We start from the raw sequence: 72,089 nt of genomic DNA, 5'->3' as shown, positions 1-72,089 counted from the left end.
TACTCTCCCCTCCCCAAGTTTAAAGGCAGAACAAAAAGGAAATAGTGGTTTGTATGTCCTAAAAGACAAGAAGCATGACCAGGACTATAGGATAAAGGCAAGAGGAGGCAGTCTTCATTTGCTGTGATGGAGGATGGGAGAGGAATGAACCATGAGCTAATTGGCTTCAGAATGTTCACACCAGCTGTTGGAGCCCTTTTCTTGATCATTGCTGCAGGGTCGCTGACTATCTGGGACTCTGCTATAGAAACTAACATTCAAGTAAGAAAAGACCTGAAAAGAGAGGAATAGCTGTTAATTAGACAGTACTGAACAAGCTGAGCAGTGAAAATGTGGGACTGCCATACCTTGAGGAGAAATTTGGCCAATGTGATAACCTACATATTAGTGACAGCAAAGAATGTCTGCAAAGGTTAATTTTCTAAAGGTTGAGACTTTATTCTTGCTTCAAAGTTCCTTACATAGCAAAGGGGTTTATCATTCACCTATCACTGTCACAAAAATAACGAGGGCTTTGAGGCTTTCTCCTGAACTTTACAGATATTTGCAAAGCATTTATGTGGCTCTTAAAGGTAAATGTGTTTCACCAGACTTACATAAACACTATTAGGATGAATATAGCATCTCAGCCATTTTTCTCTTTTTAATGTCTTTGAGTTTACAAATATTACCTCTGGAAAGTAAATGGAACTTCCTTGTTCTCTTACTGTGGTATAGACTCTCAACTCTAATATTGAAACAGAATAAAATTATCTTGCTATGCAGTTGAGATCCTGTATTTGAGATCGTATAATAAAGAATCGTTTGTGTGCTAAAAATTTTGACACAGAAGTCTGAGAGGTATAAGGAACAATGCAAACTCATTTAATGCACTACAATCTCCAGGCACTTTTGGCATTTTTAATAGGATTTTTAGGCATAACATCTTACATAACCACACAGAAACTGTTTCATTTCTAGTCTTTTATCATGAGCAAGAAATTAGAAAATAGTGCTTCCTATGCTAAAGAAAAATTTGCTGGTGATTACACTTTTTATGGTTGAGTTCCTTACAGATGATTTTTCCCACTTGTAAAGAATGTGGTAGTAACCATCTCATATTTTAACAGAAGAAATGAAAGGAAATAGATCTATTTGCATCACATTGCATTGTATTGAGTTTGTAAAGAAGTTCCTCAATCTTCTGAGATTTTGTTTACAAACATAGTTTCTATAGACTTGGCAATAGTTTCAGTGCCTCTGTAGTTTACAAGTCTTAAAATATATGAGATTGATAATGCTCCACATATACAACCATGCAACTGCTCCAGAGGAAATCTTTTCCTTTTTCTTTTCTACTTTAAACGAATGGCCAGTGGATATTTTCAAATGGGTGAAGGTCTAATTATAATATAAATTTTAATGCTAAGAGGAATTAAGATTTTTCTAATAAGGTTTGGACGGCCACAAAGAGCAATGCATTGCTTTCTTGGACATTCAAAGATTTCTAAACATTCTGCAGAAAATACAGACAGAAAATCTACACAATGTATTTTAGTTCTGTGCCTTCCACATATAGAAAAATTATATTTGAAAAGTCAATATTCAACTAGAATGGGAATCTAGCCTATATTTGGGAGTCAACATTAATATTAGAAGAAATATTTAACTTTGATTAATGAATGACAGAACTTGGGAATTTTTAGTAGAAACGTATATGTAAATTATTTTAATTAGGGTGCACTCAAAGTTTTATAATAATGACAATAATAAGACTCAGCGCTATGTAAAGTGTCAAGGGCTAGTTATGCTCCAGATCCTGTGAAGGATACTTTGTGTACATTTCATTTATACCCAAGCCAATTTTATGAAATAGATACTTTTATTCTCAATTTACAGATAATTTAAAGTGACAATTCTAAAGTCATATAGCTGGAAATCGTTAAGCTTAAATCCAAGTACTAGTCCCTTTGATTTCTTAGCTTATGCTCTTGGCAGTTGTTTTGATTGTTAATGCTACACTAAAAATCACCACAGACATAATGGTGTACAACAAAAACAACACTCATTTATTAATATTAGCTTCATGGTTTGAGGGTTGACTGTGCAGAAGTTAGCTGAGTCTCTTATATGACTGCACTCAGTGTCTGAGACTGGAGTTATCAAAAGATTTCTCACTCACAGGCCCGGCTATTGGGCAGAGAACCCTTACACATGGTTTCTACATGTAGCTCAGGCTTCCTCAGAGCAGAACAGCAAGGTTTCAAGGGAGGAGTATCCCGAAAGATAGAGCTCAGAGGAACCCTTATTGTATTTTCTTAACTAGTCTTCAAAAACACAGCAACACTTCTGCAGCATTGTAAATAGTAGAAGTGACTCACTGAGGCCAGCATATTGTCAAATGGAGGGAAAATATGCTCTATCTCTTAATGCAACCAGTGTCAAAGGTTTTGTGAACATTTCTTCTTCTTTTTTATTTTTTTTTTAGTTCAATAGGTTTTTGGGGAATAGGTGATGTTTGGTTACATGAATGACTTCTTTAGTGGTGATTTCTCAGCTTTTGGTACACCCATCACCCAAGCACTGTACACTTTGCCCAATGTGTAGTCTTTTATCCCTCGCCCCCATTCCGCCCTTTCACCCAAGTCCCCAAAGGCCAGTGTATCATTTTTATGCATTTGGGTCCTCACAGCTTAGCTCCCACTTATGCGTGAGAACATATGATGTTTGGTTTTTCCTTCCTGAGTTACTTCGCTTAGAATAATGGTCTCCAGTTCCATCCAGGTTGCTGCAAATGCCATTATTTCATTTATTTTATGGCTGAGTAGTATTCCATAGTATGCATGTGTATGTGTGTGTGTAGGTATGTGTGTGTGTATATATATATACACACACACACATATATATACACACATATATATATACACATATATATACACACACACATATATACACACACACACACACACACATATATATATATATATATGCACATTTTCTTTATCCACTCATTGATTAATGGGCATTTGGGATGGTTCCGTATTTTTGTAATTGCGAATTGTGCTGCTATAAACACTTGCTAGTATCTTTTTTATATTATGACTTCTTTTCCTCTGGGTAGATACACATGAGTGGGATTGCTGGATCAAATAGTAGATTTACTTTTCGTTCTTGAAGGAGTCTCCACACTATTTTCCATATGGGGTACTAGTTTACATTCCCAACAGCAGTGTAAAAGTGTTTCCTTTTCACCACATCCACACCAACATCTTCTTTGATTTTTTAATTATGACCATTCTTTCAGAAATAAGTTGGTATCACATTGTGGTTTTAATTTGCATTTCTCTAATAATTAGTGATGTTGAGCATGTTTTCATATATTTGTTGGCTGTTTGTATATCTTCTTTTAAGAATTGTCTATTTATGTCCTTAGCCCACTCTTTGATGGGATTGTTTGGTTTTTTGTCTTGCTGATTTGTTTGAGTTCCTTGTAGACTCTGGATATTAGTCCTTTGTTCGATGCATAGCTTGCAAAGATTTTCTCCCACTCTCTAGGTTGTCTGTTTACTCTGCTGATTATTTCTTTTGCTGTGCAGAAGCTTTTTAGCTTAATTAAGTCCCATCTATTTATCTTTGTTTATGTCACATTTGCTTTTGGGTTCTTGGTCATCAAGTCTTTGCTTAAGCCAATGTTAGAAAGGTTTTTCCAATGATATCTTCTAGATATTTTTATGGCCTCAGGTCTTAGGTTTAAGTCCTTGATCCATCTTGAGTTGATTTTTTATAAGGTGAGGGAAGAGGTCCCAGTTTTATTCTTCTACATGTTGCTTGCCAATTATCCCAGCATCATTTTGTTGAATAGGGTACTCTTTCCCCACTTTATGTTTTTGTTTGCTTTGTCAAAGATCAGTTGAATGTAAGTATTTAGCTCTATTTCCAGTTCTCTATTTTGTTTCATCAGTCTATATGCCTGTTTTTATACCAGTACATGCTGTCTTGGTGACTACAGCCTTACAGTGTAGTTTGAAATCAGGTAATATAATGCCTCCAGATTTGTTATTTTCCTTAGGCTTGGTTTGGCTATGAGCGCTCTTTTTTAGTTCCATACGAATTTTAGGAATGTCATTTCTAATTCTGTGAAGAATGATGGTGGTATTTTGATGGGAATTGCATTGAATTTGTAGGCTGCTTTTGACAATATGGTCATTTTCACAATAATGATTTTACCCATACATGAGCATGGCGTATTAGTCTGTTTTCACACTGCTGATAAGAACATACTTGAGATTAGGCAATTTACAAAAGAAAGAGGTTGAATTGGACTTACAGTTCCACGTGGCTAGGGAAGCCTCACAATCATGGCAGAAGGCAAGGAATAGCAAGGCACATCTTACATGGATGGCAGCAGGCAAAGAGAGAGAGCTTGTGCAGGGGAACTCCTCTTTTTAAAGCCATCACGTCTTGTGAGACTTATTCACTTCATGAGAACAGCACAGGGAAGACTTGCCGCCATGTTTCAATTACCTCCCACTGGGTCCCTCCCACATCCCACAACATGTGGGAATTCAAGATGAGATTTGGATGGAGAGACAGCAAAACATGTCACATGGGATATGTTTCCATTTGTTTGTGCCATCCATTATTTATTTCAGCAATGATTTGTAGTTTTCCTTGTAGAGGTCTTTCACCTCCTTGGCTAAGTATATTCCTAAGGAATTTATTTTATTTTTGCAGCTATTGTAAAAGGGGTTGACTTTTTAATTTGATTCTCTGCTTGGTTGCTGTTGGTGTATAGCTGGGCTTCTGATTTATGTACATTAATTTTGTATCCCGAAACTTTGCTAAAGTAATTTACCAGTTCTAGGAGCTTTTTGGATGAGTCTTTAGGGTTTTCTAGGTATACAATGATATAATCAGCAAATAGTAGCAGTTTGCTTCCTCTTTACTGTTTTGGATGCCCTTTATTTCTTTCTTTTGTGTGATTGCTCTGGCCATGACTTCCGGTACTATGTTGAATAGAAGTGGTGATAGTGGGCATCTATGTCTTGTTCCAGTTCTCAGGGGGAATGCTTTCAACTTTTCCCCATTCAGTATAAAGTTGGCTGGAAGTTTGTCATCAATGACTTTTTTTACCTTAACGTATGTCCCTTCTATGCCAATTTTGCTGAGGGTTTTAATCGTAAAGAGATGCTGGATTTTGTCAAATGCTTTTTTTGTATCTATTGAAATAATCATGTGATATTTGTTTTCAATTCAATTTATGTAGTATATCACATTCATTGACTTGTGGATGTTAAACCATCCCTGGATCCCTGGTATGAAACCCACTTGATTATGGTGGATTACCTTGTTGATATGCTGTCAGGATCAGTTAGCTAGTATTTTGTTGAGGATTTTGTATCTATGTTCATCACGAATATTGGTCTATAGTTTTCTTTTTTTGTTATGTCCTTTCCTGGTTTTGGTATTAGAGTGAAACTTGATTCATAGAATGATTTAGGGAGGAGTCAGTCTTTCTCTATCCTGTGGAATAGTGTCAATAGGATTGGTGCCAACTCTTCCTTGAATATCTGATAGGAATTCAGCTGTGAATCCATCAGGTACTGGGCACTTTTTGTTGTTGTTGGTAACTTTTTAATTACTATTTCAAACTCACTGCTTGTTTTTTGTCTGTTCAGAGTTTCTATTTCTTCCTGGCTTAATCTAGGAGGGTTGTATATTTCCAGAAATTTATCCATATCCTCTAGGTTTTCTAGTTTAGGTGCATGGAGGTGTTCATACTAGCCTTAAAAGATCTTTTGTATTTCTGTGGTATCAGTTGTAACATCTCCCATTTCATTTCTAATTGAGCTTATTTTGGTCTTCTCTCTTCTTTTCTTGGTTAATCTTGATGATGGTATATCACTTTGATTCATCTTTTCAAAGAACCAGCTTTTTGTTTCATTTATATTTTGCATTGTTTTTTGGTTTCAATGTCATTTAGCTCTGCTCTGATCTTGGTTATATTTTTCTTCTGCCTTGTTTGGGTTTAATTTGTTCTTATTTCTCTAGTTCCTCGAGGTATGTCCTTAGATTGTCTATTTGTGCTCTTTCAGACTTTTTGATGTAGGCACTTAATGCTATGAACTTTCCTCTTAGCACTGCCTTTGCTGTATCCCATATGTTTTGATAGGTTGTGTAACTGCTATTGTTCGAGTCAAATAATTTTTACATTTTCATCTTGATTTCATTGTTGACCCAGTGATCATTCAGGAGAAGTTTATTTAATTTCCATGTAATTTCATGGTTTTGAGGGTTCCTTCTGAGTTGATTTCCAACTTTATTCTGCTGTGGCCTGTGACAGTACTTGCTATAATTTTGAATTTCTTAAATGTGTTGAGTCTTGTTTTGTGGCCTGTCATGTAGTCTATCTTGGAGAATGTTCCATGTGTTCATTAATAGAATGTAATATTCTGCAGTTGTTGGGTAGAATGTTCTGTAAATATCTGCTAAGCGAATTTGTTGTAGAGCATAGGTTAAATCCATTTGTTGACTTTCTGTCTTGATGACCTGCCTAGTGCTGTCAGCGGAGTATTGAAGTCCCCCACTATTATTGTGCTGCGTCTGTTTCATTTCTTCAGCCTAGTAGAACTGTTTTATAAATTTGGGAGCACCAGTGTTAGGTGTGTGTGTATATATATATATATATATATATATATATATAGAGAGAGAGAGAGAGAGAGAGACAGAGAGAGAGAGAGAGAGAGAGAGAGAGAGAGAAAGAGAGAGAGGATTGTGATGTTTTCCTGTCAGACTAGTCCTTTTATCATTATATAATTTCCTTCTTTGTATTTTTTAACTGCTATTGCTTTAAAGTTTATTTTGTCTGATACAACTAACTCCTGCTTGCTGTTGGTGTCCATTTGCATGAAATGTCTTTTTCTATCCCTTTACCTTAAGGTTATGTGAGTTCTTATGTTTCAAGTGAGTCTCTTGAAGACAGCAGATACTTGGTTGGTGAACTCTTATCCATTCTGCTATTCTGTATCTTTTAAGGGGAGCATTTAGGCCATTTGCATTCAATGTTAGTATCGAGATATGAGGTACTATTCTATTTATTGTGCTATTTGTTGCCCAAATACCTTGGTTTTCTTTGATTGTATTGCTGTTACATAGGTCCTGTGAGATTTATGCTTTAAGGAAATTCTATTTTCATGTATTTTGAGGATTTGTTTCAAGATTTAGAGCTCTTTTTAGCAGTTCTTGCAGTGCTGTCTTGGTAGTGGTGAATTCTCTCATAATTTTCTTGTCTGAAAAAAACTATATCTTTCCTTCATTTATGAAGCTTAATTTCACTGGATACAAAATTCTTGGGTTATAATTACTTTGTTTATGGAGGCTAAAGATAGGACCCCAAACTCTTCTAGCTTGTAGGGTTTCTGCTGAGAAATCTGCTGTTAATCTGATAGGTTTTTCTTTATAGGTTACCTGATGCTTTTGTCTCACAGCTCTTCAGATTCTCTCCTTCATCTTGACTTTAGATAACCTGATGATGCTGTGCCTAGGCTATGATATTTTTGTGATGAATTTCTCAAGTGTTCTTTGAGCTTCTTGTATTTGGATGTCTAGGTCCCTAGCAAGGCTGGGGAAATTTTCCTCAATTATTCCCTCAAATATGTTTTAAGTTGTGGCAACACATGTAACATGTAACATAAAGTTGACCATCTTAATCATTTTTAAGAGTACAATTCAGTGGCATTAAGTAAATTGACACCATTATGAAACCATCACCACCAACCATCTTCAGAACATTTTTCATCTTTTAAAACTGAAATGCGGTACCCATTAAACAATAATTCCCCATTACCCCACCCCTGGAACTACCATTATCTTCCTGTTTCTATGAATTTGACTGCTCTATGTATCTCATATAAGTGGAATCATACAATATTTATCCTTTAGTGACTGGCTTATTGCACTTAGTATATCCTCAAGGTTCATACATGCTGTAATATGTGTCAAAGTTTCCTTTCTTTTTAACATTGTGTAATGTGCCATTGTCATTATGTGCCACATTTTGTTTATTCATTCATCTATTGATGGACACTTGAGTTGTTTCCACCTTTTGACTACTGTGAATAATACTTTATGAACATGGGTGTACAAATATTTCTTTAAGGAGTGGAAATGATGAATCATATGGTAATTCTATTTTTGATTTTTTTTCTTTTTGACACGGAGTCTCGCTCTGTTGCCCAGGCTGGACTGCAGTGGTACAATCTCAGCTCACTGCAGCCTCTGCCTCCCAGATTCAAGCAATTCTTCTGTCTCAGCCACCTGAGTAGTTAGGACTATAGGCACTCACTGCCATGTCAGCTAATTTTTGTATTTTTAGTAGAGACGGGGTTTCAGCATGTTAGCAAGGATGGTCTTGATCTCTTGACCTCGTAATCCATCTGTCTTAGCTTCCCAGAGTGCTGGGATTACAGGTGTGAGCCACCGTGCCCAGCCTATTTTTATTTTTATTTTTTAGAAACTATTATACTGCTTTCCATAGTTACTATACTGCTTTACGTTCCCACCAACAGTAGTGAAGAATTCTAATTTGTTCATCTCCTCACCAACACTTATTTCCTGTAGTTTTTTAATAGTAGTCATCCTAATAGATAGGGGGTAGTATCTCATTCGGCTTTAATTTATATTTCCCTAATGATCACTGATGTTGAACATCTTTTTATATGCTTTTGGCTATTTATATATTTTATTTGGAGAAATATCTATTAACTTTTTTGTCCATTTTAAAATTGGTTGTTAGTTTTGTTGTTGTAGGAGTTCTTTATGTATTCTGGATATCAATTCTTTATCAGGTATATTATTTGAAAGTATGTTCTTCCATTCTGTGGATTGCTTTTTCATTCTGTCGATTGTATCCCTCGGTGCACAAAAGTTTTAAATTTTGATGTGATTCTATTTATTTATTTTTTAATTGTTGCCTGTGCTTTTAATGTCATACCCAATAAATCATTGCCAAATCCAATTGCATGAAGGTTTTACCTATGTTTTCTTCTATGAGTTTTGTGGTTTTAGATCTTATGTTTAGGTCTTTGATCCATTTTGAGTTAATTTTTGTATATGATATAAGATAAAGGTCCAACTTCATTCTTTTGCATGGTTATACAGTTTTTCCAGCACCTTTTTTTTTTTTTTAGGAGACTGTCATTTCCCCATTGAGTGGTCTTTGGCACCCTATTGAAAATCATTTTACTATATATGTGAGGATTTATTTCTGGGCTGTCTATTCAGTTCCATTGGTTTATATGTCTGTCTTTATGCCAGTGCTATATGGTTTTGATCAATGTACCTTTGAAATATGTTTTGAAATAAGAAAGTGTGGGGCCTCCAGAGTTGCTCCTTTTTATTATTGTTTAGGCTCTTTGATGTCTCTTGAGATTCCATAGGGATTCAAGAACATTTTTTTGCAGTGTATATGGAATTGTTTTCTTAATTTCCTTTTTGGATTGTTCATTGTTACTGTATAAAAACACAATTTTTGTGTACTTATTTTTCAGCTTACAAATTTATTGAATTCATTTATTAGTTCTGACAGAATTTTTTATTTTGGTTTGGTTTTGTGTGTATGTAGAATCTTTAAGGTCTTCTACATATAGGATCATGCTATCTGTGAATAGAAAAACTTTTGCATCTTCCTTTACAATCTGGATGGCTTTTACTGAACTTTCTTGCCTAATTTTTCTGGCTAGGACTTTAAGTATTATGTTCAATAGAAGTGCCAAAAGTGAGCCTCCCATCTTCTTGATTATAGAGAAAAGCTTTTAGTTTTTTCTCATCGACTACCATGTTAGCTGCTGAGAATATCTTTTAAATCACCACAGGAATTTTGAACGTTTGTTTAACATATATTTTCTAGAACAAAATGGTATTTTACTTATATTTGAGCCACAGGGAATCACTAACATAGCTTTTGGTCAGTTATGCAAAAATTAGAAAGAAGACAGACAAAGCAACCAAAGGCAATGACAAAAACATTAGCCAGTTTATCAGAAATGGTATTGTGAAATCAGGTACCATTGTTATATTCAAGCCATGCTGGCTTATTTGTAATTATTTTTAATCCCCCCAAAGATTAAAGCTACTACCTTCATAAAAATAGGCAATCAAGTTTAAGTTTCAGTTTTGTTTAATTATGTTTAAGATTACTCTTTAAAACACATTTTAAGTATGGCAATGGTAATATTTCATACGTGAGGAAATAATAGATTACTTAATAAGTCATGTTGAGAAAACTTTATGTTGTTAGAAAACAAAAATTAATTTCAATCTTTAACTACCACAGTCCCCAATCTATTTTACAAGAACTAAAAAATTAAACAGGAACAATAAAGCCATCAAAATATAAAAATAATATAAGAAGACAGTTTTTGTAATATTGGGTTACAGGAGACCTTCCAAAGAATGACATAATAACAAAGATTGACACACACGACAAAATAAAATTTAAAACTTCTGAATAGCATATGACACAAAAGCGAAAGGCAAAATGGGGTTCATTGTTACAAATATGAACGAGAGTTATTATCAAAAATGGATAAAGAAGTTCTACTGAAGAAATTTTTTAAAAGATTTACACATAACCCAATATAAAAATTTACTAATTACATAAGCTGGCAATTCAGAAAAAAAAGGACAACAAATGAGCAATGGACATTTAAAATCACTTGACCCAACTACCAATCACAGGAAAACAATGATGTTTATTTCTCTGCTAGAGTGGAAAATATTGACACACTTGGTGATTTCTAGAGTCTGGAGTGTGCTGGTTATTTGCCTATGTACTCTTCACTCCAGTTTTTGCTAATTCTCTTCTGTGTTCTTCATGGTAGGAGGGCTGGCGCTTACAGAGCACATTACCCAGCGGCTAATATCCATTGCCTTCTAGCCGCTTTTGACAAAGTAATGAACTGGTGGAAGACTGCAGGTTGAACCAAAAGAGTAAGTCAGGTTATTTCTTACCTCCCTCTTTGTAGTGTAGTGGCTGTGGCCAGCAACACTGCTTCCTTGGCTTTGTTTCTAGCTGATACATTCAGCTTCCTGGCTCTGGTAAGACCTCATCCTCCCACTGTCCCTCCACCAGTGTCATACCCAATGCAAAACATTGGAGCAGTAGGTGTGGGCTATAAGGGAGTACCTTGTCGGAAGATAATTTAAAATCATATTGAAACTAACAACCAGTCTGTTTTTATTATATCTATGTGCTAGCAATTCTAAATAATGTCAATGACAAAATTCTCCTCTTACCAAGGCTATCACTCCGCATGTACCCACCTTAATCCCCAGCTTGACATACCATAAATTCATACCACATAGGAGTAATAGCAGTAGCCTTCTAACAGTAAGCCTTCTAATTAGTAAATCCCAGAATCACTTGACCACACTTGGTTTGGTTTCTCAACTCTTCAATTATCTGTGTCACAAACTTCCTATTTTAAATGTAGAGGGGCCCAGGCAGGAGGATACCTTGAGCCCAGGAGTTTAAGGCCAGCCTGGGCAACAGAGTGGGACCCCATTTCTACAAAAAATTAAAAAATTTATCCAGGTGTGGTGGTGCAGGCCTGTAGTCCGAGCTACAAGGGAGGCTCAAGTGGGAGGATTGCTGGAGCTCAGAAGTTCCGGGCTGCAGTGAGTGGTGATCATGGCATTGCACAGTAGCCTGGGCAACAGAGTGAGACCCTGTCTCAAATGAACAAATAAATAAATGTAGAGATACCTGTTTTCCTATTTGAACCCCAACTCATACAGTTAGTGTATGTGGAAACTGGCAAGTTCATTTGTTGTAGGTGTTAGTGAAATAGATATAAACTCTTAAGATGGCAATTTGATAATATCCAAATTTCAATGTGCATTTACCTATTATAGAAGTGACAGTGAAAGGTAATAGAGCTTATGTTTTCTAGATTAAATTCTTTTGTATTTGTTACTTGCACTACTTTTTAAGTAAAATTACGTGTTTCTAATTTGAAAAGGAAAAGAAAGTCCTATACTTAAAGCATATGCGGCATACTGTCAAGCTGAGAATGTAAGTGTGCATTTCTGATTGTCAAGTTGTGTTTACATAACAGAAATTTTTTAAAAATAAAAATATTAGTTAAAGACAAATATGACTGGAACAAAAATCCCAAAAAAGTAGAGGGAGAGAAATAATCAATGGTGAAGGATGGACCTGCTGCTAAGATGCAATTAATTTCCAAGCAAAATACATAATGAACTGGGGTGTTACAAGATATGTTATGAAACCTGCTGTGAAGAAACAAAAAGTAAGTAATCATGCCAGCTCAGAAGGATGTATTCTAGTTTTATCAAAAGTTGAAGAGGTAAGCAGGCTTTCAGGGATCACTTTTGCCAAGCTGCAGGAAGTCAATGAAGTGGGAGCCATGTGTGTTATTGTAGAAATGTGATGGGTAATTCATAGCCAGATAAAGCATGCAGTGCTGAGTGGTGTAAAACACCAGTTCTCAGGGTTTGTGACACAGGCACCTGGGGAATTCAGTTATTGTCCAGGTGCTACACAGGCAGCATGTCTTGGCTGTAAACTTACTGAGTAATATGTCTGACACATTACTATGAGAAACAACCTATTAATGTATCTGGAATCAAGCAGACCTGAGTTTGAATTTATAACCTCACTAGCAGTGAGACTCCAGACATGACTCAAGCTCTCTTAGTTTCTTTTTCTCATCTACAAGATCCTGATAAAAATCCTTACATCGTATACTTATTGTATGACATGGGTGAGCACTTACAATAGCCCAGTGCTCTTCCATTATTCAAATACTCATAATTTGATGAATAATTTATCAAAATTCATTTATATTCAAAACTTGTTTGTTGTCATTATGAAATATTCTCAATCAACTACTGTTGAAAGTATGCCGACTATTATATTGAGTTCCACAAAAATGATTTTTTACAACTCAGACAGATTGGAACCAACTAAATGTAAATATTATGAATATATGAAGTGGTGACACTAAAGTTTACTAGGGAGATTCCCATATTACAAAAAATAAAGGTAGTCATTTTAAATGACATCAGTATAAGTGGAGAAAAATCTCAACAAGATAATGTCAGTTAGGAGACAGTAAACATCAACAATCTGACTGACAGATACTCTGTGGGGTTCTTATCCAAGTTCTGTGATATGATAAGCAATTAACAGTTTCATGTGATAGTTATTGTATATTTTATAATAAACAACACACAAAGCACTTACTGTACACCAAGTGCTATTCTAAACATCTCAGGTAAGTTAACTCATCTCATCCTTATAAAAACGTCATGAGATGAATGTTATTATTATTCCCATTGTACAGATGAGGAAAAGTAGCGGGTAGGCATTTGAAGTTAAGGTACTTGAAGTTAAGAATACACAGAGGTAGCATATTTGCTACTTGAATTGTTAGCTCAAGAGTAGACTAACATAATATAGTGCACAAAGTAAAACTCTGAGGTATGGTGATATGGTTTGGCTGTGTTCCTACCTAAATCTCATCTTGAATTATAATCTCCATAATCCCCATGTGTCTAGGGTGAGACCTGGTGGGAGGTGATTAGCTCAGGGGGAGTTTCCCCCATGCTGTTCTCGTGATAGTGAGTGAGTTCTCACAAGATCTGATGGTTTTATAACGGTCTCTCCCCCCTTTGCTGTCATTCTTCTTTCTCCCGCCATCATATGAGAAGGTCCAAGCTTGCTTCCCCTTTGCATTTCACTATGATTGTAAGTTTCCTGAGGTCTCCCCAGCCTTGCAGAACTTTGAGTCAATTAAACCTTTTTCCTTTATAAATTACCCAGTCTCAGGTATTCTTTTATGGCAGTGTGAGAACAAACTAATACGAACTAAATGAACACTTGGAGTCTGTTTCAAGTGTTATATCTCTGTCGTTAGTATTTCAATTCAAAAAGATGTTACTATAGCAACTCTGTGATGGTGTTTCTGTGCCTGTGTAAGTTTTTTGAGGATTTCTTTGATCAGAATGAGGAAGTTACTATTAACTACTACTTTTCTGAGACATAATGAATTTTTAATTGATGCTACTGCTTCTATTAAGTTGATCACAGGGCTTTTCTCCTCTATTCTATTATTATGATAAATTAGATTGGTTTTTAAACTGCTTTAACATTTGCTTCTTGAGATAAATCCCACCTAGTCTATGTACTAGATCTTAGTTTATGTACTATCATTTTTTATAAATATACATTGCTGTATTTGATTTGCTAATTCATTGTCATGAGTGTTTATGCCTATGTTTATAAATGATGCTGGTGATCTGTAGACTTATTTATTTCTAAGGTCTTGTCTAGTTTTGGTAATGTTGTCCTTATAAAATTCCCTAAAAAATATTCCCCTGCCTCTCTATTTTCTGAAAGAGTTTGCTTAGAATTAGTGTTATTTCATCCTTAAATATTTGGTAGAATTTACCAGTAAAATCATCTAAGCCTAGAGTTTTCTTTGTGGGTTAGTGTATTCAATTTCTGTAGTAGATACAGAATTATGTAGGATATGAATTTCTTCTTTACAACTCCATATATCATTTTCTTATAAATTACTAATATGTTGGCAAAATTTTTCATAACATTCTCTTATTATTGTTTTAATCTGTAGGATCTTGTATGGACAACTCCTCTTTAATTCCTATTACTAGTGATTTTTGTCCTCTGTTTTCTGTTGATGGGTTCAGCTTGTTGTTTATGAATTTTGTTGACTATTTTCAAAGAACCAGCTTTTAAAAACGTTGATTTTCTTCATTGTCTTTCTTCTAGTTGTTAGATTCATTTTTATTTTTATGGAGTAGAACCTTGGGTTTTTGACTTTAAACTTTTTTTGTTTAAATAAAACAAAAATTTTACTTCTAAGCATTATTTTATGTGTATCCCCAAAAGTTTTAGATAATATGTCTTTACTATTATTCAGCTTGAAATACTTTCTATTTGCCTTTGTGATGCTTTTCTTTTACCAATAGATTTATTGATTATTTATTATAGATTTATTTTACCAATTATTATTTAATTTTCAAATATTTGGTAGTTTCCTAAACATCTTACTATCATTTATTCCTACTTTAATAACCATTATGATCAGAGGAGATAATTTATGTGACTTTCATCATTATAAATTAATTGAGACTTATTTTATGTTCCAACTTCTTGGTGAACATATCATGTGCACTTGTATAAAATGTGTATTATAAAGATTTTGCATATTATATTTTATAAATATCAATGAGATTAAGCATTTGTGAGTGGTCTTCAGATGCTCTATGTCTTATATACTTTTTGGTAGATTGTTTCATTAATAGTTGAGAGAAAGAGGCATTAAAATACATTCCCGTGGTTTAGAAGTTGTTATTTTTCCCTTTCATTTTGTCAATTTTGCTTCATGTATTTTGAGGCTGTTAGAAATATAAATATTTATTATTGCTATTTCTTCCTGATGAATTGACCTCTTTTTGTGATTCTGAAATGCCCCCTCTTTATCTGGTAATACTCTTTATCTTGCAGCCTATTTTGTCTCATATTAACGTAACCATTCCAATCTTCTTATGCTTACTGTTTGCATAATATATATTTTTTCTATTAATTTGCTTAGAGTTTCTGTATATCTGTGCTTTCTTTATACTTCTTGTAGACAACACACAGGTGAATCTTGTTTTTTATCCATTTGATAATCTTTGACTTTCAAATGGAGTTTTTAGTTTATTAAAATTTATCATAATTAGTGTTGTGTTTAGATTTAACTCAAAAGAAGTACTTGTTTTCTGTTTGATCTCACTGTTTTTTCTTCACTTTGTTCACCTCTCTTGTCTTCTTCTCTTTAATAAATTAGAAATTATTTTATTTTTGACTTTTTTTCTGTTCCTTTTGACATTTTTTACTGGTTGTTATAAGGATTAAGACATACATCCTTAATTTTTTTCACAGCCTACTTAGAATTAATATTTTATCACTCTACATAAATGCAGAAACCTTTCAACCTAGGCCTATTCAACACTCATGTGCCATTCTTCATCTCACTGTTTATATATGCACTATATCTCCATATATTATATACCCTAAAACATAGCATTAACAATTTTATTTTATACAACCATATTAATTTTAAAGAAAGTAGAAACAAATATTTTTTTCATTTAGCAATCTGATTTTATTTACCAACATGATCCACAGGTTAAACTATCATTTCATCGCTTGCATTGTTTCTTCATGCAAACCCAAGAAATATTGTCAATGTTACAGTGTTCTGAGACCATGTTTGAAACTTAGAAAATGGATCTTACTATACGTAATTGCTCTTAAAAAAAAAACACAGAAAATGACCCTAACCATATGTCTATATTATAATACAATTCTGATGCTGCCAAAATAGACATATAAAATCAGCAATTATTTTAAAATCAGAAAATTAATAGTTAAATGATTTGGTTAGTTAATACATGTTTTGAAACTTTTATTCACCCATTACAAAGGAACTTTTCTGCTATCTTGCCATGAATTTATTTTAATCAAATATCAATCTGCTTTTTTGCCATACTTTTATGTTCATATACATTTTTGTTTCCATGCTGAATCAGGGTCATCTTTTTGAAGATATTTTAAGGATCAATAAAGCATAACACATGTAGTGTTAATAATGCACATAACTCAATTGATTTGAAGACCATATGAACAACTATGACTAATTTTAGGCTTTCTGAGGAAATGACACCTGCATCCTGACTGCTGCCTGACCAGTCGTTAATTTTTAAATCCTCTCAAATGCAGAGATCTCAAAATGTGCAAATGCGTTTCTTAGCATACATAAAATACTGCTAAATATTTTACTTTATTTTTTTAATCAAGAAAATAAGCACACCTATTGCTTGAAGAAGGAGCCATTCCTCTAGATAAATATATGAGACATTTTTTGTTTGTTTGATCCTTAATAGAGCATTGTGGTCTATTTGTTTTCATGTGTTAAAATAACACAATTATTGGAAATCATTGCCACAGACTGTATTTTTTGAAAATAAAAAATCCAGAATCAGAAGTTTGGTCAACTTTCCAGACTAAGAATAAATTAACTTGAGCTTTATTTTATATTGTGGTTTGCACCCTCCCTACACTCCTATATATAATATGTTTTAATATAGAGAGAGTTTTTGATGTCTGTTGAAAGAACTGCATAGAAAAAGTCTGAACCTCACCTTCCTCTGTGCCAAGACTTGTTTGTCTCATAAAATGAATAGAAAAATTGGGAGAAAGGTCAACTCATGTTATCCTTTTAAAATAATAGAAACAATGTGGAAATACTGTATTTCCTAATGAGCGCTCTTAGTTCCAAATAAGCAATTCTGATGAGGCACATACAGGGAGCAAATTTTAAAGGAGGATTTTCATTAGATATGTATATTGCAAATTTTGAAATAATTTGTAGGCATTTGATCTGCCCCCAATGACCTCATCCCACCTCCCCTTTAGTTTGAAATCTTTTCCTTCTCCAACTCCTTGCATTTCTGCACCATTATGATCTTTTCACCTGTATGTCTTCTTCATGCGCCACTGTTTCATGGCTTGACTTTCTTTTTCATCTTTGCTTAACTGAACCCTTTTTCATCCTTTAAAACTCACGGCATTGCTTATTCTAGGAAGGTCCCTCTGATTTGAGGATATTTTATTCTAATCCAAATTTTAGTTAAGAGTTTTTGGGTACTTTTTATTTTCCTCAACTTTTTTTTTTTTTTTTTTTTTTTTTACCTTCCTTGGAATATAGAGTTGGAATGTTCTGGTTCTGCGTTAGTCAGCTCGGCCAACAGAACAAATCCCACAATCCCCGCTTCCAGAATTGTGATGTGTAACCCCATCTGTGGCTTCAAAGTTAGAAATTTATTTTCTTAAATTCTAGAAGCTGGGATGTCAATGATCAAGGTGATGGCAGATTCGGTTTCTGCTGGGGGACCTCTTCCTGGCTTCTTGCAGGCAGCTGCCTTCTTGTGCTTTCTCACCTGGCAGAGAGAGAGAGAGAGAGAGAGAGAGAGAGAGAGAGTGCTCTTTGGTGTGTCTTATATAAGGACATTGATCCTATTGGATTGGGGTCACACCTTTATGATTTCATTTATCCTTAAAGTGTCTGTCTCCAGACACAGCTGCCCTAGGTTTTAAGACTTCAACATATGAATTTGGGGAAGACACATCCAGTCTATAACAGATTCTTTGAGTAGTTCCTTTAAAATCTGAGAAACAAAGATGCACAAGAGGACAGCTGCCTGCAAGAAGACAGGAAGGGGTCCCCCAGTAGAAACCAAATCTGCTGTCACCTTGATCTTGGACATACCAGCTTCCAGAATTGTAAGGAAATAAATTTCTAACATTGAAGCCACAGATTTGGTGTGTCTTATATAAGGACATTGATCTTATTGTTTTATGTAAAAACAACTGTTCCGTAGCCTCATGAATCATGACTTCAGGGTCAGGAGCAGTAATATCACCTCACTCTTGAATTAGAAGTGGCATCATTACAAAATGTCATGAATAGTAGACCGGATTGTCACTCAAAATGGAGTTAGGTTCCCATCCTTTTTCATTCTCCCCAGGCCCCACCCACTAATCCTCTGTGATTCCAAGATTCCCTGGGAATTATTGTTTGTTTGTTTGTTTTTCATTTACCCTTGATTTTCTGATGTCCTGGGTATTTTCATTTTCCTTTCAGATCCACTCCTTATTCTAACCCAGTCTTGACACAGCAGATGATTGGATTAATAAGTATAGTTCTTTATTAGCTATATTTTCAGTCCTCTGTTTGTTGTGTGTTATTGTTACAGATTTAGCCCATAATATCCAGAATCATTTTGGAGTCTGTCATTTGGACCATCCCGAATTTTCTTCTGAAATGCAAAACAGGAAGGAATAAGTGTTTCCTTTGTGCAGTAAAAATAAATAGGACAGTAAATCAAAACTCCAATCAGTATGTCCCTTTCTTTTATGGTGGCTATCTAATATAGAGTTTTCTTTTTTTTTTTTTTTTTTTTTTTGACATGGAGTCTCGCTCTGTCGCCCAGGCTGGAGTGCAGTGGCACGATCTCTGCTCACTGCAAGCTGCGCCTCCCGGGTTCATGCCATTCTCCTGCCTCAGCCTCCCAAGTAGATGGGACTACAGGTGCCCACCATCACGCTTGGCTCATTTTTTTGTATTTTTAGTGGAGACGGGATTTCACCGTGTTAGCCAGGATGGTCTCGAGCTCCTGACCTCGTGATCCACCCATCTCAGCCTCCCAAAGTGCTGGGATTACAGGCGTGAGCAACCGCGCCCGGCCCTAATATATGGTTTTCTGAAGAGCATTTTGGATTGAGTAAAATGTTGATAGAGCTTGTTGAAGAGTGAGGAGTGAATTTTATCTTATAGAAATAGAACATTGGATTTGCCATCTTGGTAAGGCACAATAGAGGAAATGAAAGGGATCAACTGAATATTACAGAAAGAAGGAGAGAGGAAAAGCCAAATTACCCGAGCATGAATAGAGAGAGTAATGGTAGGATTAAAATTCTGATATGAGACATATTGTCTCATGGATCTTTTGAATTTGAAAGGTGTGATTTTGTTCATTGTTTCCACTTCTCATTTGCATGTAGGACTGGATTACTGAATTTAGATAATTTGCTCATATAAATTCTCTCACTTGATGACTCTTGTTGAATATGCCTTCTTTCAAAGAGGCACCAAATGGAGAGAAAATATATATAACAATTAGGATGTCTGAAAAAAATTACAGTAGTCCTTTGAAATGAAGACACAGATGGGAAAATATAGTTCTTGATTTTTCTGAAAATACATTCCTTTTCTGAGGAGGGGGAAGCCTGTGATACCTACACATAACTGATTAGATGGATAGTGCTATTAAATTTAACTGTAAGATCCAACTGCAACCTACCTGGAAATGTTCTCTAGAAAATGATGAAGGTGATTGGTATAACAGAGCTTAATTTGAAGGAGGATATATAAATATAAATATAATGCAATATTTAGCATTATAGAAAAATCATTGTGTTTGGTCTGAGGAAGACAAAGAGGATGATAAAATAATACAATGTAGTTTTTACCTCATGCTGGTATAGTGATGATAAGGGTGTGAAGATCATTGGTAGATCAGTGCTTGGGCCCTCAAACTGGAATGCACCACCACCTTGAAAACACAGAGCCTGTGGCACAGAAAGACTTGCTCTCAGTAATGGTTTAGATAATTCCTGACAGAATCTGGAGAATTTTGCATGCAGACTAAATAAAGCTCATCCATAGTTCCAGAGATTTGCTCTCATGGTATATGGAAACTTATGAATGATTAGAAAATAATTTAGAGTTGAACTACCTAGACATTTTTATTTTTCTTTCTCTCTTCCTGCCCCTACTTCACTTGCTTTTTATTGTTGTTTAAGAAATGCTGTAATATTTCATATGGTGCATCAGCCTTCAGGACCTGGAGAACATTTCCTCTAGCTAATTTAACACCTGTATATTCTCCCAGACGTAGCTGGGTCTGGTAGCCTCATGGAACATGCCTGCCTTTCATGAAAGAGGCAGAACTCACAGTTCTTATTGAGGAATCTGTTTATCAAAGTACCTCGCCACAACATTGTAGCTTGTTTCTAAACAGAAAAAATAGTTATCCCAAATATTCAGTATTCCTTTTGTTCTGTATAAAATAAAAGAATTTCTGATTTTAATATTCTTAAAAGCTAAATTAGCAATGTAACAGCTTAGCTGCATAAAGTGTAATATGTAACAAATTGCTGTGTTAAAATAGAGATCTAATGATACCTTCATTAACTTGATCACTGAAATGGCAAACCCTTTTCCAACATAACAGTTTCTATAGATACCACATGCTTATGATCAAAATTGCTTTTCTGAATGTGTTTTTCTCTCCCATTTTGATTGTATTTTATATCTTCTTTCTGGCTGTAAGTTACAATTAAACATAAGGAAAAATAGTGCAAGGCAAAATATACTCTGCATCTGTTTTACTGCTCAAATAAATACACAATCTGCACAAAACAGATTTTCCTAGTGGGCAAATTTCAAATGACTCCCTAGATAGGTTCTAGATTTTTTTTTAATGCCACCAGGGATGCACCAAATGTTGCTGGAGGAAATTTCCATGTATTCTAACTACCTACCAAACAGCTAAATTCTCTGTCAAAAATGTGTAATTTAAGCTCTTATAATAATTGTTACCACAAAAGATGAATCCTGGTTGATAAGTAGATTTTTATCCCCAAGCATAAATATATTTCCCTATTAATTATTATTTTGCAAACATACAAACAATTGTTTTGGGAAAAGAGCCTTTGAAACAAAAGGAAACTTCAAAAAAAAAAATCCATGAAAATGCTTGATTTGTAGAAACTGTCATTTTTTTCTCTGTAACATTCAAAGAGTTTTATTGTTGTTTTGTTGTTGTTTAGTATTTTTTCCTATATATTATAATAATAAAAATAAGTCAGACCACTAATGAGGAACCAAAAAAATATTATTCTATTTGCCATGAGAACAGTTTTATGTTTGAAATTTTATGCAGATAATTTCAAATTAAATTTTGGAGAAAATTATGGCAAGGAACCAGTGGACCAAGGAACCATACTGAAGCCCAAGGCAAAAGGAAAATTCAGTAATGCTGGAATTATCTTTACTACAATTTTTGATATTTTGTCCACCACAGATTTTTTGGATTATTTTTGATTTTTTTAAATGTTGCATTAAAATAAGATTTATCTTCGTTACTGAAGTTTGGCATGCTCTTAAATTTTGCATATAAGATAAATGTCTCACTTATCTCATTACCTTCACTGTCGTGATAGTTTTGCAAAGAGTGATATGTTATAATTATTAAAATTATTGAGCAATAGTCTACATATGTTAAATTCTATTTTAATTATTAAAAACTGAAAAAAGTATTATGAATTTCACAACTGATTCATTTCAGCTTGGGCATCATGATATTATCAGCCATCGTAGCCCCAAAGATCTCCAAATAATTTGGCGTGGACCCTCAGCAGAGGTTGTGTCATGATAGTGATATTTTATTTCATTTAGTGAAGTACTTTATAATTTATGGAATGTAAGACTATCACTTTAGTTAATATACTCAATAGTTCAGATGTTTCCACATTTATGTACTTTTTTGTTTCCACATTGACATATTGTTTTAAATACTCTGACTCAAGCTACATTTATTTATCCCTTATGATGTCTAAAGTTCTTACAAAAACCTTTTCCATGCTCAAATTATATTTAGAAAAGCTGCATAGGGCATCCTCTCTTGAAACTTCACAGTTCACATTAGTATGTTAAGTACTCTAAAATGTTCTGTAATAAATGCAATTGTTTAATTTTGATTAATTCAGTTTTTCCCAAATTATTGACCCTAAAATCTTTTAGTGCATTTTTGGTACATAAAACTTTTTAGCCTTTATAAGTACATAGGTGTATTAGTTCATTCTTGCATGGCTATAAGGAAATACCTGAGACTAGGTAATTTGTAAAGAAAAGAAGTTTAATTGGCTCATGATTCTGCAGGTAGTGTAGGAAGCATAACACAAACATCACTTAGCTTCTGGGGAGGCCTCAGGAAGCTTTTACTCAAGGTGGGAGATGAAGAGGGAAGCAGGCATGTCACATGGTGAAAGCTGAAGCAAGAAAGAAATAGTGGAGAGGAGGTGCCACACAGTTTTAAATGACCAAATATCACAAGAACTCACTATCATAAAGATGGCACCAAGCCATGAGGGATCCACTGCCATGATCCAAACACCTCCCACCAGGGCCCACCTCCAGCACTGGAGATTTCAATTCAACCTGAGATTTGGGTGTGGACAAATACACAAACTATACCAATATAATTTCTCAGAACACAATTTAGGAAATACAATTTTGAAAGAAATTAATAGACATTTGTTATACTGCTATACAATAGCATTTATAGTACTTTTTCAGCCTCAATATTATTAGAATGCAAATAGATATGTGTTTGGCAATATTTCACATGTATATGACCTGATTTTACAGCTTTGGAAACTGAAGAAGATAAGGGAAAGAGGTCAACGATGAAATTACTTTTCTAACCCTAAACCATATATTAATTCAACAGAAAATGATCCTCTGAAAAGCACAAGAACTGTATTCTATTTCAAATATAAGTCCTTGAGATATTTATAATGTCCAATAAACCCATTAGTTCTCCTTTTTATATACTTTCCAACATCTTCAAATATCTAGACTTTCTAATATCTATCCTGTCTTTTGTCAGGTGCTTTGGTAAGTATTCCATGCTTTCCTAACCAGTTTCAAAGTTTTCTTGTCTTAGTACACATGCCTACTCCTCAAAGAAGTGTTTTAGGGATGATCCAAGCTGTTACTTACATATTTCTCATCATAAAATTCCTCTACTATCCTGTGAGGCCTTTGAAGCTAAAAGTAGTGCTCTATTATTTAAATAAATTACAATGGGTGGCATATTGCTAAATAAACATAGGTGTATCATTAAAATTTCTGACTTAATTAAAGTAGTCAAATTATGGGTAATTGTTAAAGTTTTGATAAATATCCTTCATCAGGAAGAAATTTTATATTATTTTCTTTTTAAAAATGCCAATTGAGACATTACCAAGTGGTAGAGGGTAATACTGAATACCATCTGGCATGGTTGAAAGTCTGGACTATGTGGCAGTTATACCAGGGATCAAAGTCCATGTTCTTCTTTTACATGTTGCAGGAAATTAAGATGTCACCTTGAATGTATATTACTATAAAATGGAGATTTTGCCGGACTTCTAAGAGGATTAAATGGCATGATATATTTGAAAGAGCCTAGTAGCTCCTGTCAGTTCTCAAGAATTTCTTAATGAAGGGTGGCAGAATATACCACCCTAAAGCATGCCACTTTGACAAAGGATTCATTTGAGATAAAGACACTTGAACAACAGCAAATCCAAGAAGAGCATTTTAGTCTCCCTTTTCTTACTGAAAACAGGAGATAAAAGCTCCTTTGTGGAAGACACCCTCCCAGTACCAGGAGAAAAAAATAATTCTTCCAAGGCATGTCATAGCCGAGAAAATTCTGCACAAACTGACCTTGTTAAAATAATTCTTAACTTTTTTATGTCTCCTCACACAGTTTTGTTACTTTAACCCCATATGAAATTTAGGTTTTGTCAATTCTTTGTGTCTTTATTTTCTTATGAGGGCTCCTGTGTCCTGTAAAATGTACATAACATTTGTATGCCTTTCTCCTGTTAACCTATCTTACGCCAATTTAATTCTCAGGCCTAGCTGAAAATCCTGATAGAAATAAAGTTTTGCCTCCCTTACACTAAGTACTTACTGGGGACACTGTATCATCTTCAGCATTGCCTTTCATCAAAATAGGCACTTAACATAACATTAACATTGCATACACAGGACTCCATAGAGGGAAAGCAGAAAGTATTTTATTTTCACCCATTTCTTTGCCTGTGGATAAGATGTTGTTCTGGTTCCATCACGTTTTAAGTCACTTCTATATAATAATAGACTGTTGATCGTCTTTATTTTCCCAAGTGGTTCAATAGGTGATATGGTTTGGATGTTTGTCCCCTCAAAAATCTCATGTCAAGATATTATTCCCAGGGTTGGAAATGGGACCTGGTGGGAGGTGATTGGATCATGGGGGTGGAACCCTCACGAATGGCTTAGCATCATCTGCTTGGTGATGAGTGAGTTCTCAGTTAGTTCACATGACATCTGTTTTTTTTTTTTGTTTTTTTTTTTTTCAAAGAGTCTGGTACCTCCTCTTTCTTTTTCTTGCTCCCTCTCTCACCTCACCATGTGATACTGTAGCTTTCCCCTTTGCCTTTCACCATGATTGTAAGCTTCCTTAGGCCCTCACTAGAAGCCAAGCAAATGTTGGTGTCATGCTTGTACAGCCTGCAGAACCATAAGCTATTTAAACTTTTTTTTTTAGAAATTACTGAGCTTCAGGTATTTCTTTATAGCAGTGCAAGAAAAGACTAACACATAAAATTGATACTGAGGAGTAGAGTGCTGCAACAAAGATACCTGAAGATGTAGAAGTGGCTTTGGAACTGGGTAGTGGGCAGAAGTTTGAAGAATTTGGTGGGCTCAGAAGAAGAGAAGAAGATGAGGGAAAGTTTGGAACTTTGTAGAGATTGGTTACATGGTTGTAACCAAGATAGCTGATAAGAGATGTGGACAGTGAAGGCCAGGATGATGAGGTTTCCGATGGAAATAAGGAACTTGCTGGGAACCAGAGTAAAGGTCACATCTGTTATGCACTAGCAAAAAACTTGGCTGCATTAAGTCCAGGTAATAGGGATCTGCAGATGTTTGAACTTAAGAGTGATGATTTAGGGTGTCTAGTGGAAGAAATTTCTAAGAAGCAAAGCATTCAAGAATTAGTATGACTGCTTCTAATAGCCTATGATCAGATGAGAGCAAAGAAATGACTTAAAAGTTGGAATTTATATTTAAAAGGGAAATGGAGAATAAAAGTTTGGAAAATTTGTGGCCTGGTCATGTAACAGAGAAAGAATCCAAGCAGGCTGCAGAGCAACCATTTGCTAGAGAGGTTAGAATGACTAAAAGGGAGCCATATGCTAATATCCAAGACAGTGGGAAAAAGGCTTTGAAAGCATTTCAGAGATCTTGAAAATAACCTCTCCATCACAGGCCCAGAGGGATAGAAGGAAATAATGGTTTCAGGGGCCAGGCCCAGATCCCCACTCAAAGCACTGTTCCAGAGAGTTCAAGTCATAAACCTTGGTGGCATCTACCTGGTTTTAAGTCTGCAGGTGCCCAGAATGTAAGTATAAAGGAAGCTTTTTGGCTTCTACCTAGATTTCAGAGGATGTATGAGAAAGCCTAGATGCCCAAGCACAAGCTTGTTGCAGGGGCAGAGCCCTCACAGAGAACCTCTACTAGGGCAGTGCAGAGGGGAAATGTGGGGTTGGACCCCCAAACGGAGTCCCCACTAGGGCATTGCCTAGTGGAGCTGAGGGAAGGAGGCTGCTGCCCTCCAGACCCCAAGATGGTAGAACCACGGGCAGCTTGCATCCTGATCTGAGAAAAGCCACAGACACTCAGTTCCATTCCATGGAGGCAGCCATGTAGCTGCGCCCTGCAAAGCCATAGGGGCAGAGCTGCCCAAGGCCTTGGAAGCCCACCCCTTACAACAGTGTGCCCTGGATGCAGGGCATGGAGTCAAAGGGGATTATCTTAAATCTTTAGGATTTAATGACTGCCCTCTGGGTTTCAGACTGCATGGGGCCTGTAGCCCCTTTCTTTTGGCTGATTTATCTTTTTGAAAATGAGAATGTATACCAAATGCCTGTAACACCATTGTATCTTGGGAGTAAATAATTAGTTTTTGATCTCACAGGTGGAAGGAATTCATCTTCACATGAGACTTTCAACTTGGGACTAGGAGTTTGGGACTTTTGAGTTAATGCTGGAATGAATTAAGACTTTTCAGGACTATTGCAAAGGCATGATTATATTTTGAAATGTGAGAAAGGCATGAGATGTGGGGGGCAAGGGGAAGAATGATATGATTTAGTTGTTCAAATGTAATTCCCAATGTTGGAGATGGGCCTGGTGTGAGATGATTGTATCATGTGGATGGATTGCTCATGAATGATTTAGCACCATCGCCTTGATGATGAGTGAGTTCTTGGTCAGTCAGTTCACACAAGATCTGGTTGTTTAAAAGAGTCTGGCACCACCCCCTTCTCTGTCTTGCTCCATCTCTCACCATGTGATACCACCAGTTTCCTCCTGTATCTTCCACCATGACTGTAGGCATCCTGAGGCCCTTACCAGAGTCTGACCAGATGTTGGTGCCATGCTTCTTGTACAGCCTGCAGAACTGTGACCCAATTCCATCTTTTTTCTTCATAAATTACCCAGCCTTACATCTTTCTTTTTAGCAACACAATAACAGACTGCCATGATAGGTAAAATATTCAATTCAAATTAATGACAAGATCTTCAAACTGTGAAGTTAAGATTCTTTTCCCTTTTCCTCTTGGTAATGTTTTAGGTCAGAAATGAACTTTTTCTTCCGCCTCTCCACCACCTTTCAAACTGTGGCTTTGACTTCTTCAGTGTTTTAGGATGTGTTGGGAAAATGAGGCAAGGTAAGTTACAGGAAATATATTGCTTGCTGGGTACTGGTGTCATCTCACTTTGGCCTCCTCTGAGTTTGGTAGATTTTCTAAGCTAGTTCTTTCTCTCATGGGAATAGTTTCTGCTTCTCCAGGATTTTGCTGAGACTGTCCCTTCTGCATTAACATGTCATGAAGAGGATTAATTTCATCCTTCAGCCCCTGGATATTTCTCAGCGTACCTCCTTTGCTGGGTTGCAGTGACCCTTCAGTGATTATTCATTGACAGGATTTAAAATGTCACCAAGTCTGCTCTCTTCTATGGGGCCCATATTGGTCCACGAAAAATATCCACATATAATTTTCCCATATATGAAGTCAGAATTTAGCCAGTTCTCACTTATATATTAGTACTTTGGGGATTCAATAACAATGTACCACAGATTGGATGGCTTAAACAACAGAAATTCATGCTTCACAATTCTAGAGGTTGTAACTCCCTGATCAATGTGTTGGCAGTGTGGGTTTGTTCTGAGGCCTCTTTCCCTGGCTTGTAGATGACCATTTTCCCCGTGTCTTCACATGGTCTTTACCCTTTGTGTTTCTGTGTCCCAACCTCTTTTTACAAGGATACCAATCATATGGAATTAGGGCCTACTCTAATAATATCATTTGACCTTAATTCCTTCTTTTTTAGGACCCTGTCTCTAAATACAGTCACATTATAAGAAACTGGGGGATAGGACTTCAACATATAAGTTTTAAGGAAACAAAATTCAGTCCATAACATCAGTATAGGCCAAATTTTCTCTGTGTCTCTCCACTATTCTCTATGGTTAGCCACAGCCTATGCATCATACATTGAAACTTCCCAGGACACTCTAAAAACTAAGATTCTATTTCCTGCAAGCACCAGGAGATAGATAGATATATATCTCAGGTTTTCTGAGTTGTCCCCTATAATTTCTCCCACTTTACTTGAGGGGACAAAAGAAAAAATTGCACACCTCAGCAATTTTATCTATATATATTTTCTCTTATGGCCTTCTTTTTCAGTTGCCACCCTTTTTACATGTTTGAGGTGGCTATTAGGCAAAGATTTGCAAAACGTTTTTTCAAGCCTATCACAAATTTTCTAATAACTCATATTAAAATACACAAACAATTAATTTGTTCACACACATTTAGAGACTCGGCTACATTGGGGGAAAATAAATTAGATTATAGCAGATAAATTTTCTCACTTTTTAGGTATAAAAAAATACAGATTTTCCAAATCTTTCTGTTTTTGCAAATTATTTGAACAGAAAGAAGCAGAGACAGAGGGGCTGACAAAGGCTATGTTCACAGAGTCCCTAAGATGCCTGGATGAAATTTATTTTTCCACATCTCAGTTTTATCATTGATTCTTAACATTCAGAGGGTCCCAAAGTTTACTAAAATATTAGGATTTTCCTTATCCCTTTTCCTGAACCTTATAGGAGACAGAAAAATCTGTTCTTTAAGATTATTTTGTATTGCTGCTACACATTCTCTTGATAAGCCAGAGAAAGGGAGCAAGTACAGGCCTGAGAGAGAGTAGAACTTACCATGTATAACACATGTGTGCACATGCACACACACACACATCCCACATCAAAAAGAAATTTGGCAGTATAGACATGATGCTCAATATTTTCTGAAAACTTGGAGAAGAGAAAAATTGAATAGGCAAAAATGATCAGTAATATTTTGGCAGTATCTCTATGTATGCCAGGTATAAAACCTGCCTCAATGGTAAGAATTTGATTTTTTAATTTAAGACAGAGTGGCTGGAGGATCCTTAGATAACAATATTTTTTAAAAAAATTAGATATATATTCAGAGGACTTTACATCATCATAAAAAATACATTAAAAATACATTAAAAAATAGCATATTAGCTATTTTTTTGTCTTTTGAGGTCTTCAAATTTAGGGAGCTAGTATTTCCTTGCTCCCAAATACATTTGAAAACATAGCCTCTAGAATTAGTAAGCTAAATTATGCTTCCAAATGTGCTCCTATACACAAAACTACAAAGTGGAGCCTATGCTCCATTTCCTTTATGCACTATTTCTCTTCATTCAGATGGAAGATATACTGATCCAGCTATCAATATATATTTGGACTGTGAAACTTTAACTTTTTGTAATTTGAGAATGATATTCACTAATAAACCTAACATTAATAAAGTCTCTTTGTCTTTGTCTTTGTTTTTCCCTTCATGTAGTTTTTTAAAATTACTTTTAAAAATTATTAATTTGGTCCAAATTAATCCCATTATAGATCAATGCTTTGTATGTATTATTTAAAATAAATTACATTTTCCCATAACCAACTATTTCATAAAGTCCAGATGTTTCTCTTCTACTCTTGTTACGCTGTCATATCCAATTTGAAAATAATCAGCAGTTTTACAATGTGTATTGTGTCAGAGTGAACATTAGAAAATGATTAACTCAGTTGAACCTATGGAAAAGGAAAAAAGAATAAACTATTCCATTATGGTGATAGTATAGGAATTAATATATTTATTTCAAAAAAGTGTATAAAATCTATATGATATTAAAAACTTAATTACTCCCTTTCCAAAATAAGGATCAAGATACCACAGAGTTGATGGATTCATACAGCAGTAATGCCAAGCATTTTCTGCCATTTATTAGATTGTGAGAATAGCATCACCCAGCATCTGGATTGTTCAGTGGATGCCTCCCAGCAATGTGTTAAATAGATCTCCTCCTACATTTCAAGCACTCAAACCTAGCTGCTGATATATTTTCCTGCGATAAGAGAAAGATGTATTTACCCATTAATGAAGAGAATTTCAGAAACCCAATTTCACCAGCTCTTGCCTCATCATTCATTTTCTTCATTTTCTCCCTGGCTTCTCAGAACAATGAGAAAGGTGACTGAGAAATCTTGAATATGAATGTGAATCGGCATCAAAGATATGATAAATCTAAAATAGTGGCTATTTTTTCAAGTAGTGTCACCCTGCTATCTATTTCTATTGTATTCCTTGATAGTGTGTAGAAAATGTAAAAAATGTACAGCCCTATTTCCTTTCTTTTCCTCCTCTGAAAAAATTAATATAGTGTGTACTGTGAATGACCACATTCAAACTAAAGTAATAACACTTGAATTTACAAAGTGTTTTATAGAAATTGGTTAAGGATTTAGCATGCTAAACCCATTTTTGGACTCTCATGTTGCCCAAACTTTAATTCTTAAAATTGATGGTAATAAAATCATATCCATATGTCCCAAGACTCATCAGTCTTGACTATCAAATGAGGTCAATTTTATTATACATGAATCAATTATGGGAATAAGGATTGATACCAACCTGAATTTAGGCAGCTAGACCCATCAAAATGTCTTAACTGAGAGATACCAAAGAGTGACATATATGAGCCCTAAAAGATTTAGCAACTAGGCAGAGAAAGACTTTGAAAAAGCAACCAATGCTACGCTAAGAGGAAAATTTAGAGTGAAAATATTTTAAACAAATATTTTTAACACAATTTTCAAAGTTGTAGACCTCCTTCCTCTATTGCAAACATCACCTTTCCTCTATTGCAAACATCATCTTTCCTCTACAACTCTTCTTTGGCTAAAATGTGTAATCCAGCCCTGGGCCAGCCCTTTGACCCTTGGTGAAGACAGAGTAGGAGATCTAAGATTGAGGGCAAATCATCTCTAGGCTGAGGGCACTCCTCCCTTTACTTCTGACTTCTCTCCATCACTCTTCTTCTCACACTTTTAACGCAGGTGATTTGGAATTATAGTCTGGCTGCTGTTCCTTTGTGGCAAAATCAGTTATCAAATATCTTTTGATATTTTCCTTCTACCATATTCTGTCTTCTTTTGTCCAAGATACTTGGTGAAGTCTCACTGATGAGTGTGTTCCTCAGTGAGCTTTTATAGCTCCGGGTCCATGTTGACTATGAAAGCACATAAACTGCTTTACGTAGTTCCCACAAGAGTGGTCAAGAAGGCCCTGGTCCCGAACTTTAAGTCACTGTTTGTCACCTAGGACTTGAAGGTATTCTGCCTCCCCCTAGAGTCTTACCATGTCTCTGTGAAAAATGAACCCACCAGTTTCTGGTTCTTTCACTTGTAACCATAGAGATGCAACCTGCTCACAGGACTCTTGAAGTAGATGAAGTTCCAGCTACTTCACTTTTTAACTTTCTCCGCTAAGGCTGTCATTGTTGTCTCTTTCTTAGTTAAAAAAAAATTATTTTAGTCATATTTACAGCTGTAACCTAAACAAGAAAGTCGGGGATTAAATGAAAAGAGTGTCCTCACTAAGAATACCTGTGTGCTGAATCATTTCATTTTTCAGATCCACTCTTCACCTTCTCCATCTTGCTCTGTGCCCTGAGGGTACCCTGTGTGGATTACAGATTGCCTTTCCTTCCAGCTTGGGTTGGTCGGTGAGAAGCATGAGAGAAAGTGAGGTCAGATTATCCATCCTACTGAATAGCTCCTGGATCAATCTCAGCAGTCAACAATGTCCCTCTATCAAAGACCACAGCTTCTATCTCCTGTCAGGTGGCCCTCTCCTATGATTTTAGTTTTCTTGGATTTCCAAGCAATTACTCCTTCTTGGCTTCAAGATTAGAGGTTATAATGGTTCCTCACCTACGAATCCTAGGGCTCTTTGCCAACTCTTGTTTGTTTCCCTTGTGAACTCTCCTCAGTCGCCTCATTTGGATGTGGAATCTCTTTCAACGTTCTCACTCAATCTGCTCTCCATCATAGTAAACCTAACATGCCCTGTGATAGCACTTTAAAAAGAAAAAATCAAAAAGTTGTGATGTCCCTCCACCTACACAGCTAAGGGTTTTCAGCCGGGGTCCTTTGTAGATACCAGCTTCTTACCTTCTTCCTCTATTCACATGGTTCTTTTCCTATCCTGAAACATCATGACTTAGATAATAAGGGAAATGTTAACTAGCTTAAATTAGTGAGCCTTTTATTTATATGTAAGTCATTTAGTAATATAAAATAAATCATTTAAAATAATAAATCAGGCCAAGCGTAGTGGCTCACACCTCTAATCCCAGCATTTTGGGAGGCCAAGGCAGGTGGATAACCTGAGGTCGGGAGTTCGAGACCAGCCTGGCCAACATAATGAAACCTAATCTCTATTAAAAAAAAATAATAATAAAATGAAAACCAAAAATTAGCCAGTGTGGTGGTGCATGCCTATAGTCCCAGCTACTCTGGAGGCTGAGGCAGGAAAATCACTTGAACCCGGGTGGCCGAGGTTTCAGTGAGCCAAGATCATGCCACTGCACCCCAGCCTGGGCAACAGAGCAAGACTCCATCTTGAAATCATAATAATAATAAATCAGAATTTTTTTCTATATGATGAGAGCTTTATGTTCAAAAGTCAAAAGAACAGTTATCTAGAAAGTATTGCAAATAGAAAGTTCCTTCAACCCAGTTTCTTCTTGCATTATGGAGATCACATAGTCAATGACTATTCCCGCCAGGAACATTTCTCTGAAGTGATAGTCATTCTTTGATAAGTGAAGGCCAAGTCACAATCACAAAAAACCACTACAAACCATTGCTTCCCACTATGGGAGAATCTCCAAGAAAGTGCAATTCCCAGGGCATCCCACAGGATTTAAAACAGTACTTCAGAAGTCTATTTACTTAACATATGCTAAAATGAGCCACCTTCATTCACACCAGTCCACTACTCCTAAGCTTAATTCTCCAAGAATTTCTTTATATAAAAACCTGTTTTCCAAGATTTTAAATAGTATTTTATAGGTTAGGGAATAAGACCCCTTGAATAATAAAAGATATATACATAGATAGTTTTCAAAATTTATTCGTAATATTGTCATTACAAATATTAATTCTTAAAATATTTTATTTGTGGTCACACTGTTCATACAATTTTTCCTATATTTTTATAAATATTATGTCAAAAGCATTTGCTCTGTTTCAAAGCATATGTCTTTGAAATAATTTTTTTATGCTGTATCATATTTTTTACAAAATTACATGATATATACTGTAATGTGCAGAGAGATTCCCTGTTGTTGGGTATTTAGAAGTTTTCTAGTTTCTAGTTATATTTTGGATTATTTTATAATTAACTTCTCAAAAGCATAATTCCTAGGTGTTAGGAATTATAATTATGGATAATTATTAAACCCTTGACTTTTATTGCTAAAATAGATTGCAAAATCATGCTTTACATTCCCCCCAAGAATTAGAAGAGAAGTCTGTTTTCCCACACTGATCTATTTCTTAATCCTAAAGGGAACTACATCTTAGAGAGTTTACATAGTAAATATCCAATGCAGAGAGAGCATGTACATTTTATATTAGTTGAATTTCATAGCATATGTATTGTGAGACTTTAAAAAATATTGTGCATACATTCTACATTTAAGGTTATTTCTATTCCATTTATGTTTTAAAATTATTAATTTTTAAAATCTGTTTTGTATCTCGAATGTGTATCATCTACTCTGAATATTGTTATTCTCTATCACCAACATAAATTAATAATGTTTTAATTATCTTGAGAAAACAATTAACTTCTTTGGAAATAATAAATTTTATCTCCATGTATATTACTAATTTTTGGAAAAAATGATACTGAAAATATTTTATTTCATTTGAAACATTATAAAATCTTTCTGTCCATTTTAATGTATTCAGAGAGTCCTTAAAATACAGCAATGCAAAAAGTAAATCGTACTTCAGCTGTCATCTCTACTTCCATTTTCATTAGTTTTACTTCTAAAAGTTGAAATATACAAAAAAAATTGGTAGCATTTTACCTTTATAACTTTAAGACATTCACTCAAACTATTCTGTAAAACAACTGGCAGTTTTTGACCTTCTCATTATTCTTCTCATATCCAGGGCATCCAAGCACGTTGCAAGACGTTACAGGAAACTGCTCCTTAAATATGTGTGATACATGATGCTTGACTTTACTACTCTAATGACAGTTGAAAGTTCAGGTCACTGCTTTCCTTTCAAATGATAGACTAATGGAAAAATTGACAAGTGTGTTCCTTACAACAGAATCATTTCCAAAGTCATTTTTACATTTACTTATGTTGCCCAGTCAGACCAATATTCTGATATGCCAAGTCCAAATCAGGACTCTCCTGATGAGGAAAAGTTGTTTTTCTATTCACAGATGAGAAGAATAAATTGCAGGAGAATGTGAGTTACCATTGCCTAGGGCAGAAATATGGTGTCAAGAGATTCCTGTTTAACTTCCCTGCTCAATATTTAGTGGCACACTGGGAAGTCAAAGCCAGCAATTCAAGGAGCCAGCTGGCAGTGTACAGAACAATTTGGCCTTGAAACTTGATCCTGTATGAGGATGAAATGAAATGACTGTGTAAGCTCCTTAGAAAAGATAAAGGTGTTATAGACAAATGGAAGGTATTATTACTTAGGTCAGATAAAATTTGTGGCCAAAGACACCCCTTTTTCTTGCATTCTCAGGGCAGTGCTAGTAGTATAGTTGGGCTATGATGTGGACCTTTCATAGGCTTTAAGATAATTCCTGGAGAAGAGTAAGCCCAGTGGCCTTTTTATTCTTTTAGAGGGCAAACGAGATATAAAATAAAAGGTAGGCTCCAAAACAGCAGTTATATAGGACTAAACAAATAATCTAAAAGTTAAAGGTCACAAACAGATTTACTTTGTGTGTTTGTTTTAGACAGAAATTTACTTTTTTAGAAGGATAGATGTAGAGATCGCTTTAGGAGGGAACCTAAGTGTGTCATTTACATGTGTCATTCTTCAGTGTATTCTCAGGCCCTAAAGAAGGGCCTGGCACAAAGGATGTTCTTTTGAGTTAGTGAATAAAAATTCGGCATGCATTTTGTCCAAATGGTCTCTAATTGCCAGATCTCCTTAACAGAGTACCCTTGACATTATTTCCCCACTATCTTAAAGCAGAACCACAGAATACAAGAACAAAGGAGCTGATAGCCTGGATTACCATAATATACCCTGCCACTGACATCAAAATGATGTTCCTATTAATCTAAAGAGATTTCTTCTCTCTGCCACTCTTGAGCTCATATAACCAAGTTCAAATCCATCTATCTTGTCATGATACCTCAAAGGATCAATACTTTTCAGTTTACGAAATACTTTCCTTGCTAAGCTAAGTTTATGGTAGCTATCCATATCACATATTACCTTCCTATACATATTCTCTTACCTATTATCTCTGATACTGTCCTTGGTCTTTGCCCTAGTAAGTACTAAAGCAGCTCAGTGAAGCTGGTTTGTTATCTGTTGATTGCAGACAGGACATTTTGGGTTTACACTTCTACTGAATCATCCAGACACTGGTGATAGATAGCAAAAAGCAAAGCTGAAATATGAAACAAGCGCATGCCCACTCTGGTAGTTCCTCTGGAGGCCACCTACTGGAAGTCCAAATTTCTGTGCATTTGATACCTGTGCAGTTAGCCGATCAATGAGGACTCTGATTCTACAAGACTGGTGGGTGCATGGATGAGGCTCCCAGTTATCCTTTTGTCTCTATCACCCATGGTCCCTGCATGGGGTTTCCACTAGCAAATCACTGATGTAGCTTACTGACTTCATTGGTTTTCTAAGGATGCTGCAATAAGTTGCCACAAACATGGAGGCTTAAAACCACAGAAATTTATCCATTCATAGTTCTGGCCATCAGAAATTCAAAATTAGTGTCAGCGGGGCCATACTCTCTGAAGGCTCTCAAACAGAATCTTTCCCTGCTTCTGGTGGCTCCAGGCGTTCTTTGTCTCATGGCTGCGTCACTCTAGTCTCTGCTCCAGTCTTCACCATAACCTTCTACTCTGTCTCTTCCTTTTCTATAGAAATATTTGCCATTGGATTTAGAGACCACCTCTATCCAGGATTATCTCATCACAAGATCCTTAACTTAATTATATGTACAAAGATAATGAAATTAGCAAGAGCTCCTCTTTGTGTTCTTCCCTTATCATAGCCCTTGTTGAAAGTCTCAGTGGAGCATTACATTTGGAGTCCGAATGATAAGAAACTAAAAACTACACCTTTAAAGAAACACAGATCTTAATTGTAAACTAAATTTTCGTAATTCCTCTCCTTTGGGAAGAGAGCAGTGAACCTCCCAATCATTCTATGACTGAATAACTCCTCGTGAATAATGAAAAAGTCAAAATAGGCCAAAATCTGGTGATATTGAACACGTTCACTTATTTTGTAAACCTTAAACAACTAGAGCCTACTAAATGTACACACAAAAACTAGAATAAACTCTCTATATTTAAGTATTTAATTTAACTATGTAAGAAGAATGTATTTAGAAATTAAATGATTACAAAACATCTAAATAGATATCATTCAAATTTTGGCTTTAATTGAATCTGACAGATTATTATGTTCTGAAACTAAATGACCACTGGTGAGACAAATGTGATTGCTGGCTACTGAATGTACTCTGAGACGTGTTGACAAAAAGCATCAAACTCTGTAAAATATTTGAAGAGATTTATTCTGAGCCAAATATGAGTGACCAAGGCCCATGACACAGCCCTCAGGAAGTTCTGAGAACAAGCGACCAAGGTGGTCAGGCTGCAGCTTGGTTTTATACATTTTAGGGAGATGTGAGACTTCAATCAAATGCATTTAAGAAATATATTGGATTGGTTTAGAAGAATGGGACAGCTTGAAGTGGAGGGTGCTCTGTGTGGTGCTTTCAGGTTATAGGTAGATTTAAAAATTTTCTGATTGACAATTGGTTGAGTTTATCTAAGGACCTGGGATCGATAGAAATGAAATGTCTGGATTAAGATAAAGGATTGTGGAGTCCAAAGTTCTTATTGTGTGGAGAAGGAAGCCTTCAAGTAGCAGGCTTTAGAGAGAATAGATTGTAAATATTTCTTATCAGACTTAAGATCTGTTGATGTTAATGCCAGGGAGGTATAATGGGGCATGTGTCACCTCTGCTTCCAGTCATGGCCTGAACCAGTCTTTCAGGTTAAATTTTAAGAGTGCTGTGGCTGAGGAGGAAGTTCATTCAGATGGTTGCAGGCCTTAGAATTTTGTTTTTGGTTTACAGCTGTGTGTTGTAGGATTGTGCCACTATTTTGTCCACCCAAGTGACTGTCTGGCCTTTTTCCAATATTGGGCTGAATTGGCCTTTCTACTCTTTAGGCAAACTCTGTTTCTTTCTCTTTATTAGAATAATGAAAGGGGTAATATTGAGTGCTAATACAACTTTTAAAATGCAACTATAACACCAAAACCAATGCAGGGCTGTAAACTCTTAAGTATTTAAGTAAATTATACAATTAATCTCCAAAACTAATCCATCCACACTTACTGGCTTCAAGTTTGGGATGGAGATTCTGTATGCTCCACCTTTTGGGTTGAAATGATGATGCTGACGTCTGGAAATTTAACTCAACACTCAGGTGTCTAGGGAATTACTTTTTACATTTAAAAAGTCTTGCTTTAGTCGGAGAGTTAGGTACTGAGATGAATTTTTCTCTGGCTGAATTTCAAGCAAATCAGGTAATGTATGTTGTTTACTAGAGGGAGAAAAGGTATAGCCATAAAGTCATATCACTCGATTTTTCCAACTAGCTCTAAGACCAGTCCTTAGAGCTATAAGGGACATTTTTTAACTGTTTCTCAACAACTACTTTTAGATTGGAGACTGATGAAAATATATTGTTCTTAACTACATCATTATTCAAGTAGAACAGAGATTGTTATATATGGAAACTACTGTCCCTATAGAAAATGGAAAAAAAAATGGAAACAGGGTCATTGTTATTCAAATAGAACAGAGATTGTTGTGTATGCAAACTATTGTCCCTAAAGAAAAGGAGGAGACACAGAGTGGAAGGTTATGGTGAAGACTGAGGCAGATGGCAGTGATGTGGACATGAGCCAAGGAACACCTGCAGCTGCCACCAGAAACAGGGAAAGATTCTCCTTGAGAGCCTTCAGAGAGGAAGAATACAGTTTTATGCTTAGTCTCAAACACTTAAAGTAGATAGGAATACTGTGGTTCTGCAAGTGTCTAGAACAGTCAAATAAAGACTGTTTGGGTCTCAATGATCTAATGTATTATAGTGTTATGAACGAATTGTGCCCCTCAAAAATTTGTATGTTGAAGCCTCCACCACTAATGTGACTGTATTTGGAGAGAGGGACTTTATGGAGGTAATTAAGGTTAAATGAGGTGGTAAGAATGGGCCCCTAACAGGATATATAACTTGTGTCCTTATAAAAAGGAAGTGACATTGCAGCTTGCTGGCTCTCTGAGCAAGCACAGAGGAAAGGCCATATGAGGACACATCAAGAAGGTGGCCCTCTACAAGGCAGGAAGACAGCCCTCACCAGAAACCAAATTCACCAGCACCTTGATCATGGACTTCTGCCCTCCAAAACAGTGAGAAAAGAAATGTCTATTGTTTGAGTCACCCAATCTGTGGTACTTTATTATGGCAGCCTGAGCTGACTAATACATATGGCAAAGTGTCATTGGTCTCTGTTATTCCAGATAATAACCCTACTCTGCACTTTGCTGTCCACCTTTAGCTATAACTGTTACCAGTGGAAGTTATCCAGGTTACTGTCTGTGATTCTGCATGGGGTCTGCAGCAACCTCAATTATTGCTTCCTCAGGATCAAGAATTCAACTGAGGGTCATAAGACAGAAGAAGAGACTCAGGCAAGCTTTAGAGCAGGAATGGAAGTTTATTAAAAAGCTTTAGAGCAGGACAGAAAAAAAGGAAATAAACTTGGAAGAGGCCCAAGCAGGTATCTTGGAGGTCAAGTGCAGCATTTGACCTTTGACTTGGGGTTTTATATGTTGGCATACTTCTGGGGTCCTGCATCCGTTTTCCTTGATTCTCCCCTCAGGGTGACCTGCCCACATGCGTGGTGGCCTGCTAGCACTTGGGATGTGAACAAGTGCAGTGTATTTACTGAAGTCATACGCATGCTCACCTGAGGCATTCTTCCCTTTCCTAGTGGAATGCCCCTGGAAGGTCATACTCTGCCATTTTTGCCTCTTAATGTGCATGCTTGAGCTCACTCGCTCAATTCCTAAAAGGTGCTGATTATCAATCACAGGTATTTTTATCTATTGGGAAACTACCTTTCCCTGGCACTGTCTTAAGACCAATTATTTTTTAGAGAGGCAGTGTGACAACTGCCTGACCATCACCTGGTGGTGAGCTGACATTCCTGGTGGGTGAGGGGAGCACTCTCCTGCCCCACTCATGCATGGCTAGCTACCTACTGTAACAGTAACTGTAATGTCAAAGTTTGATAGAAATGGTTGCATCTGTGACATGGCTGAGACATCGTCAAAACATTCTGTTTTGCAGAGTATAGGAAATGATTTTAAGTTTAATCAAGTTCTTAAAGGACAAAAGTTGGCATCACAAAACCTCCCATCACCACTGGCACTAATTAGTCTTCTTCGTGACAGCTGAAGTAGGTATGACTAGGACTGAATATTAAACCAAGATGGAATAAATCCCTTTCTCCCTTAGAGTTTATCTTTCTTTCCCGTGGTTGAGATATTTCCCCCTAGAAGTCAATGGAAACTTGTACTTTGCCATTCTGGTTTTCTCACCAGTTAGAGTATTTTATTATTTTGTCATTATGACATATTCCACCACAGCAAAAGGGCAGAAACAAAAAAAAACTTATGACTTCTTCAAAAAGTGATACACAACAGTAGTATATTTTGAAAACACCTGAGTAATACAAAATCTTTGTTCATATTAGAAATGATGCACACTATGTTCATTCCTGTATTTCTGAAATGAGTTTTTAAAATGTACTAAAATGGCTTTAATTTATTTCAAAAGGTAGAAGAAAGTATTCATTAAATCCATAAATCATTGAAAATTCAAATTGGTTGACCATCAGGTGAGTCTCTTCTTTTTATTTAGCTTACTTAGCACTTCTACTTTGTACTTTGAATTTGTAAAGTGCTTATCAGCCTTATTAGTTAACCCTTGTAATGTGCCCAAGAAGTAGATGGATGGCAAGCATTAGCGTGACATACATTAGTGTAGTCCTTTGAGAGATGCTATCAATGAAGCACAGGGAGGTTAAATGATTGCTACACAATTGCCCATCAAGCCCAAAGAAAAAAGTCTTGGTCTCAATTTCCTACCTTCTAACCCTTAGCAATAACAAGGGTAAAACTAAACATAAGATCATAAGATCATCCACAAGCATCTAATGTGTAGTCCCCTTTAAAAATGAAAGCTCTCAAATGCATTTTCTTAGGGTACTGAAAATCTATCCATTGAACAAGTATATTAGATGTATATTTCTTTGTCACTTCCCCATTTAAGATGGGATCATCTTAAAAGGCTATGACATAAATTGTTGTGGAAAAGATCGATTAGTTTAAAAGCTTTTTCCTTTTAACAGATCAGATGGTCATTATATTTCACCCTTTTGTGTGTGATTTTCATTGAGCCATTTTAATCATTTATTCATCTGAAGAAATTTCACCAAAAACCGAGACATTCTACAAATCATTTATCCGTTCTGGGTTTCTGTGCTAATCACTGGGTTTGAACTTCTGGGAATTGGGGACAACTCCCTGATTCTAGAATCCGTATCTTCAGAAGCAGATTTTCTTTAAGAGCTCTTCAATTCTCCTCATGGGTGAGGCTCATTACTTCATTTATAATCCTTTATCTCATTTGAGAACATTATTAGGAAATGTTTATGAGACATCAAAGAGGGCTATGTTTTGAACCCGAAGGTAAAGGGAAGATATTGCAGTCAGCTCGATGGGAAGAAGTCTAACTATTACCTTTTTTGGATGAATCAATCTTTTAATTTCACTTCTTTCACCAGTGTTTGGCTTCTTTGTTATTTCACACCTGCATGGCACTTTTAGTTGGAAATGGACAGAGAGAAAAAAAGCATTCAGGGTAAATTCATATTGTTCCATTGGCTCTTTTGTAATATAAATGAAAAACTGATGTAAAAGTTAAAACTATTAAGATAAAAGGAAATTCACAGATATAAATTTTTCCACTGTTTGGACCCCAAACATGAGAAATCTAGCATTTTGAAATAACATCATAAAATAGTGACTGATATTTGTAATAATATTTGCATTTTACAAAATACTCCCATTTTAAAATTTAACTCGACACTTATGTTAAGTTTGAGAAGCTGTTATTATATATTATCAATTCTAGTTGACAGCTTTAAAAAAAATAAAGTTCAAAGAACCTGAGATGTGTTGACGTCACATGGATGATATAAGTTATAGAGCCAGGACATGAACCTCTTGACACCAAGTCCAAAGAAATTCTCTTTATAATTTCCTCTCACTATTTTATACTATGGTTCTAATAGTCAAGCATATTCACACACACATATTATATCTTGAAATATGTGCGTTATCACCCAGTTGCACCTAAAATGACAAATACAAAAGTCATGGCTGAGACAATACCAATAGAGATCTTGACAAACATTTCTCATATTAACCCATATTAACTCACAGATATAGGCCAAAATATCATTTTCAATAAGCTGTTAAAGATTTTTGACATTTTATCTGCAATTAACCAAGTGGGTGGTTTCCAAATGAAAATTGATCCAGAAATGCTTCATGTGATTATTGCATAAGAGCTAAAAATTACTTTTAAATGTTCCAGAGAATAAGTACTTAAGTGTTAATTCAGTACCTGTCTATGTGTCCAGGAGTCTTGCTATATCATCTAAAAATATTTTCAGTACTTTATGTATCTCCCTTATAGGCTATTAATGAGAGTTAATGTGCTCTGAAAAAGACCCATCCCATGGCAAACAATTTCTGCCCACCTTATGAAATCATGTTGCCTACAGAATCAAGTCAAATCCTCTTACCCTGACATTCAAGGCCCATCAAAACTGGTCCCAATTTCCTCTCCAGCTTTCCCCTAACTAATCATATTCATAAATCTACTTTTATTGCTAAACTTATCTCCTGCCCCTTCTTCAGATTTGCGGTGCGCTCTTTTACATGTGCGCTTAAAATATCTTATCCTTCTCTCCTGTCTATCCAACTCTTATTCACTTCTTACTATCCAAATCAAGACAAGAGTTCCTCTAAAATTTCTCTTTACTATTATTCCAGCTTTAATACGCGTAATGTTAATTTGAAATGTAAAAATGCACTGCTATTCTTGCATCATATACAGGTTTTAAAATCTCTGGCAGCATTTTACTTTCACAATTTCATTTTTTAAGTGGATCAATATAATCAAGCATAATGTTTGCTAACAATCACTAAATGTTAGGGTCAGACACCAGCTAAACACTTTAAATACATGTCCTCACCTAGTACAACAATGCAGAAGTTGCTACTGTTATTGTTCTTTTTTCAAAACTGAGCCAACCTGGGGCCTAGAAAGGTTCAGTTACATGACTGCTGTTACAATGGTGAGATAATCGGCAAAAGAAGAATTTGAAATTAGTTGTTTCTGATCCTACAACCCAATGTTATCTTACCTCACCACCTCTATCAAGGATCACTATTAAGGATGCAATAATGAATTAAAATAATTTATATCCTTAATGCAATGATGTATTTTGTATTAAATCCTGGAACACAAAATAACATTATTTAAAAACCTGTCAATGAAAATAAAGTCTGTGGTTTAGTTAATATTAGCATATCCTGTTAATTTCTTAGTTTTGACCAATGCTCCATTGTTATAAACGATATTCACATTGGGGGAATCTGGATATAAAGGGTGTCTCTGTACTGTCTTTGAAACATTTGTGTAAATCTAAATGTGTTCTAAAATTTTTTAAAGTTTTGAAAATTCACATGAATAATTTATATCTGCTCATAATTAATGTTCTATTTATAGTTTCTCAGTCATATAATTTTCTCTTCTTTCATAGCCTCAAAATACTGTATATACCTGTTTAATAGAATTGACCTTGTTATTTATATTTGCGTCTGCATGCATATGTGTGTGTGTGTGTGTGTGTGTGTGTGTGAGAGAGAGAGAGAGAGAGAGAGAGAGAAAGAGAGAATACTTGTTTTTGCCCCTTACAACTTTGTCAACTTTGTAATAGCAGGCATTGTGTCTTATTGTTTGATCTTTCCATAAGCTTTTGCTAAAGTCTCATATATAATGAAAGTGTAAATGAAATTTGTTAAATTAATTTCAATTTGAGTTGATAATTTTGAGGTGATTTTTGGAGTTGTGATCAATTTTCACATAGTCAGTTATCCTCCTTCCCTCCAGTTTAATTTTCACCACATGTATACAGCAAGATGACCATTAAGACTGATAACTATAGTCTGTGGTTAATAAATAAAAAAGCAAAGGCATGTGATCTCAAAACTATGGCACATGACACTGCTATTAAAATTCACCCCCAGATGGTGGTTTTAGACATTGTGGAGAATGAAATCCAGTATTACGCAGTATCCATCACCCAAGGAATGTAGATTTTGAATTCAGAAAATAACAACGGATGTTTCTTCCCAAATGCAAAATCTGATGTTTTTCCTTTCTGTTTTTTTATTTCAAAAATGTATTCATCCATGCATGGACGTCTAAAATCTTTTCAAAAACAGTTTTATTTTTTCTTAGCCTGAAGAAGGGGAGAATTTCTAAAAATAATAATAATGATAATACTGAAAATAAATCAATGCCTTCCTTTTGATGGTTGAAGTTTCCCTGAAAACCAAATAATCATATCATATAAGACGTCAGGACAATATATGTGACTTCATAAAGGCAAAAACCTTTCCCAGTCACAGACTCCAGGCTCAGCTCTCAAGGAAGCATGTCTGCCAGTGCATGCCTGGTTCCAACGAGTAAAGGAAGTGGCAAGGAATGATGACAAATCTATGCCTCCTACTCTAAGGGTTCAACTCTTCCTGAGCTCGAAGGTAGTTTTAAAAATTAACCCTCCAGCATTATTGTGCCTTGTCTCATTGGTAAATGTAACAAATCATTGGCAGTTGAATTAGAGTTCTTCGCCCTTGACACCTCAAAGTACTGCTCAGCCCAGTGAGTTAACGGGATATTGCAATGGCATATTACAGCATCCTGATTTCCGAACACTTTCATACTTAAGAACAGACTGACAGGATGCTTTAAGTCATCAACCAGGAAAGATTTCTCCACTTGTGCCTTGAAAATGGGAATAAATGCACAAATCTATACCTTTGTGCTTCATTTGCTATCTGTCTTGTCAAAATGAAAATCGACATGGGAATCAAGTCAAATGTGCTTCAGCAGATTAGAGAGAAATAATGTATATTTTTCCTCTTGAGTCACTCAGAGCAACTATCATTTCCTGCTGTGCTAATTTGTCTTGGGCAAGTGGTTCTGAAGGTGAAACTTTGAAGGTCCTATGTATGAGAAGCCAGTGCTGCATAGCATGAAATAAACACAGAAAGAACGAAGTGTGGATAAAAGTATTATAGAACAACTGTAAGTTGTATTTTGTTTTATTTTCAAGAGAATATAGTGTTCCCTTGAATACTATTAGAAATAATTAAAAGAGAAGCTGTAAAATTGTAAGTAAAATATTTTTCTAAAAAAAAATAAAGGGAGCTGTTTAATTATTTCTAGTTTTCATTCTGTGTTTTCTGTTATTTGATCTCAACTTATCCTAAAGCTCCCCTGTGTAAGTTTGAGGAAGCAGGGTTGCCCAGGAGGGGTGGGGAAGGCCTATGAAAAAAAAAAGAAAGAGATAACTGATGGATAAAACTTGGTCTATTTGAAGAATGAATTCTGGTCAGTGTCAAAAGCCAAATGTGATTCACTGTATAAACCACACATTCATCACCCTGCCTACATGTTTGCTTTCTCTGCTAACACTATTATATTCCCTTTAGTGCACCCCTACCACCATGATAATTTACTCACCTCTGTACAGATCCTTATTCTTTTTCAAGGAAATGACATGCTGCCCTCATTTCTAAATCTAGATGTCATCTTTTTAAAGAAGAGACCCTGGGATATTCAAAACAAAGAACAGATAATTCTTAATAATGTTTTGCCTTCATGAGATCACTTTTTGAAATCCATCAAGGCGACCTACATTGAAGACCCAAAATATTATAATGCCCCTACCCCCATCCTTGGGACTCACCAGCAAGTCAGGTTGTCTAGGAAAATCTCATTACTGCAGAACTCACTGTCCAGGCTACTGTTAGTAGAGAGGAAACGGAGAAAAGTAACCCAGGTGACTGTCTGCAAACGGGCACAGATTAACCGTTCTTTGTCCAGAATCCTGGTGGAATACTGAAGAGCTACGGAAAGTCATTTTCAGACACAACATTGAGAACAGAGCTGAAAGATGATACACACATTTCCATGAATTGCAATCAATGCCACACAAGTGGAAGAACTATCATGAAAATTAATTTGGCCCAAAACTGTATCCAAAGGAATAGTTTTAGGCAAGCTTCAGCATGTTCCTGCAGCTGACAATTTGTTTAATTAGGAAGGTTATTAAACCATTTGGTTGAAATGGACAAAATTCTATGAGATTGTGGAGCATATTCATAGTCACAGGTTTATCTTCTCTCCTTGTATTCAATTGAGGACACTAATTCAATTCATTCACAAAGCAATAGATTTTATTGTGGACAATGTTGGTTTCCTTCCAGGAATCAATTCCCATTTTAAAAGGAGGCCTAAAGTGTCTGGGCCTCAGCCAGATGTTTCTAAGAGGAGAATGTTTAAAATTATTGCTAATTCCATGGTGAGTATTTTTCTCACCATTCTCATATTCCCCCTTCAAGAGTCAGAATGAACCATACTCTGCATTACATATTTCTGCCAAGGTTATTTTAATTTGTGTTAGTCTAAAATAAATTTTATGAGTGTAAAAAGAATTTAGAGGAAGCACAAGTTTGATATGGACATATATACAACATTGAGGCCAAGACAAATGATATTGATCCATGAAAAGATAAATGTATACTCTGAAATTATGACCATTCCAATTAAATTAAAATTCTTTAAAGAAGTTGTAATCACTAAGAATCACTTTGAATTTTTTTTGCAGTTAATCATACAGAGGCTTCTTGACTTATGATGGGGTTATATCCTGATAAACCCATCATAAGTTGAAAATATTGTAAGTCCATAATACTTCGAATACACTTAATCTACTAAACATCACAGTTTAGCCTAGCCTACCTTAAACGTCCCTAGAACACTCCCATTAGCCTTAGCTGGGCAAAATCATCCGGCAACACAGAACAGTGTAAAGCATGTGTTCTTTGCCCTTACAATTACGTGGCTGATTGGGAGCTGTGCCCCAGTGCTGCTGCCTGCATCATGAAAGAGTATTGTATCATGTAACACTAGCCCAGAAAAAGATCAAACTTCAGAATTCGAAATGTGCTTGCTGCTGAATGCATATGGCTTTCGCACCATCATAAAGTCAAAAAATCCTAAGTGGAACCATTCTATGTTGGCGACCATCTGTATTTCTAAGTCCTTGCCTTTAACAATATTTTAATCTGTAAGTTTATGATACTAACCCACAACATCTGCATTTTTGAAAGGGCAGTTACAGTGAAATGACCAGTTTCCTTTGAGAACCCAATTGTTATGAGTAACACACATATATCAGCACCAAAACCAAAAGTTCTAGAATTTATGGATAATATAAGACTTTCCATTAGTCTATGATTTGGCCACAGGTTTGCCTGTCTAGTCATTTCTTATTTCCATTACTGTATAATACTTACAAAGAGCCCTGATCTTTCTATTGGAGACTGCTCAAAATCAAGATACTAAAATGTAAGCACCTGCTACAACTCTTTTGACATTTGTATTCCTATTGCTTTTGCTACTTAAATTTCAGTCTTTAAATACTATTGTATAAATCTATGCAAGGCAAGCAACTTAGGAGGTATGATTATGCTTTGTAATTATTTTCCAGAGAAAAGCACTGAAGAGATTTCACTGTCTATGGTGCATACTGTCATAGAAGTGGTTTGTAAATCAAGTTGGCCTCAAGTAGGAGAAATTTAAATATCACAGCCACCCTAAAAATATTGATTTTCATATTCCAGATGAGGAAATTTAGCATCAGAGAAAATATCATAATCAGTAAAACCTAGCCAATAAGAGAGACAGGCAGGAAGGCTATGATGTAATCACATGTCCTCATAGAACCCTTGGACAAGAGTTAGGGATGATGATGACAGCATTGGGTTAATTGGGAAAGGCTTTGGCATCTCTCCTTATTTAGAGCACAGCAGCTTCAAATGCAACTGGTTTATGTTGGAATTGGAAGTAAAATTTTGTTTGAATAAAATACAAACAGCTTAGATGATTTACTGCATTACACATAGAGTAACCCAACTGTCCTGGTTTGCCTGGAACTGAGGGGGTTGCCAGGAAACAGGAGTTTCTGTGCTAAAATGGGGAAAGTCTTAGAAAAATAGGAATAAGTTGGTCACCCTACTAGTCTACTTTCCATCAAAATATTTATTTTTTGAAGGCTTCAGACTGAACAGATAGGAAATAATGCACGTTGAGGGCTCTAATGAATGTGGAACATAGCCTTGATCCATAGCTTCACAGGATTCAGCATTGTGAGGATTTGTACATTTCCCTTGGGCCTTGACTTAATGCAAGAGGGATGCAACTCAGTACTGACCCATATGACCATTCCTATGCTCACCCTTTTTAAAAGTAGGCATAAGTATCTACATTTAAATATTAGAATTAGATTGTTTCACATATTGCATATTTTACTTCCCTGGAGCAAGGGCTTTCAAAACTTTGTGACTACAATCCACAGTAAGAAATCAATTTTACAATATTGCTTAGTACATGGATCACAGATAAGTGTTACAGAAGTTTCACAGATAATTTTTATGTTTGTTATTAACCTTCAGAATACTACATGTAGGACCTCCATGTGCTACCAAGTTCAGTACCATAGATTTCTATTTCTGCAATCCATTCCAATACCCATTGAATGGCCTAAGGTTGTGGTTCTCTACCCATAGTGAACAAAAACATCACCAGGGAGTGTACTAAAGTTGGCAGTATCATAGTACAACAGAAAGAGTTCTCCATTCCAGGCTTGATTATGAGCTAGGACCAAGAAACTTGCTTTAGCAATAAGTAATCCAGGCCATGCTTAGAACACTGCCTTCAGGGCTCTGGTCCTGAGCTATCCCACAGCTTATATATCATCAATTTATTTTTCTGCTATTTACTTCTCCATCCAGCTTGTATATGAGAAAAATAAGTGGGAGATTCTGGAGGTATAAGCTTCGCATTGCTAAAACACCATTGAAAGAAGTGCATAAATTTAAAATAAGATAATCATTCTTATTAACAAAGTTTATATAGTATTTCAATGCAAGATTTGTTTTAGTTTTCCCTAAACCATAGGTAACTACTAGAGAAATTTGTGCAAAAAAGGGATACCCCTTTTTGCTGGCTATAATGATCACTCTGTTATGGAGGAAAGCAAGATAAGAGGTGAGGTGATCTGGAAAAAGATGTTGGAACAAATCAGGTAAGTGATGATGAGGCAATTGATATGGTTTGACTCTGTGTCCCCACCCAAATCTCATCTCAAATTGTAATCCCCATGTGTTGAGGGAGAAACCTGGTGGGAGGTGAATGGATCATGGGGAGGTTTCCTCCAAGCTGTTCTCATGATAGTCAGAGAGTTCTCAAATAATCTGATGGTTTAAAAGTGTGGCACTTCCCTCCTCTCTCTCGCTCATTGTCCTGCTGCCTTGTGAAGAAAGTGTTTGCTTCTCATTTGCCTTTTGCCATGATTGTAAGTTTCCTGAGGCCTTCCCAGCCATGTGGAACTGTGAGTCAATTAAACCTCTTTTTTTTATTAATTACTCAGTCTCAGGCAGTTCTTTATATCAGCATGAAAATGGATTAATACAGAAAATTGTTACTGGGATAGTGGGGTACTGCTATAAAGATAACCTGAAAGTGTAGACAAGACTTTGGAACTGGTTAATAAGCAGAAGTTGGACTGGTTTGAAGGGCTCAGAAGAAAACACGAAAATGTGGGAAAGTTTGGAACTTCCTAGAGACTTGTTGAATACTTTTGACCAAAATGCTGATAGTGATATGGACAATGAAATCCAGGCTGAGGTGGTCTCAGATAGAGATGAGGAACTTATTGGGAACTGGAACAAAGGTCACTCTTGCTATGCTTTAAGCAGAGACTGGCAGCATTTTGCCCCTGCCCCAGACATCTGTGAAACTCTGAACTTGGGAGAGTTAATTTAGGCTATCTGGCAGGAAAAATTTCCAAGCAGCAAAGCATTCAAGATGTGAACTGGCTTCTTCTGAAAGCATACAGTCATATGTGTTTGCAAAACGATTATCTGAAATTGAAGCTTATGTTTAAAAGGGAAGTAGAACATGAAAGTTTGGAAAATCTGCAGCCTGGCCATGCAGTAGAAAAGAAAACCCCATTTTCTGGGGAGAAGTTCAAGCTGGCTGCAGAAATTTGCATAAGTAAAGAGAAGCTGAATGTTAAATAGCCAAGATAATGAGGAAAATGTCTCCAGGATAGTTCAGAGATCATCATGGCAGCCCCTCCCATCACAGGCCCAGAGGCCTAGGAGGAAAAAATGGTTTTGTGTGCCAGGCCCAGGACTCTGCTGCTCTGTAAAGCCTTGAGACATGGTGCCCTGTATCCCAGCCACTCCATCTCCAGCCATGGCTAAAAGAGGCCAAGGTACAGCTTGAGCAACTGTTTCAGAGAGTGCAATCCCCAAGCCTTGGTGGCTTCCACATGGTGTTGGGCATGTGGGTGCACAGAAAACAAGAGTTGAGCTTTGGAAGCCCCCACCTAGGTTTCAGAGGATGTGTGAAAATGCCTGGATGTCCAGGTAGAAATCTGCTGCAGGAGTGGTGCCCTCATGGAGAACCTCTACTAGGATAATGCAGAGTGGAAATGTGGGGTTGGAGCCCCCACAGAGAGTCCTCAATGAGGCACTACCTAGGGGAGCTGTGAGAAGAGGACCACCATTCTCCAGACCCCAAAATGGTAGATCCATTGACATCTTGCACTGTGCACCTGGAAAATGCACAGGCACTCAATGGCAGCCTGTGAAGAAGCTGCCTAAAGCCATGGGAGCCCACCCTTTGCATCAGTGTGCCCTGGATGTGAGATATGGAGTTAAAGAAGATCATTTTGGAGCTCTGAGATTTAATGACTGACCTACTGGATTTTGAACTTGCATGGGGCCTGTAGCCCCCTTTGTTTTAGCCAATTTCTCCCATTTGGAGTGGGAAAATTTACCCAATGCCTGTACCCCCATTGTATCTTGGAAGTAAGTAGCTTGCTTTTGTTTTTACAGGCTCATAGGTGGAAGGGATTTGCCTTATCTCAGATAAAACTTTGGATTGTGGACTTTTGGGTTAATGTTGGAATAAATCAAGAATTTGGGGGTGTGTTGGGAAGGCATGATATGTTTTGAAACGTGAGAAAAACATGAGATCTGGGAGGATCCAGAGGTGGATTAATATGGTTTGGCTCTGTGTCCCCACCCAAATCTCATCTCAAATTGTAATTTGCACATGTCAAGGGAGGGACCTGGTGGGAGGTGATTGGATAATGTGGGTCATTTCCCCCATGCTGTTCTAGTGAATGATGCTTTAAAAGTATTTGGCAGTTCACTCCCATTCCCTCATCTCTCCTGCTGCCTTGTGAAGAAAGTGCTTGTTTCTCCATTGCCTTCCACCATGATTATAAGTTTTCTGAGGTTTCCCTAGCCATGTGTAATGGTGAGACAATTAAACCTCTTCTATTTATAAATTACCCAGTTTCAGGTAGTTTGTTATAGCAGTATGAAAATGGGCTAATACAGTAATGTACTAAAGAGTTAGGCTGAAAATGGTTGTAGATGATGAATATACAACAAGCAATAGGAAGTATAACCTCTCATAGCATAATAGGTCAGGTAGACAAGCAGGTGGTCATCCTGATGCAGTGCAACATGTTCTGTGCAAATGGTATTTGTAATTTGCAATGATTACAAAAGGCAGAAACCCACTCAGAAACACTGCAGTATGCACTGCAACTCTGTCTTCAAGCAATCAGCAGACCGTGGATGAGCATTTGACACTCAAATCAAGGTGGCTGGAAAACAAGATGAGCTCAGAATATTTAAATATCTTTTAATAAATTCCAGGATAAAATACCATTTAACATTGCAATGAATTAGAGACAAAGAAAGTAAAACTTCATTGTTATGCACTTGATTGTAAACTCCATCCATCTAAATGTAGATGCATAAAAAGCAGGGTGCTATAATATTTTCTCTTAATTTTATGTAATATTCTAACTTAGTCTACATGTAACAGTGTACATGAAAATCCTCAGGACCTTTTTCCAAGACAATCCAGAGATTGATGACTCTCCTCCCCATGACATTCCTGTTCAATTAGGTAGAGGTCATAGAGACATCTGCTTCATATTTCACCAAAGAGTATTAAGGACTTCAAGGGAAATGAAATTCTTTAATTTTAGGTCTTGGCACACACAAAGCAAACTCACCATTCACTTATAAAAAAAGATGACAATTAGTTGAATTTTTCTACCAATTTTATTTTAGTTTTTAAAAGTTCTCCATTTATTATTTATAGCATGATTTCCTTAGTTTGAGCTCCCTTCTCTGACCTCCTTGTTTACCCTCCTTATATATAGCTTGACTCGGGATCAAATGCAGTGGAGGGTCTCATTAAATGCTGAGCAGCCAGTTTTGACAAACTCTACTTTCACACAAGTTACACAACAGAAATACATAATATAATTTTTATGGTTGACTGCCTTGAGAAAATTTAGCACACCAGACGCATAATTCATTCAAGGAAAAAAACATTCTTTAGCTGACTTATTACCTGAGTGTAGCTCTGCTGCTGGAAATAAAGTTTGAAAGCTTCTGCGTACATAAGGAGTACAAATGGATTTCGGTCATCAATAACGTGACTAAATTAAGAATCAGAGTGTTAAGGGATTTCCCTCTAGCAAGTTAACAATAATACGCCTTGTCTTTGTGTCTATGATGTGACAGAATCCATGCCCTACACATTGCATGTGTTACCTTGCTGTAATTCTAACAGGCCTATCATATGAACATCATAATCCCCACTTACAGATGAGAACGCTGAGGATCAGAAAGGTTAAATAACTCCCACAGGATCACACTGCTGGTGAATGTTGAACCCAAGTCAGTGAAATTCCACAATGATGGGTTATCCTACGACTTCCATGAAATTTTACTTCTCATCCTAGAAGGTTTGATCATCATTGAGTGTCTGCAAACCATGTATTTGACGTTCTGCCTCTTGTCAGTGCAAGCAAGAGAGAGTACTAAAAGTGCCTTAAGAGGTAATCTGATACAAATAAAAGCAATCAAAAGATTTTAGACTCGGAAACCCCATTCAGTGAATGTTTAACAGAGCAGTCGAGGATGAAGACAGAGAGGACAGGAGCCAGAGCTGATTCTGATGCTGATGCTCAAGCACATGAGACTGTGTTTCCCTTGCCAAATCATTTGTTTGCTGTTGTTTGCAAAGTCTAATTGTATCACAGTACAGAGTGTAAAATGCTAAGTAAAATGTTTCTTTGCCATATCTATCTATATATAGACAGAGCTTTGATTTCCTAAATCCAATATTTGCATATATCCAATATAGTTATAAAGACAGAACCAAACTGCAGTGGCATTTAAAGAAAGTCATTTAGAAAGTAAATGAGAAATAAATATAGGACCTCTAACTAGGGATATATTATGCTTCTTTCTCTTCTGATTCCTGGCCTATTCCCTTTCTTCCTGTGTCAATTAATTCATCGGTGCCATATTTATATTTAAACTCTTTGTTATAAGAAACAAACCCTACTTTTCTTCATGAAATAAAAAGAAAGAAGTGTGGTCAGATAAAAGAAGAATGAAACCTGGAAATGCAAAGATATCAGGCAGTTGAAGTAGTACTGTTCTCTCATCTGCAGTCTCCAGTCTCTATGGTTTGGGGTTTCTCTTCCCCTGTGAACTTTCTCTGATACTCAATCTACCTGGAAGGCATGGGATGGTCATTCGGTGACTCACAAGTTTATGTGTTATGAATATCACAAAATGAAAGGACAGATAATCTTAGTGCTAACTTCAGTTTTCTGGAAAAGAAATGCCAATTTCCTCATTTTATTTAAATCTCCACTCTTGGTCCATGTCATGTGATCAGGTGCTCATAAAATACTAATGTGGCTTTGGTTTTCCCCATTTGGAGAGCTAAGGTCAATCGAGAATCATCCTGAACAGAACAAATACTTCAAAATGATTCACTGTACCTTCTTTGGCTCAATTATTCAAGTAGTAGCCTCTGTACCTAAAATATCCTCTTCTTTCCAAAGCTTTCTCAAAATATATTTGTAATAAAACTTATCTGATAATGTTTCTCCATCCAGAGGAGGAGCCTTGGCACAGTTAATGGAGTCACTTTGGCTTTCTCACTCAGCTGACCAATGTGGATCACACAATGCCCATTAGATCATGGAAACTGGTGTCAATTAGAACAGATTAAAATATTCACACCAAAGTCTTGCTTGGATTAGAAAAATCTGTTTTTACCACTTACCACATATGTCCTATTTCCAGTCTATGCAACACTTGCATAGGAGCCCTAAATAGTTATCATTTGATTGTTAAATCCTTTTTTCCTGTTCCTTGTATAACTTTCTTGTTGCTATTTGCCATAGAAATAAATGCCATCTGTTTATATACTTCAACCTCTTGAGAATAGGGGGAATAGCCAAAGAATTTTGCCTAAATACTTGTAAACTTCCAAATGGAAACCCTTAATAATTATCATTTAATGGCAATGATCATCAAGAAGATGATAAAAAATAAAATGAAACAATATATTAATCAGTAACAGAATATAATCAGTAACTGAGAATAAAAATAAACATTCTCATTCCAAGAACATTATGCCTAAAGACAAAGCATCTGCTTCCTGTGGCTTAAAATCCTCAAATCACTTCAAGGAAAGTTGAAATATTTAGTGAATCATCATGCCAAAGCAGTAGGTCCATTATATAGTACAGGCAGTAAAATAATCTAAGAGCAAACATTATTTAACTCTTCATTGTAAGAAAAACTGGTTTTATGTTAGGTCTCAGGCTAACAAAGTACACAAATATTCCACCAGAAAAATCTTTTGTAAAAATCTGATCTTGAATAAAAGACCTTTGTATATATGTGACAAGAAACTCATTGACTAAACAAATTACATGTGAATTGCCTAAAGACATATTTACAAAAAAGAATATAAAACCCAGCATGTGTGATGACTAGTACAAAAAATCATTGTGGAGAAATTTTATCATAAAATATAGTTTGGAAGAATATATATATATGTGTGTGCGTGTGTGTGTGTGTGTGTGTGTGTGTATACATATACACACACATATCCATCTATCAAAAGAGAAATATTAATACAAATGTAGAGATAGAGTGTATATATAACTCGAGACATGTTGATAAACTTAATTTTAACTTACATGTGGTCAGTGTTAACCTACAATGATGAGAAGGTTAAGTCAAGTGATATTTTGAAAAATACTTTGATTAAAGTCAAGGTACCAAAGAGGCAGAGGGTAATTCATGGTCACAATTAGGATAGAAAGAATACATTAAACCTGAAGGAATAAATGAGCTAGTGATTGCAAGCTTACCAGGAGCAGTTTTAAGGTAGGTTTTACATAGGAAGAATGTTAGTGTCTGGGATGTTCCTCCTTTGCCTTAAGTATCCCAAGTCTGTTAAGCTAGATCTTTACCTATATATAATCAGTTATATCCTCCTCCTACCATAAAGGCTCAATATCTTTAGCAAAGGTATTTCCTCTGGACAGAATGAATGTCTCTTTGGGAGCCTCCCTGCATCAGTACTGGTCTCATCAGAGTCTGTTTTTCCTTGATTATGTTGACTAGAAAAGAGTAATGTAGTCAATTATTCTTTTCCTGGGTTTCAACTGCCTTGCTGCCCCCACCTCCAGAACACAGGACTTGATAACTGACCTTTAAACACATGTATCACCTCTTAGGTGAAGTATCTGTAACAGACTTTAAAACTCCAAATTCTCTTTTGTCTCTCTGCAGTAGGCCATCTACCAAAGTTGTTTCGTTTCACTATTGGCCTTCAATTTGTCCATGATTTCATTTTGTGATAATTTCAACTAGAAGTTTACATGTAAACTAAACATGAGTAAGGGAACATACTTGAAAGCAGGAAGAACACAGAAAAACTATGGACAGAGTCTCCAGTACTACTCTTAGAAAGATCAAGCTTTAAAATGTCTGTGTAGAAAAAAAGAAAAATGCAAACTAAGTTGAAAATTCATTGTTACCTCCTAATATTAAATTTCTCCTCTGAGATTGATCTGTATTTTCAGTAAGTAATTTCACACATGTATCACAATTTACTGTGATTCTCTAATAACCACCACATGGTGCAAAGAGTAATTTTTTGCCAGCCTCATTTCATATTGGTCTCCTAAAGAGAGAACACATGGTGGCAGGTCTGGGTGTGAGGCAACACAGGGTTTTCAGAGCCTAACAACAGTGATGGAGAAACCATGAAGGCTAAAAGAGCTATAAGAGACATTTGCCGTGAACACCTTAAGACCAAACTTTATGAATGCATTATAAAGTGAGGCCAATTTTTAAATGAAAAAAGAAAGGGTTCAGAAACAACAGCTTTCATTTTGTGGATTGCTTTACACATGAAGATGAGTTAACATTAACAGAAGAAAGAAAAGTTCTGCTTAAGCACAAAGATTCAAGACACTTCAAGAAATCAAAAAACCGAGATAGTATTTTTCAAAATCAGGCTAATGTGAATACGTGGCTGCTTTGGGAATGATATGTAGAAAAGCGTGTAGTCATGCTTTTCTAGGGAAACCAAGAGGGCTGGGGCTGCTCTCTATTTCCATCATCTAGTTCCAAATTGTGGCTGTTAACCAAGCAACTTTGGTAGAAAGTCGAAGGAGAAGAAACTTTACATTCCATTAGGGAATAATATCTAAGAGCATGATTTTAGCAAAAAACACTGAATTTATGTTGAGGGTCATGGAGTTACTGTAGGAAGGAATTCATGTCAAATTCCTAACAGGGGGCTCTCAGGGCATGGAAATATGTCTGTTGTCATATCTGCTTAATGAATTCTTCAGTACAAACCTGGGCCACAGTTTAGTGACCACATTCATGAACATGCTTCCAATCTGGAGACAATTATGAGAAGTTTGGTAGATACTCCTAGAAACCCAAAACCTCAGGATGGGTGGGAAAGTTGAAGGAGAAAGAGAAGAAGAAGATCTCCTGGTAGTCTGGTATCAGGTGACAATCTGAAAATGAGAAGTTCTCCCTATTGGACCTCCAAAAATGAAAGTTGGGAAATGATGGAGGGACCTGAGGGCTGAACTCTTTCAACATCAAAATAACTGAAGCTCTCCATTCCCTAGGGAAGAGGCAAGATCCATGGAGGAATACAGCAGATATGGCTAGGTGCTCATCTGATGATGCTTATATCCACTGTGAGGGGTTAGAACATCTCTGATTATGGAAGAAGTGTGGCAGAGGAGTAGGCTGAGAAGCCTGTCTCCTGGATTATCTTCAAATTTTAAACTGCTGTATATAACCTATGACATTTCCAGAGACATCTACCAGCATCTCTTTGCCCCTCTCACTGGGTTTCTGTAGTGATTATACATGGTATTTCAGCTGGCTGTGATTCCATGATATGAGAAACTATTGACCTGGAGGAAAGGACAAGAAGATTTCTTCTTACCTTGGGCTCCAGGATAAGCCTGAAAGTCAGGCCATTAAAGGGCCATCAGAGAAAAATCCCTCCAAATCCTTCATAGCGAACAAAAAAGAGGGAGTGTTCATCCATGAGTCCAAAGATACCAATCTGCAACTGTTAATAATCTTCATCTCATGTACCAACAGGAGACAGAAATAATTTCCAATGAGCTAAAACTAGTTTCTCAGGAAGGCACTATAATATGTGTGTGTGTGTGTGTGTGTGTGTGTGTGTGTGTGTGTGTGTGTATAAAATGTATTACCAGAGTTTTCATGGTACTAACAAAATAATGCAGTAGACTGGAGGTACATTAACCCTTTCAATGAGACTGCCTTTGGCTGGAGGTGTAAAATATCAGAAGAAAGAAATTCAGGAGGGTTCAGGGCATGAAATGTTGGCAGTGCACAATTCCATGCTTTCTGCAATGCTCAAAATCTCTGGATAGTTTAAATACATAAAATGTATGGCTTAGTTGAATTTTTTATTGTATCTTGTGAAATCAAGAAGCTCATACTGCATTTTGTGGAACAGAATTTGGGCAATAGGTATGAAGCAAAGGGTAGGAAGAAGAGGCAATGTAGGAAGGTTAGAGATGTAGTAAAATCTTAATCAATATCTGAGTTTAACAAGCCATGAAATTGGGAGTTTCAGCCAATGTTTTAGCCATAATTTGAAGAATAGAGATATCAAGTAAAATGTGGGATACATATAACTCACCTTTGTATTCTAAATGTCCTCTTGATTTGTATTATGACCTTCCAAGAACTAAAATATGGTTTTAGCATACCCAGTGTTCATGATTCTGGGGAATATCTAGTTTTCCATGCTCCTTACTATGGTTCTCAATCTTAGCCACATTAGAATTGACTTGGAAATTATTTTAAAATTCTTGATGTCTGAGCCTTTCTCCAAAACATTTATTTAATCTTGTTGTGTGGTATCTGATAAATGATTTTTTTCAAGTTTTCATATAATTATAGAGCCCAGCCAGGGTTGAAAACCATTGACCTAGAAGCACTGCTATTTCCAACTAGCAGTTATACAGCCTTAACCTTTACCCTAGATAAATTAGGGCAGCATTTTAGTAGTCTCCGAAATTTTATTCTTGTATGCTATCATTCATTCATGTATTTATTTATCAATTCAACTATTAGTGACTACATTGCTTTTAGGTAGCAATATTGTGTTGATACCGAAAATACAGTCGTATAAGTCTGTTTGAATTGCTATAACAAAATACTTGAGGCTGGGCAATTTATAAAGAAAAGAGGTTTATTTGGCTCACAGTTCTGCAGGCTGAACAAGAAAAATAGCTCTGGCATCTGCTTCTGGTGAGGACCTCAGGCTTCTTTCACTCATGTTGGAAGGTGAAGGGGAGCTGTCATGTACAGAGATTATAGGGCAAGAGAAAAAGCAAGAAGAGAGGGGGTAGGAGGAGCCAGGCTCTTTTTTAACAACCAGCTCTCCCAGGAACTAATAGAGTGAGAACTCATGAAAGAATGGCACCAAGTCATTCACGAGGAATCAGCTCCCATGACCCAAATATCTCCCTCTAGGTACCCACATCATCTAACACTGGGGATCAGATTTCAACATTAGATTTGTAGGGGCCAAACATCCAAACTATAGCAGCAGTAATGAACAAAAATCTTACCACCAGACTTAGTAGAAATGATAGTCTTGTGGAATAAAAATATGGATTAAATAGTCACTAAAATAAAGGTATAATGGTAAATTGTAACACATGTTATCACAGAAAGGTAACATTTTGATTGCATTTTAACAAGGGCCCCTGATTTAGATATTGAAGTTATGTGGATAATCTCTGGAAAAGTTTTAGAGCAGAGGCCTAAAGGATAAGATATGAGTGATTTTAAAAGACCTAGAAGGTAAAGGGACTCTAAGCAGAAGAATAATTTTGTGCAAAACTCTGGGATAAGAAAGAGAAGCCATATATTTGAAGAAATGAAAGAAAATCACTCTGTTGGAAGGAGAGAAAATTATAAAGGTTTAGTAAGGTATAGCCCTGGAGAGGTAGCAAATGTCAGCTAAAGCAGGGCTTGGAGACCTTGCTAAGTATTTAGATTTTATAGTGTGATATACGTGTGTGTGTGTGTTTCTTATTTTGTTTTTATTGTCAATTGTATATTCAGTAGACCACCACTGAAAATGTTTTAAGTAGAGGAAGCTAGTCTCTAGTTTGCAAATTCAAAGATGATTCTGACATTCTGGCTGGCTGCTAGAGAGCGATTTCAAGGAGGGCAAGATTAGAAGTAAGATCGGTTCACAGATAATTGCACTAGTTCAAGTAAAATATTATAATTATGTGAGTCAAAGGGAAAGAGTTGCAAGCAAATGGGTGAAATTGAGCTATAGTTTGAAAAAAATTCAACGTGTTTTAGGGGACTAGATAGATCATGATAGAAAAAGATAAATTGTATGGAATCCTGACTCTTCCACTGATCTGTGAGACATGAGGTGAGTTATTTAACCTCTCTATGCCTCAATACTCACGGATAGAATGAGAATTATGTTAGTTCTTTCCTAATGCATATGCAAATATTATATAGCAGTCAACTTCTGATCTTCAAAACACTACCAAAAAAATATTTTGATCAAACAAAACTCAGTTTAGTAGACTTATCACAGTAGGGAGAATATCACCTTGACCAATCTTAGTATTTTCTCAGAACAAGGTTGCCTGAAGAGGATATTTATATAATTTCAGGGCCTGAATTGAGTGATTTTTAGGTGAGTTGTGCAAGTTGAGAACCAAGTTGGGATTGCACAATGTGTGTGACATAACAGCTTTGGACTGACCAGCCTAACAAGGAAGAGGGCTAACCTTGATCAACCAACCAGTGGTTGTTCTTGAAATGTTAACTATTTTGTTTAATTTGGTCTTATCTTCCAGGAGCAAGAGCTAGTTTTTGTTGTTTTCTCAGTATTTTTAAACACATGTGTGGAAAACTCTTGCTATTCCAGAATAGTTTAACAGGTAATGTTTTCAAGTTCCTGTAAGATGTTAATATTCCGAATTCAAGAATGAGAAATTGGAATTCAGAAATTCTTGGGAATTCTTTTTTTTTTTTTTTTTTTTTTTTTTGAGATGGAGTCTCACTGTGTTGCCCAGCCTGGAGTGCAGTGGTGCAATCTTGGCTCACTGTAACCTCCATCTACAGGGTTCAAGCGATTCTCCTGCCTCAGCCTCCTGAGCAGCTGGGATTAGAGGTGTGTGCCACCACACCCGGCTAAATTTTTTGTAGTGTTAGTAGAAATGGGGTTTCACCATGTTGGTCAGGCTGGTCTCGAAGTCCTGACCTTGTGATCTGCCTGCCTCAGCCTCGCAAAGTGCTGGGATTACAGGCATAAGCCACCACGCCCTCCTGGGAATTCTTAAAAACATTACTATACCTTGTTTTTCATGAAAATTTATTTACATGTTTTACATAATTATGTTATTATAATAAACTGAATTATTTCTGTGATTAGGCTATACTAAAATTTTCATGTAATTTTTAAGAATAATGAAAGTGCATGCTCTAATCTTAAACCAGTATATTATGACAAGATTAAATATTTCAATAACATCCAAATTGATCTCTAACTTGATAGAGATATTTCATAAAAGAAGAAATTATTAAAACAAAGTAAATGCCAAATAATAATGTTAAGATTTAAAAAGCAAATATTTAATATTTAAATGGTATTCTTAAACTGAAATTTTGGAGCACACAAGCATTGTTATCTTCAAGATAGGTCTTAGAGTGTATGTTGCTTCATGTAAACTTGTTTTTTAACTATGAAAATATTTTTTGTGCTTGCCTAAATTTGGCTTGCTGTGGAAATCAATATTGCTTTTGTTACTTTGGATTTTATATCTGTTTTGGGTTCATATCAGAGTAGTCTCCGACAATATAATCATCAGCTTCTCTTTGCATCTCTTCTTAAGGCATTTACAAATAACTGTAGGCTAAAGCAAGTGTTTAAACCCAAAAAATCACCGGTGTATACTTTCAGGTAGTATTCAAATAACCTAACATTCTGTTCTCTCAGCAAAGATAATGGCATAATCACATAATCACATTTCTAAATTGTCAATTTAAGGACTTATATTTCTTCTAAAACTTGTTACTTCCTGGAGTACCACAGATAGGATTTGTATAAAATATACAATGTAGACTTATTAATATTTATTTTATTTATAAGAAGGACTCACCATTAGCAGCAGACAGGACCATGAAAACACACTTATGACACAGCAACAACTATGAGCACACCTGAGTGATTAGATCATCAACATCTCTTCCCAGAAATGTCCAGCCTTATTCTCCAACTCTGAGTGTTAGTGCACCCAGCTCTTGCTTTCAATGTGACATCAATGGGTTTTGTCAAACCACTTTCTACTTCTTTTAATTGTAGTAGCAGAATTATAGTAGTTTTATAGTTTTCCTAATTTCTTGACAGGTTTTGTTTGGGATATGAGATTTGGAAAAACATTTAAATTTCCAGACACACACACACACACACACACACACACACACACACACACACACAAATGGAATGTGTGCTTGGAAACACCAGCCACAGGAAAGTATCTTGGCTCCCATTGTTGTTTAAAACAAGATTATGTTTGTTTTGGTTCTAGAAGCTGATGACATCAAGCACTTAAAACATCACTTGGCAAACATTAAATTATCAAACATTTTAGTAATTATTATAATTGGAGCATCATTTTGATGAAGTTGTCATTCACTGAGAGATGGATCTGGTTGGGAAAAGAGAGAAGAGGTAATGAGTTCAGTTTGGGGTGTTAAGTTTAAAAAGCCTGTGGGGTAGTCAAGTGCAGAAATCAAGAAGGTAGTTGGGTCTGTGTCTAATAAAAGTCATGTGGAGGTATACACAATATTGGTATGTAGACAATGTGTAAAGCCATGAATAAGGATAAGGTCACATACACAGAAAGTAGACTGTGAGAAGAGAAGAAAACTAGGCTCAAGTACTGACTGGGATACCTGATTTTCATGCATTCTCTGAACTGCACTTTTCTATTCACCTTATTTTATCCTCTTAGTAAGCGGGCTGCGTCTTAGTTTTCTCAGTAGCAGGTTATCTGCTCTTGAAAAATTGCTTAGCTTAATGTCCCAATACCCTGCCTAACACTTCCTATACATTCTCCCTAAGCCAGAAGTTCCCCCTCTATTGCTAATTTGCTGAGTTTTTTTTTTTTTTTATGAACAGGTGTTGAATTGTGTCAAATATATTTTTCTGCATCTACTCTCATGATCATGTGATTTTCGTTCTTTAGTCTGTTGATGCAATGAATTATATTAGTTGATTTTCAAATGTTGAACCAGCCTTGCAACCTGGGATAAATCTCATTTGGTCATGGTGTATAGTTATTTTTATACATTGTTGGATTTGGTTTGCTAATATTTTGTTGAGGATTTTTGCATATATCTTCATAAAATATATTGTTCTGTAGCTTTTTTTTTCTTGCAATGTCTGATTTTGTTAGTAAGCTAATGCTAGCCTCATAGAATGAGTTAGGAAGTATTCTCTCTGCTTCTATCATCTTCTGGAAGAAATTGTGGACAATTGTTTCTTCTTTAAATGTTCAGTGCAATTTACCAACAAACCCATCTGGTTGTGGTGCTTTCTGTTTTAGGAAGTTATTAATTATCAGTTTAGTTTATTTAGTAGAAATAAGCCTATTCAGATTGTCTATTTCTTCTTGTGTGAGTTTTGACAGATTGTGATTTTCAAGATATTGGTCCATTTCTTCTAGATTATCACATTTATGGGAATCAAATACATAGTATTCCTTCCAAATTTCTAACTTACATCATTTTACTTCTCTGAAGACTTTCTCTGATAGATCTAAGAAGGATTGTTGATTTTTCTGTCTTTTGAGCCTTTTACTTGTTGATAGGATGAAGTAACGATTTCTAAGCTCTTCACATGCCATATTAGAAGCCAGAAGTGAATAATTATTTTCTTAGAGAAGACATTGAACCACCAAGGAATATATGATGCCTTTTGTTTTATCTTTTATTTTAAATATTTCCTATACTTAAGCTTTATTGGTTATTAAGAAATATCATAGGATGGGACCAGTAATTTATCTAAGTTTCACTGTGAATGCATGGCGCAATTTTGTACAAATTGCAGTATATCCCTGTGCCTTTTATCTGAAAATTAAGTGCAATAATATTGGCCCAGCTGCCTCAATCTTGTTGGTAGAACAACAACCACAAAAAAGTGAATGTGCCTTACAAATTAAAATTATTAAATGAATTAAATGTTTTATTGACATGAGTAATTAATGGATATATTTACATGAACAAAATACTCAATTTTTCTTCCCTATTCATGTCTCCTAAACTTAATAAAATACATAATTACCATTTATTTTAAAAAAGAATTAACATTTTCAAGAAGTTTGAGTGTTATAGAGTGAATTTTTCTGTTTCTACCAAAATTCATATGTCGAAGCCCTAATCCCCACTGTGACTGTATTTGGAGATAAGGCCTTATAAGGAAGTAATGAAGGATAAATGAAGTCATAAAATATGGGGCCCTGATCTGATAGCATTAGTATCCTTGCAAGAAGAAATATAAGAGAGCATTCTTTCTCTTTCCCTGTGTGTCATGGTAGCACACAGCAAGAAGGTGGCTGTCTGCAAGTCAGAAGGAGAGTCCTCACTAAAAGCAAAACTCAACTGGACCTTGATCTGAGACTTCCAGCCTCCCAAACTGTGAGAAATAACTTGCTGTTGTTTAAGCCACCTAGCCTGTCATCTTTTGGTATGGCAGCCAGAGCTGACTAATATACTGAATAATTTTGTATTAGATGATTGTTCTCTGTACTCCCCTAATTTCGTGTAACATTATTATATTTACACCAGATCAAAATTAGACTTACATTTCATTTCCCACCACTTGACTGTAATCTTTGAGGGCTAGAGCTATATCATATTTAAGTTTGAATGTCCATTAGTAAGTATATTGTTTGGCATACTAGGTGCTCAGTAAATATTGGTTGCACAAGTAAATGTTGCATAAGAACTCTAGGTCTTCTATCATGAAAGAGTGTGTATGTGTGTTTACGATTTTGATAACTCTGATCAACTCTAAGAGTTAGTTGTTTTGTTGGTGGTGCTGCTGATTTGCTCGTTTAATTATATAGTTTTGTTGATAATGATTTGAAATAATCCACACTTCATGGTGAGTTGAGTTTGTTGCTATAAAATATATCCTTATATCCTAAATCATTTTTCTTCAATAGATTTCTCTTTTCTAATAAATAAACCAGGTAATATGAAAAGCACTGATTTCCAAATAGGTAACTACACCATCTTAAATACAAAGTCAAGAGTCTAATTTGACATGAAGAGGAGAAGATAAAGAGACAGTGCTTGGACATTCATGGATAAATCACAAAGCAGGAGAATCCTGGAAAACTATTGTATACACAAGAGAGACATGAGAAAAATAAGAAAGTAATGCTGCATGAATACAACAACCAACAAAAGGACACATTAGAATATAAAAAAGATGAGTTCTCACTTTTAAAAAATAGGTTGGCTTTAGAAATAGTGTTATTCCTCATACTGGAAAATTGCAGTTTTCAAGCCAGGATTATATTATGAGGATCAGAAACGCTGTCAATATATCTCATAGAAAGAAAAAGAGAGAGAGAGGGAGGGAGAGAGAGAAAAGAAAGAAAGAGAGAGAAAGAAAGAGAGAAAAGAAAGAAAGAAGAGAGAGAGAAAGGAAAGAAGGAAGGAAGGAAAGAAGGAAGGAAGGCAGGCAGGCAGGAAGGGTGGAAGGGAGGAAGAAAAGGAGAAAGAAAGGGAGAAGGAGAAAGAAAAGTATGTAGGGGCGTGTGTGTCTGTGTGTACACGCACACATGCATGATGTCTGGGGGCAAAGGAATGCATGAGAAAACCAGAAGACAATGCAAAGGCTCCTTATTCCAACGTTAGTTTTCAATGGCTTCAGTGAAGCTATTCTTGATGATTGTGCTCGATTAGTCACATGAAGAGCCAAAAGCAAGGTAATTTATATCCTGTAACTCGTTAACTAGTGAAAACATTTAAAAGAGGAAATCTTTATTTAAAATTATGTTTCCTAATCTGGTATTCAACTGACCCTGACTCTTCTGCTTGATGGTTGTAGTAGTATTGTGAAAAAAAAAATTAAAGTTAAATAACTTTAGATGTAATTGGATTAACAAAGGAAAACAAGTTTATTTAGCATAGTGAATCTCTGAGAGAGGGGATGTGTTGTTAATGTGCTGTGATTATTAGACAATGGAAACCCACCAAAGCACAGCATCTATTAACTCTCATTAGAAAGTGTTACGTTAAAATCTCATCATATTCCATAATTTCTGTTGAGAGTTGAGATATTTTAGGAATGATTTTTGAGCAACATCATTTTCATCAAAACTCAATAATGAAAACCTTTGGCCCAGTAGCAATGAACACACTAAACACCCAGATATTGATTTCTAAATACCACTTTCCAATAAAAGGAACCAGGGCTCCTTGGAGAACTGATTGATTCCAGGTCTGTGGCAGGAAAAATACAAGAAAAGCCTACAGTATCTTGCAGTGCCAGAAAGGATATGGAAAATCAAAGTAAATAAACAAAATGACGAGAAACATATCAAAAGGGCACAGAAGTCAGCCTGAAAGAGTCCCCAATGGTCAAAGTTGAAACAACTGAAAATAAAATAAATAATGATGGCATTGATTACATTCCAAAAAATAAAATAATATTTATAAGTTAATAAAATAAATGAACAAAGAAAGAGCAACAGCTCTTCTTTATTGAAGAATTCCAGTTAACACATATAAAAGAAATGAGAGAAATATAAAATCACCATTAAACCTCATAGTAATATTTACAACAAATGAGGTCATTCATTAGATAATAAAATGAGTGGGTGAAAGTTTAAGCATAAACAAGATATTTGTATTGTCTCAAAATATCTCTCCCAAAGCTTTTAGTAATTACAAACAGAAAAACAGTGACTACAGCAGAGGATTCTAAAAGACACTGCTTCAGGCAAATGATTGAGATTAACATCACCATTAACGCATATGAACATTATGTACCACTTAATACAATGCTTTTGGAAAAAACAGCACATCATCTCTGTGGTATACTTTCCAGTAATCCATAACCTACATTTAAGAGCAAGAAAACATCAGTAAAACCCAAACTGAGGCGAATTCTACAAAAAAACAAATTAACCAGTACTCTTCAAAAGTATCAAGATCACAAAATATGAGAAGAAACTAATATTTGTTACAGAATGAGGGAGATCAAGGAGACAAAGAATTAAATGGAATATGGGATTCTGAATTAAATCTTTGATCAGAAAAAAAAGACATTATTTGAAAAACCAGTGAAATCTGAATAAGTTCTGGACTTTATTTTACAATACTGTAACAAGATTAATTTTTAAATTTCAACATATGTCCTATGGTTTTTAAAGATGTTAACAAACAGGGAAAGATGGGATATGGGTTCAGGAAAATTCTCTTTGCACTATTTTTGCAACTCCCCTGTAAGTCTACAATTTTTTTCAAAAATTGATGCAAAATATAATAATACGTTTTTACAATAAAAATCTGAAAGTATAATAAATAATTAACTAAGTAAAGACTTTGATATGACAGTATTTAGACATGGCTAACAACAGCTAGATTCTAGCATGATCACTCCTAAAGCTCAATCTGTTACCTGTATTAAATACTGCTATTGTAAATACATAATGGGGAGAGTTTTACTTTGCTTCAGACTAATAAAAATATTTTCTTTGCCTTTTTCAATTCTGACTTCTTTTTCTTTGACATTCAAAATGCATTGTTCACCTCACAGCAATTGTTTGTTAAGTAGATCTTCCTAAGCTCCCGAATCCAACGAGAAGAGAATGAAAAATCCATAGGATATTATGTATGATTCCTCTTGGTTGTAATTTGCCAAGTTAAGAATTAATATATCAACATAATAAAATGTTATAGCTTTTTGGTTCAAGCAAAAACTATAAGAAAATTGAAGATATCTGAGTACATGTTACCATACTATGCGTGAAATTGCCTATTTAGAAAGAGAAATAGTTAAGTGATAATTGTTAAGATGTTAAAATCTCTGAATGGAAATTGATATGTCAGCAAAGCCAAAATTTCCAGTTGGCTTATCAATAACATTGTAATTTCCTTTGGGCTCCACTGTACTTTCTACTGTCTTCTGAATAAATTTCATGTCTTCTACCAATGCAGGAAGCTGACTTTCTCTAGGAGGATTCAATGGCTGGCTAGCTAGTCTAATGCTCATGTCCACATTTTGTTCTGGTGAACTGAGTTTAAAATGATCAGCAAGGTCGGGTGCAGTGGTTCACGCCTGTAATCTCAGCACTTTGGGAGGCTGAGGCAAGTGGATCACCTGAGGTCAGGAGTGCAAGACCAGCCTGGCCAATGAGGTGAAACCATGACTCTACTAAAAAAAAAAAAAAAAAAAAAAAACCAAAATTAGCTGACATGGTGGTGCTTGCCTGTAGTCTCAGTTATTCAGGGGCCTGAGACAGGAGAATCACTTGATCCCAGGAAACAGAGGCTGCAGTGAGCAGAGATCACACCACTGCACTCCAGCCTGGGTGACACAGTGAGACTCTGTCTCAAAAAATAAAAATTAAAAAAAAAAAAATAAAATGACCAACAAGAGTGGTGAGGGAAAAGAGAAGACATGAGAATCACTGACAAGTCTGTGTAAGAACTGATGGAGAATGAGCCCTGCTAAGTAAATGATCCTATCTCATATGGCTCTTAGAAGGAAGCTTAACGACATATTGCGTGCATGCATTTGAATCTTGGGTATTGTCTTAGTGTATTGCATCGCTATAAAAGAATACCTGGGGCAGGGTAATTTATAAAGAAAGGAGGTTTATTTGGCTCATAGTTCTGCAGGATGTACAAGAAACATGGCACCAGCATCTGCTTCTGCTGAGGGCTTCAGGAAGCTTCCACGCATGGCAGAAGGGAAAGGGGGGCAAACATCAGGTGGCCAGGGAGAAGGAAAAAGAGAGAGAGGGGGGAGGGGTGCCATGCTCTTTTAAACAGCCAGCTATCAGGTGATCTAATGGAGGGAGTACTCACTCATTACTGTGGGATGGGGACAAGGGGGCAGCAAGTCATTCATGAGGGATCTGCCTCCATGACCAAAGCACCTCCCACTAGGCCCCACCTTCAACATTAGGGATCAAGTTTCAACATGAGATTTGGAGGGAACAAATATCCAAATTATGCCTGGTATCTTCAGTTCCTGCTAACTGCCTCTATGAATCACTGACAGATCTAGAAAGAAGAATTCAACTAAATCTCAGGATAATCCCTGAGTCATGATACCCTAGGAATAGTCCTGGGGGAAGTTTTAGATATTGGTTAAAGGGTGGAACGTCTGAGTACAAAAGGAGCTTTTCGGGTATACCTGGGCTTTCTCTAAAGCTGCAACATTAGCTCATTTTACTCTCAGCCTTCCAGGAACTCTCATCCTGGAGTGTACATCGTTTGACTTAAAAATAATTGAAGACTTTCCATCTTCTTTCTCTCTTCTTGATACAAATCATCTTTTAGTTTTATAGTAGTAAGTGATGTAACTGTGGACCTTTCAGTCTTAAACAGAGGGTTTCCTTTTTTCTAGAGTCACCTGAAATCCAAGATATTAATTACTTGTAATTTTGCTGATTTATAATGGTAATCCTAAGGATTGTATAGTGAGATACAATGATGAATGAGATACTTAATGAATACGTTAAGCCAGTTAATCAGTATTCTCATCTAAACATGAGAATGTTAATCTTATTCATTCCCCTGGGTGTATATAATAAAGGGAAAGGAAATAGAAGGTAAATAAACTCTATAGAGGTAACCACATATTTTAAGTGATTTTTTAAAAATTCCCCAAGTCAACCCAAATGAATTTATTGGAACTATTACACTTCATTGGGAAGAATACATCTACTGAGTGGATGGATCCTAGCTTCACAATCAGCCTTCATTTTTCAAGCTATTATTACTTTATCTTCTGCTAAAGTACATGACAAGGAGATATGTTTATAATCACCTCTTGGGAGCTTAAAAATTCAGTTTCTTATTCCTATTCCCAAATGCCTTTATCAAGTTTCTGCTTCTATAATTATCATGGGCAACTTCAGAGCCAGATGCATAATTGCTTACTTAAGGTAAAAGAGGCCTGTGCTGGAGCCCTATGTCACGTTCTGCCTACCTTTTTATTAGGGTCAGGCTTGTCCAACATGTTTTGCGTTTTAGCAGTGTTTGGCCCAGTGCCTGTTTTGTACTCAGCTGCAATCATCCTTAATATTTCTTTTGGCACTTGTGCTTGGGAGGACTCAGCAGCACTCCAGTCCTATGTTTCATTGGTGCTTACCCTAGTGCCTGCCTATCAGGCTTTTCTTAGCCTTGGAGTACTGCATTCATCCTTTGAAAGACTGCCTTGGCTTTTTGACTTTGATTAATCTGCATCGCAATTCTTGTTGGTTGGTCTATAAATTTAAATTCTTCTGTTCCTTTCCCTTCAGTTAATAAAGGGGAATCAATTTAACTGCCACATAGCACAACATTTCCTATTCTTCATGCTGTAAGATTTCTTTTCTGTTAGAGAGGAAATTTGGTATTCAACACCAAATCCTCGCCATTGTTCTCAGTCAATAGCTGATCAAAATTATATTCATATTTTAAATTAATATTGATATTCATTGATAAGTAGTAAACTTATCAAACTTCATAGAAAACTTCTTTAGACTTACCTATCCAAACAATAATAAAAAAAAAAAACTATGGCAATTTGTTGGATGGATGTTGAGTTATCACAGGAAACCTAAGAAGAGAAAATGCAGCTGGAATTAGAAACAATTAGGGGCTTGGCAATCTCTGTCATTCATTCCCTCTTCCTATCCCTCCTGCATATCCCATGCCACTCCACAGTCAGATACTCTGTGTATTTACTTCAGGTATGCTTCTCTTCCTCTAAAAGCCTTTCATTTTCTGCTTTGGAGTACACATAGCCACCTCAGCCTCAACTTCCATGGCCTCTTAATTCCTCTCAAATACACCCTGAGTGCCAGAGCGCCAATTCCAAACTCTCTGCTGAAAGACTCTAATTGGCTTAGGTGTTCATCCTTGGTCCCATTAGCAGTGGCTATGAGCCAGGCACCTTCCTCATCAGAAAGGGTATGTAAGGAGACTTCAAGAGAAGAGGACCAAATGCCCAGCTAACAACTACAGGTATAACTGATTGATTTATGACATTTAGAGACTCCAGCTTTTCATTGCACCGAAAGGTGTAAATTTACATGTCCTTATGTTGGTTTCGCATGCCACTGTCTCCCTCCAACAAAAATGATATTAGAGTATTTGAATGTGATTGGTACGTTTAAGTCTTTCCTGATGAGATTTCTTCTCCTGTTACAGGAACTCATTTCTAAGCAAAAATTTCTCTTTCCCTTTCTCAAAACATTTACTGACATTCATTAGGCTAAGATCATTTTCAAGATGGCTTTCACTAGACTTAACACTATAAGACTACTTTTCTAGTTGCATACATGGTCAGTGATGTTACATACATGCTTCCCTAATTCAGTAGTTATCAAGCCTCAGCAGGCATGAGAATCACCTGGAGGACTTATAAGAGCACAGATTTTGGGGCTCCACTGTTAGAGTTTCTAATTTAGCAGGTACAGGCAGGGCCTGATAAGTTGTATTTCTAGTAAGTTCCCAGATGGTACTGATGTTTTTGGTTCTAAAATGACACTTTGGCCAGATGCAATGGCGCATGCCTATAATCTCAACATTTTTTGAGGTTGAGATGAGAGAATCCTGGCTTGAGGCCAGGATTTCAAGATCAGCCTGGGCAACATAGTGAGCCCCATCTCTACAAAATATTGTGGGTTTTGTTTTGTTTTGTTTGTTTGTTTGTTTTTAATGAACTGGATGTGGTGGCACATGCCTGTAGTCCTAGCTACTCAGGAGGCTGAGGCAGGAGGATTGCTTGAGCCCAGGATTTCAAAGTTGCAGTGAGCCATGATCAAGCTACTGAACTCCAGCCTGGGCAACACAGCAAGACCCTATGTCTAAAAAAAAAAAAAGAAATAAAAATAAATAGATAAAATCACACTTTGAGAACCTCTATCCTAATTCATCTTTATTCTCATTGCAAGGGAAAATAGCTGGGAAAAGATCTTATGTTTTATCTTCAGGGGTCCAGGTGTGAGGAATATATTCTCTTGTTCCCCAGCCTACACACTATGTCCAAGTTCTAAAATCCACAGTCTCTTAAAATGGGAAGGAAGGACCTTTAAGATTGTGAAGTCCTGCCTTTCCTAAACATGCTCAAAATATGTTAATGTGCTTTTCCACTTCCATGTACCATCTCCACTCTTATGTTCCTAATGTCTTTATCTTACTTACAAGGGAAAAATTATATCACTCTCTAAGATGGAAAGGAAATATTTTTTTGCTTTAGTTGAAGGTAGCTATAAAAATAAATTTAAAATGTTACTTTATTTTTAAAAGTAATGAGTATAAGTGATACCAAATCAAATAGTTTCAAAAATACATGTGCAAAAATAAATTATTCAGTGAGAATAAAAAATGCTTATAATTCATTCTTAATAAAGGGATAATCATCTCAATGTCACTTTGCTTAAGATAGAAAAGAGATTCAATATCATTAAGTTAATTCCATTTTTTAGTTGTGTTATATGCTTCCACTGAGAATCCTAATGCATCTGTGTGTGCAGTCAGAAAAGGCCAAAGAGATCTCAGAAGTTTTCTTGAAAAAGTTGGATATTAATATTTATTCCTAGTGCTGTAATGCAAGTTATTTTGTTTAACCAACAGAGTTTCGAGAAGACTTCCGAAGTCATCTTCAGAATTGTTTTTCTACTGGATTTGCTAATGTGCAATGTGAAGGCAAAACAAAATTTGTTCTCTCCCACACTACCATACACTTTAT

General features: G+C 36.0%; 1 long non-coding RNA gene across 1 annotated transcript; it reads right to left on the bottom strand.

Moving 5' to 3' along the window:
• Positions 1-18,810: 18,810 nt before the first annotated feature.
• Positions 18,811-61,547, bottom strand: LOC105373651 (uncharacterized). The gene is made up of 7 exons (XR_923388.1): positions 61,264-61,547; positions 45,322-45,481; positions 45,096-45,182; positions 41,443-41,629; positions 41,015-41,094; positions 20,105-20,203; positions 18,811-18,891 (listed from the first exon to the last, which is right to left on the bottom strand). It is a non-coding gene; the product is annotated as an uncharacterized LOC105373651 (long non-coding RNA).
• Between the last annotated feature and the right edge of the window lie 10,542 nt (positions 61,548-72,089).

Source organism: Homo sapiens, chromosome 2, assembly GCF_000001405.40.
Source record: "Homo sapiens chromosome 2, GRCh38.p14 Primary Assembly".
NCBI lineage: Eukaryota > Metazoa > Chordata > Mammalia > Primates > Hominidae > Homo > Homo sapiens.
This window is presented reverse-complemented; position numbering and strand designations above follow the sequence as displayed.